This window comes from Callospermophilus lateralis, unplaced genomic scaffold, assembly GCF_048772815.1.
Source record: "Callospermophilus lateralis isolate mCalLat2 unplaced genomic scaffold, mCalLat2.hap1 Scaffold_66, whole genome shotgun sequence".
Taxonomy (NCBI): Eukaryota; Metazoa; Chordata; class Mammalia; order Rodentia; family Sciuridae; genus Callospermophilus; species Callospermophilus lateralis.
The window spans coordinates 2,553,256-2,625,344 of NW_027514882.1; the positions used below are offsets into that span (position 1 = coordinate 2,553,256).

General features: G+C 39.7%; 1 pseudogene; it reads right to left on the reverse strand.

Annotated features, from left to right (window-relative positions):
* Nucleotides 1–4,420: 4,420 nt before the first annotated feature.
* LOC143640836 (CD44 antigen-like) lies at nucleotides 4,421–29,219 on the reverse strand (annotated as a pseudogene).
* Nucleotides 29,220–72,089: the final 42,870 nt, after the last annotated feature.

Genomic DNA, 72,089 nt, shown 5'->3' on the forward strand with positions numbered 1-72,089 from the left:
GGACTGAGGGTATAGCTCTGTGATCGAATTCTTGCCTAACATACTCAAGGTCCTGGGTTTGATCCCTGGAATTGGGTTCAGGGGTGGAAATCTGAACAGTTAAGAATTTCATAAGTAAAGTCTGTGGTTTCCTTGATATTACATCTCTTAAAAATCTCTGCTAGTGATAGTCTAATGCCAGCAGCCTCATATTCCAACAGCCATCGCCTCAGCACTTCAGAAGCAAGCCCCTGTCTCATTACTGTGGGAACTTTGAGCCCAGGCTTATGGCAGAGAACCACATCCTTGCATTTGTTTTTCCTAAGCTATTTTTTAAATGAAAGAATAAACTGGATGCCACATGAATCCATGCAGGGGATTCAGCAATAGAGAGGATGATCAGGCCCTGGAATTGCTTTTGCCCATGAAGCTAAAGTGGTTTTATTGCAAGAAGCATCTATCTTATCTCGGGCTGTTTGAGATTGAGAAGCAGTAGCGTCTTCCAATTCTGTGTTTTTGCACTTGTAGAATCTCCTTTTCCCTCTAGAAGGTAATAGAAACATTGGAGATGAAAACTGTGCCATTAGTCAGTGTCTCTGAGCAACTAAGAAGACAGAGCCGGCCTGGGACCTGTGATGAGCATTCAGCACCAATGAGCAATAAACCTTGTGTTCCAGGCCACCGGGAGGCTGCAGTTGTGTGAAGTGCAAACAATTGCCTGGCAAATTTATCTTCTGTGGGGACTTTTCAGCTTAGATGTTTCCTCCCTGGTGCAGCCTCATTTGAAAACAAAATAAAATGCTTCTTTTGTGCCAGTAGCAAATGATGCCTATGAAAATGATATGTGTTTAATTGTCCCTACTGCAAATTGGTGCAACCACTATGGAAAGCAGTATGGAGATTCCTCAGAAAACATGGAATGGAACTACTGTTTGACCCAGCTCTCCCACTCCTCGGTTTTTTCCCAAAGGACTTAAAATCAGCATACTACAGTGACACAGCCACACCAAAGTTTATAGAGCTCAACTCACAATAGCTAAACTATGGGACCAACCTAAGTGCCCTTCAACAGACGAGAAGATAAAATATATACACAATGGAATATCACTCGGCCTTAAATAAGAATGAAATTATGGCATTTGAAGGTAAATGGATGGAGCTGGAGAATATCACGCTAAGTAAAATAAGCCAATCCTCAAAAACCAAAGGCTGAATATTTTTCTCTGATCTAGTTTCAATTTTTTGTTGCTATCGTCTCTTCTTCCTTCCAATCTCTGATTTGTTTTATCCTTTAGTCAGTATCTCTTTATTGTCTTTATTTAGAGGCCTGCTTAAGGGCATGGAGGTGAAAGCAATAGTCAATGGCAAAGAGGATATGTTCACCTTCTTCTCTTCAGTGCGGAGTCCAAGAATAGCTATTTGATTTTAAAGAATGAATACGTCACAGAATCTCACTTAGTTTGAAAAATGTAGGCTAAACACCTCCTATGAAAAAAATCAAACTTTCTTCAATAAAAGACTCTTGAGTGTTGGAAACCATGTAGTTTTTCCTTTTAGAAAAAAACACAAGATGAGTGTGAGGCTTCAACCACCTCAGAAACCTTTGACTTTGTGCTTCCATTTTACCCAGAGAGACAACCACAGCTCGTCCCTCCCAGCCTCCCATTTCCCTTGAATTAGAGACTTCTGAGTCCATTTCCTTTTGCCTTTTAATTTTAGCCTTTTAATATTTTCCAATAAGTGCTTTCAACCGGGCAGAATACATGTCATGCTTTCCTCATTATTATTGGTCCATCAATAAATATACAAAAACCAGAGGAAGGATATGCTCTGAAAAATCCAAGTAGCAACAGCAATGATCATTGTACAAACATGAACAATGGGCCAGTCTTTGCTAAATCCACACCGAGGACTTACAACAAGACACACCTAGGACAAAAGCAAATGAACCTGTTATTCTTGTTCTTAAGGATATTTCATTCTTCCAGAGAAGTTGGATATTTCCTCTCTTCTACTGCTCTGCTGTGACATCATTGAGTGAATGTCAACACAAAACTGATTCTTGATGTTATGGGTTTCAATGCAAAACCTTTTGAGAGGTTCTGCTGGAAGAATACAAGCTGACAGGCTAGAACCTGCAAAATGTGGACTTGGAGGTGTTTTTTGCCTCATTTGATTTTTCACCCAGAGCTAATTTAAGGAAAGCCCTTAGGAGACATAAAAGATTGACAATTGCAGGGAAAATTATGCCTTAAGTTCTTGGGTTGCTTTGTGATATAGTTAAATGGTAGCCCCTTACTTTTGTAACAAGGGCCCAGTTTAATGACTTAGTCCAGGCCACCTGGCATGTCATTGGTAGGAATGACATGTGGTCAAATTATGCTTTCAGAGTCATAGCCATTATGTCAAATCATTTCTTACCCCACCTATTTGTTGGAAAATGTCTAGAATGGGCAGGAAATCATCTGTAGCTGTGAGACTTGACTCTCCAATGTGCCCCCAAAAGAATCTGGGGGGCAGGTGGAGCCTGGCAGGGCCCTCTTAAAGCTGATCCCAGAGTGGCTTGTTAAAGAGCCTGAGGGAGCCTGTCTTGGTGTGTGGCAGAGCCAAGAAATCCTTTAGAAAAAAGGGGAATTTTTAATACTAGTGGAAATAACAACCCAGAGAAACCTTATGTCGATTTGCTTTCAACTTGAAAAGGAAAATAAAAAAAGAAAACCAGGCATCTGAACATGCAAGTAGCCAAAAACATTCACAGAAGGAGGGAAAGGAGTTTTCATTTTTAAGATTGTAGCCAGAGCGGAGGGAGAAGGTCAGAGCGGGTAGGAAGAGCAACGGTCGGGAAGGAGTGGAAAGTTTGCATCTCTCCTTTAAATACATCCTTCCTGTCAACTCTTTGTACAAACCAGTCCTCATTTTTACGTAGGGAATTTTTTTCCCTCTTCTTCTCCTATTTTTGACTTGAAAAACATTGCCTGTGAAGCACAGCAGTTCAGGCAATGAGCGACTTTTCTGGAAGCCTAAAAAAGGAGAACCCTTACTTGAGAGCATCAACCTTATCATTTATGAGTAGCCCTTGGAAGTTCCAGGACCAATGGCACATACTGAATGATGAAGAAGTGCCCCAAAGGACTTGCCAAGTTTGAAAAACACAGGACAGAGGATAAAGCCATTATTCTCTTGTTTAGCCATAAACCTGCTTTTCTGGTGATAAGATTCCAGTCGTGGGAAACCCTATAACCTTTTGAGGGATTCCCCAGGAACTTAACTCATCCTAGTCAGAAAATGCATGGAGGGGCAGACAAACAAACATGCCATAAAATAGTGGAATAAGATCTATAGCACATATCCCCCCTCACCAACCTATGCCAATCAGTTGGCCACTGACCATACTTTTTCGTTTATAATCATGAGAGGTCAAAAGGCATTATGATATGTTTTTTTGGAAATCACCATTATGAAATGGGACCCCACAAATGGCAGATGATAAAATGGAATATGATTTCTTAAAGCCCTTCAAGGGTACAGAAAAGTGGCCATTAAAACCCAAAAGTGGTTGAAGCTCTTCTGCTCACAATTCTGACTACAGAATCCGAGACAAAGCTTCTGAACAGCCTCAGAAATCAAACAGTGCTGCCTTCCTTGATCTGTGAGGTTTGGCTGAGGGATCCTGAGTGGGAGTCCAGGGACTCTGTGATGAGTTTAAGGAGGACAATTCTCAGACTATCCCAATGAGCTCTAGAGACCCAGGTGTTGCTGGTTTTAGAGACAGAAGGATCACAGCACAAAGGGTTAAAATGGAAGAAGTACAGATATTTATTATGTATCAGCTGAAACCCTTTTATGCCTCTGACAAAGTAACCTAAAAAAAAATCATACTGATCAAAGAACAGCCAGGGTTTAATATTTCAAAAACACAGATAAATAGCTTACTACAGATAAATAGCTTCACCCTTTGGGTGTCTCCCAGAAGCATCTGAAAAATTTCCAGGGGGGTCTGTTTGTTAAAAGGGATGTATAACCAGTATACCCCAAACCCCTAACCTCACTTGAGAACAATGCCCAGGGACGGGCTGCCAGAGGGACAATATGGGCCCATTCAGATTTTCTCCCAGGGACCAATCCCTCTTAACCCCTGGGAATGTCCTTAGCTGGTGACTGTTAGCTGGGAGATAGGGTATGGAGAAGGTTGGGAATCAGACACATGTATTTGTGGTCTTTGTTAGAAGCCATCTTTAGCACACCCCTGCAGGGTTGAAGGCCTCTAGCGGGGAACTGGAACTGTCAGATTCTTGTGGATTATTAACTGAGTCCTAATGTCAGAAAGCAATGCTGTTTTTATAAATTTTGGCCCTGACTTTTAAAAACAAAACAAAACAAAACAAAAAAACACAAAAAACCACAAAAAAGTAGAAAATTTTATGCTAAAAAAAGTCCCCAATAAAACAATCAGTAGCACATTGCATCTGTGAAGTGTCCCAGCTCCCTGTAATGGTTATATTTCAAACTGTGGTTTCTTTTCAAGTTAATGGTGTAGATGTTACACCCCGATCTTCATGTCCACATTCTGCAGGTTCTGTGTCTCATCGGCTGTCATAAATTGGTCTGGGGTCTCCGATGACTCCTTGTTCACCAAATGCACCATTTTCTGAGACTTGCTGGCTTCCCCGTTGAGTCCACTTGGCTTTCTGTCATCCATGGTCCCATTGCCATTGTTGATCACCAGTTTTTTCTTCTGCCCAAACCTAATCATTTGTAAAAAACATCGAGAGAAAGGGTAAAATGAGCATGGGTTCCTGGCCTTTTGACTAAGATAAAGTGGAGACAGGGTCAAATGACTCAATCACCATCTTCATGACCATCATCACTGTTCAGTCATGACCATGACCATCATCACAGTTTATAATGACCTAAAAGCACTGAGCTTGATACCTTCTCTACTTTATCTTATCAATTCTTAACAACCAGCATTTCTCAAAGTGAGGTCCCTGGACCAACAGCAAAAGCATCATTTTGGAACTTGTTAGAAATGGAAATTCTCAGTGAATCAGAGAACTCTAGGATTGGGGCCCAGGACCTGAGGTATAACAGTCTGTGGGGGCTTCTGATGCACGGATGAGTTGGAGAATCCATGATCACCACTCTGGGAACCCAGTGCTATTATTATCATCCTGTCACAGAAAGAATTGGAGATCTGAATATTTAGTATTTTTCCCAAAATATTCAACAAGCGGTAAAAGAGTCAGGATTCAATCCCTGGTCGGTCTGACTCCCAAGCTCTAATTCTTCTCCCACCACACCATGCAATGGGACACTGCAGCAGTTCCTGAAGACTCAGGTGAACCGTCAACATGACGATTGTAAATCACTCTGATTTGTGTATTCAAGAAAGTCGCACCACTTCCTCTCCCCATCAACATTTCTTTGGCTTTGTCAGTGTTATTACTGCTTGCACAGAGAAGAATAAAACAACATTGTTCTAGAAATAGAGGCCATATTTTTGATTTTCCCTAACATTGGTTCACTCATGTATAACCCTGAGTAGAAGATAAATTATTCGCTGTTACTTTAAGGTTTCTTTATAACCTTACTTAAGACTCAAATGCAGAAGAAGGTTTTCTACAAATGAGCATGAGACTGTCCTGCTATTGTCATAGCGTTGCCTCACCCTCCCGGCCTGGTGCAGGGCTTCCTCTTTCCTGTAACATGATCACAGCTACACACAGAGCAGTTAGAAAACGGTGTTTAACGGAAGCAAAGTTGCACAGTTTCACAACTACTAGGAGGGCGGGGAAGAGGAGAGAAGGTCTAGCATTAGTTAAATACTTTCTGAACTCCAGACTCTTCGCAAATAATTATCCATGATCCTTATAATAGTCCCACAAAGCAGCAATCGTCCCCATTACACAGCAGTGGAAACTGGGGCCCAGAGAAGTTTAATAATTTTCTTGAGTTCACCTAAGGGATAAGACTGACAAAGTCAATATTCAGATCTAGACTTTTATGACCAAAAGCCCAGCCCTGCTTGGCTCTTATCAGTGCTGCCAACCATCTGGATATCTGGAAACAGTATGAAGTCGGAATTGTTCACTTTGCCGCTGGATATTTGAGTTATAGAGACAAAGCCTCTATTATTCATGATCACAGGCCATTCCCTGTAGGACTGCCAAGGCTATAAACTTTAATCTCTTGTTTGGGGAAATAGAAATTATACCTCCTCCACAGGAGGTGGATCTTATATCCTCTGGCATGAGGCTTGGTGAAGGGTGGAGGGAAAGATGCTTTAACTACGGAGCACATTTATGAGGACAGGGAATGTGAATAAAGCCCACAGAGTAGGGTGCATGGTCAAGAGCAGGGTTTGGGAGGCTGGGCTGTGAGACCTTGCACCTGTGTGACCTGGGGCTATTCAACCTCTCTGAGCTTCAGTTTTGGGTACTTGGGAAATGAGGCAATTGAGAGTTATCAGCCTCACATGAGAATGGAGAGACCTCGACATAGATCCTGGTACTCAATAAAAGAGTCTATTATGGATATTATTTATTGCTGTTATGAACAATGTGGGTTGAGGACACTAAGCACTTAGACGGGTATCCGGAATACAGGAAGCGATCAAGAAGTGGCTGGCTGTAATTGCTGGCATAATGAGAGCCATGTGAAATGGACTAGACTGATTTCCTCTGGCTGCCTCCTCCTACCATGTTTTGTGTACTATTAAAAGGGTTTAAAGGGCTACAACTAGACTTCCACTTGCATGATTCTAAATTCTCAGGTGTTCTTTGGAGGAAAGTTGCCTAATTAAAGTAATTTCTATTTGCCTGCTGGTGGATGGGTGAGCAGGGGAATGAAGTGGCAAAGTGCTTTGTAAGCATAAAAACCAAAAATCTGTCTCTGCACGCAGGGGAGGGGACGAACGTTATTAATCTAAATGAAGCTGATATTGGAAGTAAATAGCACTTGACCTTAGAACACAGGAATACTACACTTGACCTCTTGCTGGCTCCTCTCCTCTTTGGATTTATATAACTCCATTATCTGTCTGAGCTCTTGGAGGAGGGTAAGATGATTCTTGTTAATAACTCAGTCCAATATTGAGTGATCTAGGTGCCTAATAAATAGTTTCAAAAGATAAGGGCTAAATTTTCCATTTTCCTTAGTTATAGGAATGAAGGAAGAACAGCAGCTGAAGAGACCTTAGGGATCATCCAGCTCAACTCCTTTTTATGTAAACTGGACACTGAGTCTAGAGGTCACGGGTATTGTCTAGAGTCACATTGCCAGAGTCACAGCTTAGACCTTATGACTCCCAAGGCTGGGGATCCTTGCTGACTTGTGTTTTGCCTTTGTCTTCTCTCATGGAAATGTCCCGCTGTGACCGAGCACAGTGACCACCAGATGAAGGGCTCACCAGGAGGGGGCAGGGCAAGCTGGATGGGCTTTAAAATCCAGGTAACAAACTTTTAGGACATGGTGGAATTTATCTCAAAAGACTTCTTTGGCAACTAACTTAACTGATTCACGTCTCTTCTACCTGAAAATCTTTAAAAGATATTTAGGAATTTATTTCGCGTTGTTTAAGAACTGTACCATCTAACACAGTAGCCACCAGTCACAGGTGGCTATGTAAGTGTCAACTGAATTTAAATGAAAATGAGTAAAGTTTAAAATTATTATTTTATTTTTGGGAGGTACTGAGGATTGAACTCAGGGGCACTCGACAGGGTCTCACTGAGTTGCTTAGCACCTGGCTTTTGCTGAGGCTGGCTTTGAACTCACGATCCTCCTGCCTCAGTCGCCTGAGCCACTGGGATTAAAATTCACTACTTTGGTGGAACTAGCCATGTTTTAAGTGCTCATGAGCCACAGGTGGCTAGTGGCTATGGACAAACAGTACAGATGCAGCACGTGTCCATCACTCAGAAAGTGTTATTGAACAGCACTGTTGTAGACAGCAGGATCCCAGCAAGCTAGACAGTGGAAACAGACCGGGAAGACATTTCTAAATCACGGAGATTTATGGAGGGGACCTACCAAGAAGAGGGTGGGTAACTGCCTTCTGGGTTCACAGAAAATATGATTATTCCCATAAGAGCAGAGACCTGCGGAGGTCTTTTCTGCACAATCAGCCTAGAAATGTCCTTAAATCCCTCCTGTCTTGGAAAGTCTTCTCTGACAATGTCCTCGGTCTTTTTCCCCTCTTCAGACACATTGGAAAAATTCTTTAAGGGAAAGATGCCTGCAGGCTGCTTCTCTTGGACTTCATCCAGTATCTCCCACCCCAATTGACTCCTGAAATGGTGTGCTCTTAGTGGGGGTGAATCAAGTCCATTTCCCCTTGGGGAGCTGTCATTCATCGAGGCTGGTCTCCTAAAGAACATCAATGAAAGCAATTTTGGAAGATGGCGGGGGGTGGGGGAAATTGAAGAAGTCATGGAACACCCTACGTCAGTGTCTCACAGAGTATTTTGTCATGGTCAATCCTGCACGTCAACATCAGCCACTAGCATCTTTCCTCTTTCAACCATAATCCCTATACAATGGCTGGCACTGATGGTGTTCTCCACAAATAAGAAGTGACTCAAATCTGACAGGCTTATACAGCCACTAAAACTCAAGATTCTTCTATGGAAGGAACAGCACTCTTCATTTTTTCTCTTCCTTCTCACCAGTGCTGATGGTCACGGGAGCCACCCAAAAGATATTTGCTGAGCTGGTCACGGTGGCACACACCTGTAATCTCAGCAGCTCAGGATGCTGAGGCAGGAGGATCGAGAGTTCAAAGCCAGCCTCAGCAACTTAGCAAGGCCCTAAGCAACTCAGCGAAACTTTGTCTCTAAATAAAATATAAAAAAGGGCTGGGGATGTGTAGCTCAGTGAGAAAGTGCCCCTGGGTTCAATGCCCGGTACCAAAATAAAATTAAAAAAGATGTTTGCTGAATGAATAAGTCTGTTTTGAGGTCCTATTTTCAACCAAACTTTCTTTGATGAAAATAGCATTCTGCATCACTCTTCAGTGTTAACACCCAAAGCAGAAAGGCCCCAGCCTTCTAACAGGATTAGAAATGGGCTGTTGGCTTTAGGAATGCAGTAAACATTCGTGGCCTGTGCAGCCGTTAACCATCCTTTAGCTGAGTGACAAATCTGTTTTCAATTATCAAATCGGGACACAGTAATTTATGGCATCCACGCAGCTACTTTCCCAGTGAGATACTTGCTCTGCTGGGTTCTGTGTGTCCCTGTTTGCCTGTTGCTATGGTGACTGCTGGTCTTGGGGGGAGGGGACCCAGGACCATGAGGCCTTGTCCTCTCTGTTGCTGCTGACAAGACATGGAGCTAACCCTCCAAGATGTACAGACCCCAGCTGCTCTTGGGGACAGCTGAGCTGTTTCTCGGAGGGCTCCCCACGTCGACAGCATGCAGGCCAAGGTCTCCTTGGTGACATGTGCAAAACTTATGGACTGTATATGTGAGCATTAGGGGTACATTCTAGGGCCTGGGACAAAAGGACTATTTTCAAACAATGGGAAATTCATATTTAATTGAGCAACAGTGATCCAAGGGAAGACAAGGAAGCTGGGGGGGAAGTATAAAGATTTTTTTTTAATGGTTTCCCCAAGTCACATTATTTAGATTCATCTTTTTAAAAAATCCCTTTTTATTAATAGGAGCACATAGGTTTTTTAGACCCCTGGTTCTTGTTCTTTGTGTGACTATTTTTTTTTTTTATGCTCTCAAAGGTATAGCGAGCAACACAGCTATTGACTTTAATATAGTACTTTTTTTTTTCTTTTTGGTGCTGTGGATTGAACCCAGGGGCACCAAAATATACTACTTTTATTCTTGTAACTGCAGCTTCCAGAAAATAGAAAAAATTATTACAAACAACCAAAAAAAAAAAAAAAAACACAAGACACACAAAACCCTTCAGGCAATGGTTCTGGAAGGTTCCATGGGCCTCAGGCTAAAGATCCCTAAATCTTTCCATATTTTATGGATCCTCAAAGCACTTAATAAATGTTTATTTAACAAATCAATGAGTGAATCTATACTTCGTTGTGCATTCCCTATGAGCTATTTCATAACTTTTATGAGAGAGAGTCTTCATTGGGTTTAACTCTGCAAAAATTAAGAACCATGAGATTCAACCACCATTTAAAAGTGGGGGTCCAACTAATCACAAATGCCTCCTTTCTCTAAAGAATGGGACAGGAGGGTTTCTTAAACTGTGCCATGCCCACCAAGCCCTGGGATCTTGTTAAAGCCGAAACTGTAAAACAGGTGGGATTGAGATTCTGCATTTCTAACAAGCTCCCAGGAAGCCAAGGCTGCTGGTCACAGGAACTACACTCCAAGCAGCAAGGACATAAAGCCTCAGTTTAAATGATGCCTCCCCCAAGTCGCAGGCCCCAAGGAGCAGCCTCTTACCTTCTCTGACTGTTGACAGCAATGCACACTGCAAGAATCAAAGCCAGGGCCAAGAGGGAGGCAAAGATGATGAGCCACTCTGGTGTGAAGGAACCAAAGGACACGCGTGAGCTTTGGAAATGTACTTTGTAAAACCAAAAATGCAGTTTAAAAATCAACCTGTTTCAAGTAAGAACCACAGTCAGCACCGAGAGCCCTCCAACCAAAAGGTCCAGCCACCAGGCACGTCATTGTAAAATAAGAATTTTTTTGTACTGCTGTCCAACAGGCCTCCTGAATGAATCTTTAATCATCAGTCAGCATTTTCAAGTCCTACCATGAGAAATCTCTTTCCAAAAAACACCTAGGGTGACTTGTTGAGACTTGTAGATGCCTTTGGTGCAGTATTATTAAATAGGTTAAAGGAAATTCATGCTTCTTTTGAAAGAAACATTCTAAACAAAAAGAAGATCACATTCTAGTGAGTGTGGCAAAGGACCCTGCTAAGGAGGTAGAAAGTGGGTGAATCTGTGTACACGTAATGAAGGTCATTTGGCTCCATTTGCAAGAGTTTTCAAAATATTCATGCTTTCAATCCCATAGTTATACTTCCTGGAACTTATAGAATCTCAAAATTAGCTGTAAAGATGCACTTTACTGTGCTGTTTCTAATATTAAAAGTTGGGAACAACCCAATATCCAATGGTAGGGGATTGGTTAAATAAATTAGGATATATCCATTGTATATATCCAAAAAGAAAATAGTAAACTATGTGAAAAAGCTGTGGTCAACCACCAGGAATGGTTGACCAGACTGCACATACCATACAGTTCTATTTTTGTACATAAATTACATTGAAAGACAACAGGAAGAATACAGATGAAAATAGTAACGATGGAGCTTCTGAATGGTGAGATATTTTCATCCATTTGATTAGTTATATTTTTGAAAACCTCTTTGATACTATGTATGACTGTGCCCTATTGAAATACTATACACTTGTTTTAAGATCAGGCTTTGATAGGATTAAGATAGGACTTGGAAAGTGGAAGTTTTATATTTTTGCAATGAACCAGGGTTTGAGAAAGAAGAAAGATGTAAAGTCATTCATTGTCCACTTTCTTGAGAAGTCTTGGTTTCCTCCTATTTCCTGCTGGGTACCACCTTTGGCTCATCTTAAGTAGTGGGGAGGCTGACGGGAGTTTACTATTTCTCCAGCCTACCCTGCACCTTGGCCCTGGTCTCCAGTCCTGAGATGTTCCACATTCACTCTCACTTGAGCTGGGAAGATGCCTACTGCCAAATCACAGTTCCTGCATTTCTCTTCTCCTTCCCTTTCCTCCCTGGCAGCCCATCCCCTCTCTCCAGAGGCTCTGCCTTCAAGTGTGCTCAGACAAGCTGAGGCAGAGGAGCCAGGCATACACCACATTCTTCTCTTTCCCCATGGGTGGCTCAGTTTGGAGCCCTCCAAGTAGGGGAGAATTAAAAGGGTAATTTACTATGCTGGGAGAGCCCTTCCCTTCTGTAATCGCCCTTTACCAATGGTCAGTTCTGATCCTGAACCAAATAAAGAACTGGCTTCAGATGTCTCAAATCTTGACATTCTTAAAAGTCAGTGTTCACCCATTCACCCCCCTCACTACTTGCACATGGAGTATTTTCTGAAAAGTTTTTTTTTTTTTTTTTTGTACTGGATCAGTGGATTGACCCTCATGAAAAAAGTAATGAAGGGAAAAGATATTTTTTCTCCACCCAACACAGATGGTCCTTATGTCTCCTCCTTATTTGCAATGCAAAAAAAAATCCAGCCCAAGAAATAAAGGGGACAGTGGGTGGTAATAGGAAGGTCCTAGGAGAGCTCAGGTAATCACTCATTTGTGAAGAAAACTTTAGTAAATAACATAGCACTTCTCTGAGACAGGCCAGGGGATCTGAATGTGAGCTCAGCCCACCTAGGTGACCCAGGGGACCAAGGAAACAAGAGTGTTCCATCCTTTTCTTCCAAGAAGCATGGTACTCTCATTCATTCTTAAACTTTCAAAGAGAAGACATCAGGTTCAGGGGACCTTAATTTAGGAGAATGGGCATTTGATTGGGTTTCTTCTTCTTCCTGGAACATTCTGAGAAACTTTCTTTGATTTTTTTTTTTTGCTTCACAGTTTTAAACTCACCTGGAATGTGGGGTTTCATTATAGGCCCAGAAGTCGTGGTTGCCCCACCTTCTTGACTCCCACTTGAATGTCCTACGGGGAAAAGCAACAAGATCTCTTAGCTCAAGTTTGGAATGCACAACCAGGAGTTCTTTCCAGAGCAACACGTGGGGCCAAGTTCCAAGGTCTGCATCACTAAGAAACTATTTATAGATTGAAGCCACAGACATTTATGGTGTTATATAAAAAACATTGCAAGACAATCCACCCCCCTCAAGAGTTCCATGCAATTAAGGGGAAGGCTCAGAAACATTATTTTGTGTCAAGGAACATGAAAATTCTTAGAAGCTGTGTGGTGCAGTGGTTAAGGCTTTGGGCTCTAGCTGGGCAGCCTTGGATTCCAGTCCTACATCTGCCTCTTGCTAACAATGTGGGCTGGGTCAAATTACCCTCCTTAAGTCTTGGTTTTCTCACTTATGAAATGGGCATGATAATAATAGAATCTACTTAATCATCATTTCACAGAGACTTAAAGAACTATGCAGTCATGGTAGTTGTGTGTAATTATTAATCTCTATGTTTAATTTAGGACCTTGCTCCTCCAAGTTTGGCCCCTAGGCTGGCAGCATAGCCATCACTTGGGAGCTCACCAGGAATGCAGAATGTCAGGCCTTCCTACAAACCTACCGAAGCAGAGTCTTCATTTTAACAAGATCTCTAGGGGATGCAATGGTCACTTCTGGTCCTGAGCCAAATAAAGAATTGGCTTCAGATGTCTCAAATCTTGACACTCTTAAAAGTCAGGTGTCCACCCCTCTCACTGCTTACACATGTAATGTCCAAACTGAATCTAAAGATCACCTGTAATATCATCACAGAAGCCAAAACAAACACCAAATAATAAGGATTTGGGAGCAATGACCTTTTCTGTCAATGAAAAATCACCCTAGTAGATTCCTTACCCATGTATTGGTGGAACATACCTTTGTTGGAAAAAATGAACATTTTCTACTACTAAATATTGTAATAATAAGGAAATGATCCCAAAGTCCCAAATGGGAGAGAAGCATTTGCAAGACATACAATCCACAAGTCAAAACAATAGGTGGCTTATCAAAATGAGAACGGTATCATATTAAAATTAAAACAACAACAACAACCAAACCCCTGTAAGACACCTTGCTAAGAGACTTACCTAAATTAAAGCTTCATGAATTTTGTGTGTTTGTTTTTGCCTTTTGATGCTTCCTATACTACCTGAGAGCAAAACTTGAAATGTCCTACTACAATGAGCTTTTTCCTCCAGCAAATGGGAACCTGCCATAATCTACCGAAGGCCACTGGGGAGAGAAAACTCAGATGTTTAGCCAGTCAGCAGATTTAGACAGCAGGGGACTGCTGTCTTAGCTTTTCTTAGAGAGTCAGACTTTGGAATCTGCAGAACAGACCCTGAAATCTTGATTACAATGATTATTTGGGGTAGGAAGACTCCTGTTTATATAATTCGATGTTTTTGTTAAAACTCATAATAGAGCAAATTCTTACCAGATGTCTTACTGTTTCAACATACTCCAGCCCATTTTTGACAATGGCCTTTTACTCCACAAACCTCAAAAGTGTCCAAAGCACTTACCCTAAGTGCCTGCCAGGGTCCTTGGTCATTGGCAGGTCTTCACCTGCACAAGTCGTGGGATAGTGGCCATCTAAGTTGGAGATCTTTGGCCTTGGAAACCACCTAAGGTACAGTCACTCTCTCTGGTCATTTTTTTTTTCTGCCTCACAGCAGCCTTTGATATTTTAAAGGGAGACCATTAATAGATGATAATCTCTTTATTTTGATTTTCCAAAAAGTGCTCCCAGCAAGGAAAGATCTGGGTGTGTACACAACAACATGAAACCTCCTGTTTGAACAATAGACACCTGCACAGGATCCAAACAAAAAGACCAGCTCCCGCCCACCATATTCTCACTTTAGGCAAAAGCTGAAGAGGATGGACAAGAGACAGCAGGCTCTCCTGAGCTAGAGAGGTCCACAAATCCATCAAGGTTGGGACTGGCAGGGAGAGCAAGTTCTGCAAAGAGGGGCACCGGGCACCCTTGTTGGGAGGTGAGACCCAACCTGAGACATGGGCAGAGAGCCTTCATTTGGCTTCAGCTGTGAGAAAGGCAGTGGAGGAGAGAGATTCTCAAACTTTGACTTCTACACAAACCACCTGGAGGGTGTTAAAATGCAAATGCTAATCCAATCGATTCAGAGTAGCTGGAGTCTTGTGGTTTCAAAGAGCAGGACTTTTAATAATAACTCCCTACTGTTTCCAAAATACTTGCACATTCCTGACACCTTGTGCTCCTCATAAAACTCTAGGGGGTAACCGAGGCTGGTTGGTCTGCTCTGCTCTTTACTAATAAGGATCTGAGGCTGGGAAAGGTCAAGGGCCCTACCCAAGAAACCTTCAACTTCTGTCTCTACTTCAGAAGTATTTCAAATGAGCCCTACATTCCCATGCTCTTCCATAAAGGGTTATCATCAAAGCCACCATGTAACTATCCATTTTCAGATTGGCTTTAAATCTGTAGGCAATCCTTGCCCCAACTTGGGCATGAAGGGGAGGATGATAATTTACATGGATTAACTGGTTTGTGTGAGGTCACCTGGATTTGCAGTGCTAACGGGGAACCACAGTAGGCAGCAATGGCAGAGCCTCTCACTAGCCCCAGCATGAGAGATCAGCTGCCCCATGTCAAAATTTTGCTGCCGGAAGTACTGTTTTCAGGGATGAGATCTGAGAGCAAACAGGAATCTATTTAATAATGTGTGCCTGGCAGTAACTATGGTTGTAATGGATTGCTTTCTCTAGATTGTGCTTATGAGAGGCAGTGCATCTCTGGGTTTTACACCTGACTCTGTCACTCAATGGACATGCCAATTTGGCCAGGTTACTTACTTACCTTCGTTTCCTCATCTGGAACATGGGAATAAAAAATGGTCCTTATATACGACAGGGTTTGCAGTCTAATTAAATGAATCAATATTAGATGAACTTTGAATTTGATAATTACTGATAATTATTGCCCTATAGAAATAGAAGAAATAGCAGTCGCATATGGTATAACCTCTGAAGTGTTTTGAACAACGCTGCTAACACTCAGTAAACTCTTAAATGCTAGCCATTGTATCATGTGACTTTAAATCAATGCCCTGTGACAAATTATCGAAAATTTATTAGTTAGGAAACTGAATCTCCAAACCTTTGTGTATCTTTCTTGGTTAATGTGTAGAGGAACTGGGATCAGGATATTCCTCTTTCAGACTCACACTCTTAGTCATTCTGGCAGATGGCAAATGTTAACAAGCAGCCCTGCTTGAATTCTTGCTGATCCTTTCAGATGGAAGACTTGCCTCCAGAGCAGTAGTTCTCAAAGTGTGGTCCCTGTCCCAGAAGCATCAGCATTACCAGGGAATTTATTAGAAGTACAAATACTTGGGCTGCACCCCAGACCTACTGAATCAGAAACTTTCAGGGTGGGGCCCGAGCAATGTGACTTCATTCACCCTCCCCGCGATTGTAATGCATGCTAAAAATGTGTGAACAACTTCTCTGGAGACACTGACTCACACTTCATTGGTAATCTTCAGGTTCAACGATTATAACAGTAAACGACTACAGCAGTTTCAAACTCACCAGCCGATCCAGATCCATGTGTGGTATGGGACCTCCCACCTGCGTCTTGGTCTCCTGTCATGGGCAATGATGGAAGGTCAGTATGGAGTACTTGCATTTTCATACAACCCGTCACTTTTTGGCTTTTTTTTTTTCATTTTATTTATTTATTTATTTATTTTTTTGTTCAAAACATTACATAGTTCTTTATATATCATATTTCACACTTTGATTCAAGTGGGATATGAGCTCCCATCTAAATCTGTAGGCGATCCTTGCCCCAACATTGCAAATCCCAGAATTAAGGGAGCTGATGTAGCATAGGTCCTCATGGATGACCCTAGGAGATGTGCTTTTGGTAGAAATCCAAGAACGGTGGCAAAGAACTCTTCCACAAAAATACGATGCCCTCACAGATCTGAGGTTGGAACTGGACATTGTGTATTTTAAATAAAGACAGTAAAAATTGGATTATGAGACTTCTGATCACTGTGTACTCTGGCTCAGGGCATGGAACACTTAAAGAGATTTCTTGAAGGCAGGAAATGAGTTAAAATTAAAAAATCTTGTGATGGAATGATTTAAAGATTCAAAAAGAAAATTCAACCACCTATTTAGGGGAAAGGGGGTAAAAAAAAGTGAAAAAAGAAATTGTGAGATGATAACATGTGAACAATGTGTATCCAGGTATTAGAATTATTTCTTAATGATTTTCCAAAAATCAAGTCTATATTTTCAATACCAATAGTTGATATAATCCCATCTTCTCAAACATCCATTACTATGAAGCTTAATCTTAGACCAACTCAAGAATTGCTAAAATCTGTATCTACAGGTCGAATCCCGGATTTAGCCTATGGGAATTCACTGTCTTCTCCACCCCACAACAACACCACATTTCAAAAAAAAAAAAAAAAAACTAATCATACTAGAATCTTGTTTTTTAAAAAATCACAACAATGGTTTCATAAAGTGGCTGTAGTCATCCATTGAGAAGGTACCTGGAAAGAAAACAGTAACCTGATAATCTTCATTTCCCTGATGAGGAAAGGTGATCACCCTCATAATTATATTAGAGAGATTGCTTTGCTCCTTGTTTGATGGTTAGAAAAACAGACGGCAGCACTTGCTGAAATGCCCCATTGTAATCCCAGATACCAAAAGCACCACCACTATCACCAAAACCATCACCAGCACTGCCACCACGGTTCTGAATGTGTTAGTTCCTAGCCATAAACATAGAGACTGAGAAAAATGTATGGGCAGAAATACACTTGGATGAGTGTTTGAATGAAAACCAAGGATGGAAATCAGACTATTCACTAATCATTTACTCCACGGGGAACCATGAAAAATCTGTTGTATGGTTACACTTGTACACTCCACAGAAGGGATTAGTACCTGGGAATACAGATTGTATAGAAGGCCTTTTATCACCATGGTTTTGTAAACCTTATAGGATACTGTAACTATTAAAATTGCTGTTTAAAATTTAAATCCATTAGGTTGCACAACAGGCCTTATTTTGCCAAGAGAAACTAAGCAGTACTCTTTTTTTTTTGTACTAGGGATTATACTCAGGGGCACTCAACCACTGAGCCACATCCCCAGCCCTATTTTGTATTTTATTTAGAGACAGGGTCTCACTGAGTTGCTTAGCACCTCGCTTTTGCCAAGGCTGACTTTGAATTCATGATCCTCCTGTCTTGGCCTCCAGAGCTGCTGAGATTACAGGGGTACTCCCAGCTGGCAGTACTCATAACATTCACGTCTCCAGAAGAAATCCAACAATGGTTCTTGGAGTTTTTAGCAAGGAAGAATAGAACCGTGCTAAATGGAAAAAAAAAAAAAAACAAGAAATGTGAGGGGGCTCTGTCCTGCCAGTATTGCTGAGGTCAGTATTTTTTAAACTATTTTCTTTGAAATCCTGGCGTGGGCAGCCGAAAAGACAGGCCAAACAAGTGACCTTCTAGAATTTCTTTTCCTACATCAGGCATAGCATCACACAGCCACCTGTTTTATGTATTAGGTTTCATATTTTTTTTCTTCTTTTGGGAGGAAGGGTTGTGGAGGGAGGGTCTCTGTTATTAAAAAAAAAGTATATTTAAATTCACTAATTTTTAATATGTTAATGAGCCATAAGAAGTACTCAAATGGCTGATACTAGGAAGAGGGAATTTGTTTTTACTTTCCTAGCTAGAGTGAATGTTTTCTAGTTCCCCCCTTTTTACTGTGAATTTCTTAATGCACAGTGAGAAACAGACAAAAGAATAATTAGAAAACTGCTTATTTGAGAAGAAGAGTCTCATTCCAAGTGCATATCAGACTTAATTGAATAAGTCATTTCTATGCCATTACAATAAAAGAAGTAGTTTCTATTCATTAATAGTAGATTGGATCATGAAGCTTTTAGTGCATCATAACTACAGGACATTAGCCACCAGCCCATCAACAAAGGTAAAATTGATCAATCCATCACCAATAAAAGATAATAAAGGAAATTACTCACACATTTGGGCAAACTATACTAAACAGGCAGCATATATTAGTTGAATCAAATGAAATTGCCAATATTCAATTATTTCCACAAAACCATTAATTTCATATGGTTCAACTTGATAGATCACCAGATGAAGAAGAAGACAAAGAAAGAAATCTCACCATAACAACCAAGTCACACACACACACACACACACACACACACACACACACACACACAATGGAAAGTGCACTGGCAAATGGAAGCATTATTTTTATCCTAAATAAACCTGAGTTTACTGACGGTAGAGTTGATGTCCAGGATGAAAGTTACAAAGTTGCCTAATCACAGCCTACGCAGAAAATAGCCCTTTAATAGGAAAAAAGTGCATGTGATTTCTCTCTGTAAAGAAAGCAAACCAGATAACAAGTGGCCAAATTACCTGGTAAAGAGCCATCAACATTAGAGGTGAAATCTCCAACAGGAACTTCAGTAACTCCAAAGACCCCAGGCTGAGCAGGGGTCACTGGGATGCGGGTCCTGTTTTCCCTTGTGTCTGGGTAGTGGGAGGTTTTACCTTCCAATTAGGTAGTTGAGTCTTCAGGAGGATGTCCACCTCTTCTTCCACCTCTGCCATCATTCCTATCTGTATGGAGGTGGAATCGATGAAAACCCCACATGGGTAAGATCACCACCCTCCACGTGCTTCTTTTCAGAGCATGCGATTGCTACAAAAGCCTTCCTCTTGTTATCCAAGAACAAAAGCAAAAGACAGGGAAGTTGGTCACACTCTTGAACAAAACTGATATTTCTCAATAGATGCCACCTGGACGGCACTCAACAGAAGTGATTCTAATACCCAGAAGAAGCATTTGTTGAAACATCTGCCTGAGGTGTTAAGGTAAGGCTTAGGCCGAGACAGCTGTGGCCTTGAAGTCAGCTCAGGTACTAGACAATTTTGCGCTCTTTCTCAGTGGAATCCACCTTCAAAGATCTAGAAGGAACACCGCATTTAAAAGCAAAGTGTGAAAGATAAAATTATGCTGCCTGCAAGTGAAATAGAAAACGCAAGGTTTCAAAGACCTAAGGCTGCTAACTTAACTCTTCCTTCCCTTTCCAGGAGGGCACTGCTTCTTGGTCACCAGCACCACAGAGTTGCGTTCCAGAGGTCAAATGGCAAAATAATGTTGTTAATGTAAAGAACATAAAGTGATAGAATCAGACTTTTACAGCAATCACAAATAGTAAGGAAGCAATACATTGTTTTTAAACCAAGTCACCAACTCTAGAGCTTGAGAAGTATGGCCTTAGAGATTAAGCAACACAGTTTACATTTAATGTACAATGGCTTCTAAGAGGTCTACAGAGCAGAAAATGCAGAGACCACCACCAGATGCACCTTTTGATCAAAAGAAGCAGTGTAGCAACAGCCAGCTGAGGTCCCTCCACCAAAGACATTGAAAAAAGCACCCTTAAAATAGTGATTTTTATCAATAGCTGAAGCCAGCTGAGCTTTATAATCCTTACTGCTAGATGTGATAGTAGAAACGGTTGTTTGCTCTATATCTTCTTCCAGTTCTCCATGTGACGTAGAGAAGCTCTGGGAATGACTGTGCTCTGTTTCAATGAGGGATGAAGCCAGTGTTATTTTGAACCGTAATACAAGCCCTCTGAGATCTGCTAACAGGAATGATCTATGCACAGGTGCATGGGGAGGACGAGATGTGCCACACCGCATGGAGAAATATGCAGAAGAATTCCATTTTGTCTCTACCTTCTTCCCCTTTGTCTCTGGGTACAGTCCATCAAGGTCAAGTGCCAAGGTGAAGCCTAAACCAGAACTCCCCACCCACCATGGATCAGCCCAGTTCCCACTACAGCATGGCACCCAGACCCTCAAGAAAACCAGAGAACACGGAGACATGGAAAAGGAATATTTAAATTTTAGTGTTCCTATCAGTAGTCAAAAGCATCTAATTGAGGGTCAACAAACATGACTGTAGGAAAAAAAATAACACTGTGTAGGATACCTGTAACCACAGAAGAGAAAAGATCCCATTTAGGATGACCTGCTTGAGTAACTCAAATCAAATTTATACAAGGAAATACATAACTCCCTTCTAAAAACCATTAAGTGAAATATACCATTTCATTCTATTATTGGTTTTTTGATCTCGTCTGTGGACAGGGATTCTCATCACTGCACCAAGGAAATGGTTCCCTGGGCAAACACAGGACCCTCAGTGTTCTGAGGTTGAACCATTGCCCATAACTGAAATCACTTTGAGTGTTTTGAATTCATTCATTTGCATTCTTCTAGGAAAGGTACTGACCTTTGAGTTGCAGGTGCAAGCACTCCATAAAACACACCCATCAGTCGAGACCACCACCAAATAAACATTACCAAGAGACAGACATCCACCAAATCCCAAACCCAACATCAGGACAAAAGCCAGAAGAAACATAAAATGGAAATACAACCTCTTCATTGGCAGAAGCCAGTTCATAGGCTTATTTACCAGCTCCTTTGATGCTTCACACTGTGCTATTTATATGGCCAACAATCAAACACATGCTTGCTGATCTTTTGCTGGGCCTCAAGGGCTCATATAAAAGACTCTCCCCATTATGAGTAGCAAGCAGTAAAATGAGACCCTCTCAATTCTGGATTTCCTTCATATTCTGCCAAGAAATTATGAATGACTTCAGCCTGATCTCTAAGATTTGCCTGTACATATGGTGAAAAATAAGGCTACTTGAAGTTTAATGCTGCTTCCTACCGAATGCTTAGTGATAAAAAAAAGGGGGGACATTGGCAAATGTTCCTTTCTTTTGTCCAGGTCCTCGGGGGACCCTGCCACCTTTGTCAATTGTCCACAATGTGCCTTGCCCTCCTCTGTGGATTAAAGTGATTTCCCACCTCTCTCTGACGATCTGGCTCCCCAAAATGTCTTTTCACAACCATGAAAGCAATCTGTCTGCCTCTACTGAAGCAAGGCTGGGAGTTCAAGGAGGTGGTCAGTTAAAACAAAGAGAAACCTCTGTCCTTTCTGAGGTCTTGGGTGTCCCTAATATGAGTACTTAGAATGCATTTGGACATCCATTTTTATCTTCTTCCTTCCTTTCTGATCTTTCCTTTCTCCTTTGTTCTTTCTTCCTCCCTTTCTCTCCTTACTTCTTATTTTCCCTCTTTCTTCCTCTTTTCCTTCCTTCCTTTATTTCCCCCCCCTTCAGAAAGTCATTGAATCTGGAAGGCACCAAGAATGAAGGTAACGCCAGGTTTCAACAACCCACAAGAAATATAGACAATGAAGATAGCATAACACCCCGGGGTGAGCAGAGCCACGTAGCAAAAAAAAAAAAAAAAAAAAAACAAAAAATGCACAATTCCACCACCAAACACTGCATCTTGACCAGCATGGGAAAGAGCCGAAGCAGGAAGAGAGGTCAACAAACAAGGCTGAGTGTCATCATCCTTACGAGTTGTCACTGAAATAGGTCCTGTCCCGTTGACGTCTTCCACCAAATCTGTGTTTGGATCGGCAGGAGGCTGAAGCATTGTACTATGACTGGAGTCCACATCTGAAGGAATTAAATCAGTGTTATTGCTTTATTTCCTAAACCACCGCTTAAGGGTCATTTATGTTCTGTAGCCAAGTTCGTTTTATATTTGAAACCGGTCGGAGGAAAGAAAGCACATAACTGATTTCAGAGCTCCAGAGTGGAGACAATTGTTGTTTCTCAGAATGTCACAAGAAGTAACCAGCTTTCACTGGAGGGTGGAGTGGTCTCAAAAATCGTGATTTTGATTTGTTTTTGCTGAGTCTAGAAAGATGCTACATGAGCACAGGATGGGACTCCCGAGCCTTGCAGAGGCAGAAACATAACCCATATTAGTCCCATTCCGTGCCCATGGCCTTTCTTAGACATGCAGAATCACCTCCCACCTAGTAGGCAAAATGACTTTTTAACACCCTTCTTCCCTCATTGAGTCCTTTTTTGTTTCACATAGTGAACATGTAAATAAAACTGAAACAAAACAAAACAAAACAAAACAATCATTATATAATACTACCTAGGCAGAGGCCACAGGAAGTAGCAGGGACAAGAAACAAGAAGCAGTGTATGTCACTGAGTCCCTCCCCAAGAAGCACAAATATGAGGTATCTTTGAAGTTTACTCTCTATAGTGATGAGTGGTGCAGAGACTTAGCACTAAAGTGTTTGAGATCCTATTTTTAATAGATTTCACAGGTCTATTCTGCTGAAAAAACAAATCCTGAGTGAAACAGAGGCCAAAGGTTGAGTCAATCCACCCACACTATTGCCTCTGGGGAAATGTAATCTGTTCCAAATAGCTCCAGAGGAGAGTGCTGAAATACTGGGCTCCCATATCTGCAGGGAAGTCTTCACAATCTAAAAGAAAAGATCATCAAGATCTTTGCAGGATAGAAATGTATGGCAGACTCTACTCTCTCAGATTTCAAAGAAGAGGAAAGGCCAACTAACTCAAATTAAAATTCCTAGTAGATATTCTGCCAGAAAAAAGCCACTCTTGTTCATTTTCATTTTATTCATAGACTCCTTCAAGAGGTAGTATCCTACTCCTCAGTTGAAGCCAGCTGTATTGTCCTTACCTGCTCACCATGTAATGGGATCCCTTTCTCTGCCTCAGTTTGAAGACCCTTTAGTTTGATTCTGAGGATCTCTTACTTCCTTTGTTTTCTATTGGATGTCATCAGAGCCCCCAGGAGCCATGTTGCACTAAAATGTGTGCAGAGGCTGCATGAGGCACTAAAGGAATTCAACGCAATGGCCCCAACCCGCCATTCAACTCTTCTTCCCTATGACAAGGGATCCACCAATCTGACATAGTTATTTCTTGGTTTTTCTTCCTTTGTGGTCTTCCTTATGTGAATCTCCTTTTGTTAAAAGAAAATATTTTACTTCCTTTCTCTAACTACCCAAGTTTTTTTTTTCCCATTTCCCCCAAAACAGATCCTATCCATCTTTCTCTAATGCTCTCTGGAGGGTGTGGGATGCTCTGAATTTATTGAGCAATTACTGTTGGCAATAGTGATTTCACATCTCTTTCTGCTTCACATTGTTAGGTCTATTTTGATGCTAAATGCTTTCTTTTGCCAGCTAATTTTGTTTCTTAAAGAGCATGGGCTATGGATTATTCAACTTATTTACTATTGATAAAAGAGGAGCACTACATACTATCAATTCTTGAAGTTTCTCCCAAGCAAACTGTCACCTGTTATAATGAAGAGAAATTCCTTTATACAAGTTGATAGGATCAATTCACAATATTCTAATCTTGCAGAACGGTAACTACTGTCTTTTTCTCTCTCTTTTTGAATTGCTCATAGGTAAATAAGAAAGAAGGGTATCTAAGAAGTCAGGAATTCCATCTCATTTAAAAGTTGTTCACCCATTAAATTCATGAACTTTCACCAAAAGCCAAGAAGAGTCTAAATTTCAAATCACAAAATACCATATTATCTCTAAATGTGACAAGAATAATCAAGTTTTCTGAGCCTTTTAGTTACTTTTTTGGTATAACTACTCATCAACTCTTTAACCTCTCTGATTTTTCTGCCAAAGACAAGTTATTTCTTAGACTGCAATGGAAATAGTCACTGACTCCATAACCTTGTTCTTTTGAAAACCTTGGGTTAGAAGTAAATAGAAGAGGGCTGGGATTGTGGCTCAGCGGTAGAGCGCTTGCCTAACCCGTGCGGGGCCCTGGGTTCGATCCTCAGCACCACTATTTTAAATAAATAAATAAAAGTATTGTATCCAACTACTACTAAAACTTAAAAAAAGTAAATGGAAGAGCAATCTTGGGACTAACCCCTCCACATGGGAAAAGACTTCCATTTTCACAATATATAAGTAATAATCCTTTAATGCTCTTGCAAAATTATTTATTCTAATATCAGGACTTCATATTCGAATGAATGTGTCTATTTCTCCTACCAAGAAAACTGAGTTCTGAAGAAATTTCAAGTTCCCAGGGAAAGTAGATTGGCCTAAAACCCAGGACACATTGCTAAGAGAAATAACTGCATGATTTTAAAAACATAATATATTCATTAATGATGGTGGAATGTGACGATCATTATTATCCAAAGTACAGGTTTGAAGACATGAATTGGTGTGAATATACTATGTATACAACCAGTGATATGAAAAATTGTGCTCTATTTATGTAACAAGAATTGTAATGCACTCTGCTGTTATATATATATATATATATATATATATATATATATATATATATATATATATATATATTCAAATGTTCAGAGATCTATTACCCGTGGTTCTTTCTGTCTGATGACCTCGTCCCATTGGATGTGAGATTGGGTCAAAGTAATCAGTCCAGAAATCGTCCTCTTGACGCTGTGTTGTCATTCTTTGATCTGGATGGCCATTGTGGGCTGAAGCTTCTATGACCATGCAGTTCAAGCAATTATCAAAGTGTTAATTGACATTTGTCCAGGGACACACTGATATTTTTCAAAAGATTCTCTAGACCAAACATTACAACTCTCTTTCTAGTACACAGGGCAAAGAGATTTCATATACAGAATGTTTTAGCAGGTTTAGGTTCATTCATGCTCATTTTCTTGGCAACTGGCATGTGAACTAGAAGACACAAAGTATTAACAATTTCTGCAGTGGAAGTGGATACAGAATGAGTTATAGGCATCAAGGGAAGATGAAGAAACAGCTCTTGATCTGTGCTGTGTCAATCCCCTTAAGGGGAGAGTACAAGCACCCAAGTGCATGATGTCACGCAGAGAAAACCACATTCCAGTGAAATACACAAAAGATTGTTAGTGATATAGAGAAGGAATCAGATAGATAACAGATTGCCATGGGCTAAGCATGAAAGTCAATACCATTCATCACCAAAGCATGAATGGAATCTATTAGAAACAACCTTTTAATAATGGGACTCATGGCACAAATGACATATAAAAAATGTGCCGTATGCCTCTGCCTCATTCTTCACCTATGGAGAAGGACAGATTTAAAAAAAGCTCACAACAGCATCTCCCCAGCAACAACCTAACCACATAGCCAGTCACTGAATCCCTTGCTCTACTAGGAATTCATTCAAAAGTTGCCATGCACTGGAAAGATATTTTGCATTATATTCTATATTGCAAATGGAAACATGGGACTATTTCCCACTGGTAGCAAGTAAGAATGTGAAATTCACATTCTTTACAAAGCAGGGTGTATTTCAATACTTCAGTCACACAGACCAAAGAGTCATGCACAAGAGCTTGCAGAACTAAGTGATTTGGCATCACTTCGAGAGAATGATATGACTTGAGTCCAATTTCTACAGTCCCACGATTCAAGAATTAGAGGAGGTGACTTGGTTATAAATATGAGGAAAGCAATTGTACACTCAAGGAGAAATCACCAAACAGATATGCACAAAAGCCCAGATGATGTCAGCTAGGTGTCATTTTTCTCATAATATCGGGTTCTGCTTCTTTCTACTCTAGAGTTCTAACAACATTCTTTCTCAGAAGCCTAGTATTTCGCACGGCCATATTATAAAGATGGGCCCACATTAGAGAGTAGATTTTTTTTACAAAAGGAAGCATTTTATAAGCTTAGTGTCTCTCTTATAATCTCACTAGGGGATGCCCAAAGCTAGATCTGAAAGTGACATTCTCGAGGAAATATTCCCTGTGTTTCCTTTGTGTGCTTGTAGCTATTCCTGTTCAGGTGATTTTTAGGAGCCTTTAGGGTTTGCCTTTGTGTTCACCACAACATGACTTTTTCAGAAACCTAACAGGATCTTTTCTTCATTATTCTTTTGTCCCATGTCCTCAGTGCTCAGTATTTAATTCAAAAGGAAGTTCCCACTCAAGGTTGCTTATTAAACCATCCATTACCAGTTGTCCCTGCTGTTGAATGAGATTCTTCTCTTGATGTTTGGTGATATCCCCCGTGCCATCCATTCCCAAACCACTGTTCTCTCTGGGTGGCTGTTTCTTCTGTTGTACTACTAGAAGTTTCCCAGGCTGTGAGAAGAATGTCAATTGTGAGCCGTTGTGGTCCCATTTCCTCATCAATAGCTCTTATACTTTAAGGGCACAGACTCATGAGGAGAGACAGTAGAAAAGGAAGACAACGAGGAGATACACCACTAATATTCAGAAAGGAATATTAGAAATGAAATGGCCCCATCCTTTAATTCTTCAGCTGAAAAAACTAGGAACCAAAGAAATTTTAATTGGTTCAAAATCATGTGGCTGGATTGGTGCAAAGTTAAGACCAGGCCATAGCCTGTGAATTTCCAGTACTATTCTTATCTTACTGTGGTGAGTGGCCTCACATATCCTGCCTAAGAGAACTGTTCAAAGAATAAACTCTTTGCTGACTTTGGAGGAAGAGTATAACAACTTGTGACATAAGAATAGTCGGACAAATCACATGGGTCACGTTCCCTATAGCACACTCAACAAAAATGTACCAGCAATGGCTTTACCCATTGTGAAAGCTGTTACAATGTCTAGGGTGTTACAACACTGACCTATAACATGGTTACAACCCTATGGCAATGACCCCAAACCACTACCTTCTGACATTAGGCTCATTAAATCCAGGTCTCTTAGGATGTGCTCTGCTTCAGTACAAAATGTTTAGAATAATTTCTAAGATACACTATTAGAGCCCAAAGGGGACTATAGACTTCCTCTCTCTTCCTTTTCCTATTAGAACTCTTCTTTGTTAACCCAGCTCACAATCATTACGTTTATATCAAATATATTAGGCTAAGAAATCACATGTGGGCCTGCCTGTTGGACATGTTCAGTACAATGTGCAGGACTTATTGAACAGTGTCCTAAATTTTTCTTTGGTTGTCTGGGATCCCTCAGATGAGTGATTCCCAAAAGCTCCTTTAGCTTCTAAGTCACTGTTTAGTACCTGTCCCCTACAGGGGTATTCAAGGTTGTGAGAGTGATAGTTGAACCACAGTTTCAAAAATGCTACAAACTGTTATCTAAAAAAAAAAGCTTACTTTATTCCAAATAAGGTAGGCATCTCTCAGAGCTACAAATCTGAAAGAAGAGAACATACTTTTTTACTTTTTCTCTTTTTGTTTTCATCCTATTTTGATAGTCAAGCGGTGAGCCTGGAGATTATTTTAGAAAACCTGAGGTGTTTGTGCATAAGGAGAATGACAGTGAGAGTATCAAAGCATCCCTCAAGTTCCCCTGGGTTTGGAAACAGAAAAAGAGCAGTTGTAGAATTCAAATGCAGACCATGTATATTATTGACTTTTCTCCAAGAGTTCAAGGGATGCCATTTTATAACAGAGAAAGAGAACATGAAACAGAAAGTGGGTTTATCATACATCCTCACAGAAAGAAGAATTCCAAAGATCCTTCTGTTTGTCAAACTTTCCTTCCAGATCCTCCACTAAGCACTCAAAGAACGCCCTCTTCACCATACATTTCCATAAACCCACACAAATCACCCATATGGGACCTCTGGGAATCTTTAACACAGAATTCTATCTCAGATATAGAATTTATCTCAGATAAACGTTTTGGCCTTTCGTGCAACCTGACAAGTTAGCATTTTTCTTCCAGTTTCTAAAAATTGTGTGCAGATTTGGCCCCTTTTCAGCCTCTGCAGAGATTAGGACTGTTCAGAGACACAGAGTGTGGCCAGTGTCTAAAAATTGTCTTCCCTAGCCCCCGGAATGTCTTTACTCACTCCCGTAACCAAGAGCTGCCGACCGCCATCCTTACTTGTGCTTGTTGAATGTGGGGCCTCCTCTTCATCCTGATGCTCATGGTGAATGAGAGGAGGCTGTGGTTCCTGGGTCCAGTTTTCTCCATGAACACTGGGGCCATTTCTGTCTACATCTGTTATGGTGAGGTTATACATGCTGTGATTTTTTTTTTAATCAATCAACTTTTATTGGTTTTCTTCTTCCATTTATGTACATGCTATCTAAAGGTGTTATGTCTGAACACTACTTCGGAGCAACCACTCTCAAAAATTTGAATGATTTCACTAATATGTCCCAAGAAAAAAATGAATGGGCATGAAATTTCTTCATGATTACTTGATATTCCACTATAAACCATTCAAATGTATTCATTTTATAATAAGGCCCCCCCAAAATACTTTGTGCCCAGATGATATGACTGATATCTGACTCCTAAATGGAATTGAGCATCCTTATGAAAGTTCACTGAGAATTTATGATGCAACATTAACTAAATTTTCCACTGTGTCCTAAGGGTTGACAATTGCAGCATCATAGACTTTGAAGGAAAAATATCTTTCGTTAATTACATATAACCCATTACCAGTTATTCTTGTGGTTGTCTCAAGTGGTGCTTCTGGGTTTGAATGGCTTGGCCTCCATTGGTTCCAGTCCTGGTTCTGTTCTGTGTGGTCAGAAACCCGTGGAGTGGTTGAAACTGTGATAATGATGATTGAAGCAATTAGGAAAATGTTATTTCTTGAGCCTTCACAAATTGTACTGCACATTTACTCCTTCTGTAGTCTATACAATGAGGAATCTATACCAGGTTGTATAGATGGTTGCATGGAAACAGAGAGAAAGTGGAGAGAGCCTTCAGCTTGATCCACCATATTGTGAAGCATCTCAATGTCCTTTGCATTCTGTCATAGAATTCGTTGGGGTTCAGAACATGAGATTTTCTTGGAGAAAGCAGCCAAAGAAACTGTGGTAGCATGAAGAACAGCTTGAAATACATCAGCCCTCCACCGAGGATCACCAGAGATGACAGAGCTTTGCCCATCCATGCAGATTTGCAGGTGGCCCTCTGCACTTGAAAGGCCAAAGAATTGGTATCGCTGGCATGTTTGCTACCTCAGACGGAAGAGGCAGGTGTCTGAAAATTATACCACAATGATCATTATTTTGTTAGTTAATTTTACTGGAGAAACAAATACCCTGAGCATCCAGAACTTTCCTGTAGATGGTTCTGAGAAAGAACACCTACCTAGAATAACAATATGGTTTAGCCACATAACTCTGAATGTTTCTCAGACACGCATGGTAATTCTCATCAAATACAAATATCATGAGAAAGCCATTCACAGCCAATGAAAGAAAAACAAGATGCATTACAGTCAATAGAAAAAGTCCAGAAGTAACCCATCACCATCAGAAAAGTGCGTTGAAAAAAAAAAAGAGGTATATATCCATATAACAGTTCCCTGATATTGTCATACAAAAATATTTGGGTTAGAATAGCATAAACATCCAACAGAAGGATCATGACAAAATTAGAATGTCTTTTATGAAAAGGATATTTGCAAATCCATCTTCTTTCAAAGCTTATTTTTGATACCCAAATAACCCAAAACTATTTCACAAGTTAAGAGAATAATGTCTAGAATCATGAAACACATTCTCAATAGGCATGAAAAATGGTAGCTATCCTTCTCCTCCAAAAGGAAAAGGGTATCCTGTTGAATCACAGGCATAGACACTCAACAAAAAAGTGAATGGAAATTGAAAAATATGCTCTAGAGATGAAGAAATAGTGAAGGAAGTTTTCCCCTGGAGCCTGATCATAGAGTTTATTTGCAGGTTGATCTTTTGGGGTCACCATCCAAGGGATTTGGGTTTCTCAAGTATCAAAACCATATTTTTTACAGATGGACCTACCCAAGACTGGGCCACATCCTGAACCCAGGAGACAGTGTACTCATAAAGCTCCAGTGATTTTGGTTACTTGGTTTTCTTTCTGAAGGTATTAAAAAGAGCATAGAGGAGCTGGGGTTGTAGCTCAGTGGTAGAGCGCTTGCTTAGCATGTGTGAGGCCCTGGGTTCGATCCTCAGCACCACATAAAGATAAATAAATTATATAAAGGTATTGTATCCATCTACAACTACAAAAAACAGTTTTAAAAAATTAAAAAAGAAAGAGTATAGACTAAGCTCTGCAGAGATGTCTAGGCTAAAGAATATATATTTTAAAGCTGTAAAATAAAGAATGGAGTTCATTTTGAGTATTTGTTGTATGGCTGCCATATGCTCAGGTGCTTTCAAAATCTGGGCTATTCTTTTAGATCCCCTCCTCCCTGGGTGCTATTCATTTGGGGATGAAACTCTCAAGTTTCAACAGGACAGACAGAAATTCAGTGACCTGGGAGAGCTCATGTAACACCCCAAGAGCCTTATCTCTAAGGAAAAGCAAAGCTGTTATGGAGTTAATTTCAAGATTCTCATTCTGTCCAGCAAAACCATAGGTCATTACAGGTTTGTGTGAGAAACTCAGTCATCTGGCAGAATATTTAGCTCTTGACATACCATATTTCAAACATTAGATTCAAGTGGTTTATGAACTCCCATTTTTACCCCAAATACAGATTGCAGAATCACATCGGTTACACATCCACATTTTTACATAATGCCATATTAGTAACTGTTGTATTCTGCTACCTTTCCTATCCTCTACTATCCCACCTCCCCTCCCCTCCCATCTTCCCAAGCCACTTTGAATCAATAGATATATAGATAGTGAGAGCTCATGAAAGTATTATAACAAGAGATTCTTAGAGCTGGCCATCTACTATGAATGCTTGGTATGGCATGGTGGCCACTGAAGCAGATTCTACCTGGAAGCTGCCCTGGTGAGATATTGGAGCCCATTATGGGAGGCGGTGATGCAAACCATTCAGCCCTCAATCATGATTCTGATGGATGGAAACAAAAATGCTTAGTTTGATTGCCACCAAATCCTTTACTCTCTGCCTTGGTCTCTGTCTTATTAAATCTGTACTGACCATGGGCAGAATGAAGTGGAGGACTGAGCATGTTTTAACTTGCACTGGGTGCACCTCAGAAATTTAGCAACCCAACTCGGATATTTCTACATCTCTCGGCACACTAACTTCAAATGGTACTAGACAGAAGTCTTTGTCATCAATAACTTAAGGTTTAATATTCTAAAACAGAAAATGAAGGAAAATAGATAAAGAAAAAGCTGGTATTAGAAGTAATTCTAAAATCAAATTCTCCCCTGCAGCTGCCTCTGACACTTGGTTCTATGCCTCTCTTTCCTTTTGGGTGTCATCCCCAGGGTCAGATAAGGACTTTTCTAAGCCCTCTTTTCAAAGAGAACCAAATAAGTTCTGGCTTCCTGCATAACCATAGTCAGACTGTCCAACCTATCCAGAATTATACTTAAGGTCAAGTTGTGATCCACAGGGCACTGAAGTTTGTTGTGTGAATTCTGGAATGACCTTGATCAGATGTGACTTATCTGTGAGTTATTTGATAGGCAGGGGATACTTTAAGATGTGATTTTGATTCTGAAGGCTGATCATTACATTTCTGGGAAGTTGTGGGCATTCTTCTCTGCCTTTCTGAACTGAAAATATAAGCAATCATTGGGATGGAACAGGAGGGAGACAGTGATTTAGATTAATAGAAATTTGAGTGTATTCAAAATGAGAGGCCACCTTTAGCTCTTTATCCTGGAAAATGATTCATTCATTTATGTGAAGAGGCATGCACAAGAATGTGCACTGCAGCATCATTTGTAATAATGAAAAGTTATTTGCTGTTCGAGTGTCCATCAATAGGGGAAGAGTCAAACAAATAATGCTCCATCCACACTCATGAGCCTGCATGGTCATTAAAAGGATGAAGAAAAGCTATTTGTATCTTGACATGGAAAGACTTCTCTGATTTATTAAGTGGAGGAAAAAAATGGTGGTCAAATATATACACAGAAATGGGTGCCACTTCTGTTTCAAAAACATACATAAATATAAATACGTATCTATATCTAAAAAGATAAATTGATAATGGTGGATTGTTTTTTCTGATTCAGAGAATATTATTGGGAGTACATGAAGAGGAAAGTTTGACAGTTTTTCACATAATTTTAACTATTTATTTTAAGAAAATATGCATACATACTTTTAAACAAGATTTACATTTTTGTGTGTGTATACGTGTACATTTTACTCATATGTATTTTAATAAGTGGGTATATTCTCAAGCAATATTTCATGGAGAAAAGGGTTTATACTTTCCAAATAAGTCATCTGATGTAACCAAAGGTAATATAAAAGATAAACAGAACCTCTGTTTTTCTCTGGGTGCGCTGAAGTTTTCAGGCATGATGATATTTAATTTAAGATACAAATAAAAGCAATAAATTTAAAAACGGGCAACTGTTTCTAAGGTGTGAAGCAGCAGAAGTTATTTTCAGATAATTCATTGCTCAAAATTTAACCGTTTCAGACATGGTGGGCTCATTTCAGATATCAAATAATGGAATCACGGTGACCAGGTAAATGAGCTGTGGTCCTATCCTGAAGGATAACCAATCTAGTGGAAGGACAGACAAATAAACACCGCTCATTTATTTATAAGCATAAGGCTGAATGAAGTACTCAAAAATGGAACAATTTGTGAGCATGCAGAGTAATGTTTCCTTAAATAATATTGGCAGTGATTTTTATCAAGGCTCCATGAGGATATAAAGAGTTTGAAGGATCATAATGTGTGATCATCATATATTGCATAAATTTTCAAAAACTTTTATTGTGGCCACCTTTGAATTGATTTGTAGGTTATTTTCTCTGTTTATATTACTCTCATTTTTTTGTTCGCATTTTTAGAGTTTCCAGTTTTAGTGAAATCCTCTTTTCACTTTCCATTTTAAAGATAATGTGATTTTAAACTTACTCTATTGTCTTTTTTCATTAGAAATTGCAGCAAAGTAATAATGACTGCAAGAAAAAAATTTATGAACTTTCAATTTGAGGTTTTTTTTCATGTTTTTTGGTTTCTATCTTTCTGCTTAGATTAAAATTGATAATATTGTTATTTACTTATTCTTTTTTTTAATACCTGTATTACTTAAAAATTTGTAACATGCATATTTATGCATTCTATGTTTATATGCACATACAAATAAAATACAAAATATGTACAGCAGATTAAAATTTACTCAATATCTTTATGTGCTTAAAAAATAAAACTAAGACCTTATTATACTTAATTTACCCTTTGAATCCCATTCTGATCTTTTTTTCTTTTTTTGAGTTGCGATTTTCAGTGGCCAATGGGTAGATTCACTCACATCATTTCTCCATGTCTTTGCTCACCAAAGTCTCCAGGATCGTACTTCTTCCCTCTCATTACTTGCTAGCATATATCCTTCAGTAGTTTTTTAGTCAGTATCTGGGGAAAACAAAGCTTTTGTTTTTAGTAAGACTAAAGAAATCTTGGATTATATTTTAGCTCAATTTAGAATTCTAAGTCACAGTTAATTGCTCTCAACACTTTGAAGAAATTACTGCCTTATGTTCTAGCATTTACTTCTGCTGACTGAAATGTGCTGGCATGTAATTTTTTTATTTATATATGACAGCAGAATGCATTACAATTCTTATTACATATATAGAGCACAATTTTTCATATCTCTGGTTGTATAAATAGTATCTTTACACCAATTGTGTCTCCATATATTTACTATATTTTTATATTTACTATATTTTATCTTTTTAATTTTACTCACCTATATATAAATTTCTCTCCCTTTTAGATTTTAAGCTTCTTGAAATAAAAAAATATATTGGAAATATTGGTTGATTATATTAGGCATATTAGTGGGATTTGTTGTTCCATATTCATATATATATACACACAACATAATTTAGTCAGTTTAATTCCCCAAGACCATCCCCTAGGCTTCCTTAAAATTTTAGAAAAAAAATCCTTCCTCTTTTCATTTCCTTCTATCCCTCCATTTTCTCCCTCTTTTATTCCCTCCCTTTCTTTTTTTCCCTTTCTTCCTTTCTAGCACAGGGCATAGGACAAAATAAATGTTGAATAAATGTTACTGAATTTTGAATGAAAGATGAGTATAGGTATCAGTTTTTTTGAAGTATCTTTTTTCAGTGACTATAGCTATCTGGGTTTTCTTTAAACTATTTACTCTAGTATTTTTAAATAGGCATAATTTTTTTTTCTGGGTGTGGTGGCACATGCCTATAATCCCAGACTCAGGAGTCTGAGGCAGGAGGATCACAAGTTCAAAGCCAGCTCAGAAACTCAGCAAGACCCTGTCTCAAAATAGAAAACAAAAAGGGCTGAGGATGTAACTCAGTTACATCCTGAGTTCAATCCCTTGTATTAATCAATCAATCAATCAATAGGCATAATTTTAGTGATGGTTTTCTTCCAGGCTTTGGCATTCGAAGTTTAGCAACTCTAAATAATGACCTCTCTCTCTTTTTCTTAATACCTTTATTTATTTATTTATTTCTATGTGGTGCTAAGGATCAAACCCAGGGCCTCACACGTGCTAGGCAAGAGCTCTACCACTGAGCCACAACCCCAGCCCATGAAGACCTCTCTTTTAAGTTATTTGTGTATTCTTTTGAAATCTAGATTTGATATTTCTATCTTTAGTCAACCTTTGTTTCTGAATGAAAGGGAGAAACAATTTAATTATGACTATTAGTGAGCCTGAGAGATGTGCAGAGCGACAAGGTGTTTATCCAAAGTGTCTGTAGACACTTCTTTTGGGTGAAGATTTGCAAATTACACATTGTTGGGCACAGCAACTAAAGGAAGGGAGTTGCTACTGCTGATCACTGTATGTTCTTCAGCCCTGGAGAAATGATAGATATCTAGAAAGGGGATATCCCTTTACCCTCTCAGACTGATGCTCAGTTGTATACAGCTGGGAGATATTAGGGAATCTTAAAAGATAATAGATGCCTAACTTCCATTCCTAGCAATCTTGATTTGTTTTGTCTAGGAACGGGCTTATTGATCCCCCAGGCAACTCTAATATGCAACCACTACTCTTAAATAGCAGTTTCCAATGCTGGCTGCTCTTGTCATACTCCAGTGCTTTGTCCCTAGAGATTCAAAGATTTGGTAGAAAGCCCAAGGCACTGGTATCTTACAGATGCTCCCCAGGTGATCCTGAGGTGTAGCTGGAATAGAGACCCACTGAGTCACTTTTTCCAGGACAGGAAGCTTACTTCCCTTTGGTATTCCCTTGGCATGTGCTATGGTTTGGATATGGTGTGTCCCTTACCCCTACAGACTAAACCTTTAGAGTCCAGTGGGGGTGGGGAGAGGCGAGAATAGGGAGAGACTGGTTAATGGGTTCGAAGACACAGTCACATAACAGAGAAAGATTCTGATGTTCTATTCCACAGAAGGTGATTATGGTGATTATTAGAGTATCATTTAATTCAAAAATAGGTAAAAGGGGCATGTTGAATGTTCTCTTCACAAAGAAATAATTACTATTTGAAGTGATGGCTTATGTAAGTATCCTTACTTGACCAATACACAGTGTATCAGGGTACTGAAACTTCCCACCATGCCATATAAAAATGTATAATTATTAACTCTTGTCAATACATAAATGTTACAGATCCATCAATAAACAAATATATCTAATTGCTAGCATAATGATATTGAGAGGTGGTGACGCCTTCAGGCAGTGTTTGGGTAGAGGAGCTCTGCTCTCCTGAAGGGATGCATATAGTTCCTGTGAGAGAGGGTTGTTAGAAGACATTTGCCCCCCTTTTTTCTTCCTCTCTTGGCACATGCCTCTTGTCTTCTTTTCATCATGAGTGAGAGCAACACTAGATCCCTACTAGAAGCCAGGTAAATGCAGCTTCCTGAGTTTGGACTTTTAGTCTCCAGAACCATAAGCTAATTAACTCTTTTATTTATGTTGCCTAATCTAGGTTCTTCTGTTGTAGCAATAGAAAACAGACTAAGACAGTGTGTTCTATTCTACAGTTACTCTTTGAGTGCCTACCATGTGGGCTGTGGTGTGCTGGGTACTATAGGGAATATACCAATTAATTTGACACAATCTCTTTTTTTCTGAACATTTATGAGTGTATTAGAAAGTTTATTGTGCATTTTTTTTGGTTAACAAAGCTGAGTGAAAGACATCTTGAATCTAGACCTGGAAGGGCTATCAATGAATTGTCTTGCTGGAACCCTAAAGTAACTTGGTGCACAAGGCATAAGTAAAGTCAAGTCACCGAAGTTAGGGATTTGCTCAAATTTATAGGGAAAGGAGAGCTGGAAACCCAATGTTCTAATGGTTGAGTCACAGTCCTTTGGCTCTACCATTTTGCTCTGTTTCTTCTAGCACCACTATTAATATATTAAAGCAGAGGCTGGGAGCGAGGGAATTAGAGAGGTAAAACTGGGGTGGAGAAAACAATGCTCAGAAAGTATGTCAGTGTGTATCTCAGTGAATGAGTGTCTGTGTCTGTTGGGTGTATCTGAGTGTGTATATGCATATCGCAGTGTGTACATGCATGCATACATGAGTGCATGTGTAGGTACATGAGTTTTTGAATGTGAGTGTATCTGAGTGAATAAGTGTATGTATGTGAGGATGTATTTGAGTATGTATCTAAGTGTATGCGACTAGATGTGAGGAAATATGCCTTTGAAACTTAGTTAAATGTGCTGTTTGGTTAGTGTCTCCTAAAAATTATACAGTCTATTTACAAAGACTATTAGAAAATAAAAATTAGTGACAATTTTAGAAATATTAAAAATCTGTCTAGACTCAAAGGCTATCACTCTCTGTGAGGAATTTTATTTTTTTCCAAAACTATTAATAAAGGCCAGTTTAAATTTCTTCAGATTTCTATAGAAATCTAAGAACTACTTTCATCAACCAGAGATGTCTGTGGGGCATGGAAGGGAAGATCAGTATCAGTAACCATTAGTCAATAAGAGGAGGCTTAATTTCCTGCTTTTCTTCAACTGCCTGACCATTTTTCCTTTTAATGGAGGGAGGGAAGAGCTTCCATCCCATCACCCTGAATCAGAAGAACTTTTTTTTTTTTTTTTTTTTACAACCAGAGATGTGAGAAGACAGACATAGAAAAGATATGAACACCACTGTGTTATGGCACTTTGTAGATTTAGGCAAGTCCTAAAGAGTAATTTTTAGGTTTCTGATATTTTAAAATCATTATAGGATCTTCTTGAAACTGAGGGTGTCTGTGTGTGTTTGGCTAAAGAAACAAGTAACTCCGCTATTGCAAATATGTGCAGTGTTTCTTCCCTTTGGTGACTTTATATTACTACCCTGTTCTTCATCTCTCACACGTACAGCTGCAAACATTTGCCCATTCATTATGCATGCAAACAGTAAATGCTCATTGAATGTGTGCCACGTTGTTTTGCATTTGGCATTATACCATCTAAAGGAATGCAGAAACTTGATCTTGGACTTTCAGCTTCCAGAACAGTGACAAAATTAATTTCCTTCCCAACAGTGCAAGAGATAAGAGTGTGAGAATCAGCTTTGTGATTTTTCCTTTGTTGACCACTTGTCTTTTCATATTACTATATCCTGAATGTCATTTATTTCTTTAAGGTAGCCTTGCTTTGATTCATGTGGATAACTACTTTGGTCCTTCCCAAGATTGTCCTATGGGATAACTAACAAGATAGTGTATACACCTGGGCTGGCAACTGGCCAGGACTCACTACTGTGGCCATACTGTTTATTACTGTGCTCAGTCCTGATCAGAATACACCTTTATGATTTGTCATGCCCATGCAATGTGGTTGCTAAATAATGTGAATACTGTTTCTCTCTATATTACACCATGAAGTATGAAGAGAAATTGATCACATCAAGCAGTTAAGTCAGCTTTCTCTATAGGCAGACTTGGCTATTTGACAACTGTCAAAAGAATCCCCATTTCCCAAGTGACAGCCCCATCAGCCTCTGACAGAACTAAAATCCAGAAGCTAGAGTCTCTCCTAATGAATTTGATTATATTGACCAGAAAAGATAATCAACATAGTTAATATTTAAACCTTACCTATATATCACTCACTAGCAAAACTCTTTAAATGGAATGTCCATTTATCATAACAACAACCCTACGATGAAGAAGGTGAATCAACTGAGGATTAAATATGTTAAATAATCTGTTTAATGTTATCATCTATTTAAGAATAAAGAGATTCAAACCCTAAGATTAACCTTTATGCCGAGAACAGGAACCTGTGGCTGTGGTCTACAGTTTAGCATTGTTCTCACCCATTCTCCTCCTAGCTTTCTTCACACCTAAGAAAGTGGCACCCTGTTTTCCAGGGCATGCAAAGCTCTTTTCCAGCTCCTTTTCCTGATCCCTCTACCTGGGGTAAAACTTACCCATTCTTCCATGGCTGGCTCCTATCCTAACTCTCTACCCTAAAAGTTTCCAAGCCCATGTTCTTGACACTTACTATACCACCTGATGGGAGTCACGTCTTACATATGGGTACATCACAGTACTGTAAAAAGGATTCCCACTTCCCAAAACAACACCCTCACCAGCCTGTGATGAAGCATAAAATTCAGCAGCTGGAGTTTCTTACAAATAAGCAGTGTTCTCACACATTCTCTTCCCACCTTTTTCATGCCTAAGAAACTGATCTTCTCTTGTTTGTTTGCTTATTTATTTTCTGAATGCTAATAGTAGGATGTAAGTTCCATGACGACAGGACCCTAGTCTTTCTTACAAATGGCTGTGTCACCAATATCCAGGGACAGTGCATTCCATATAGTAGGTACTCTCTATATATGTGCCAAATGCCAAAGGGTTTGTGATCTATCAAATCCCTTTGCTTTTCAGAATTAAGACTTGAGAGGGCATGTTCTTGACAGAATGGGAAATATGGCAGCCCATTCATCTGATTGGACTCATCATTACATCCTCAAGAGAAATAATTTTTGGAGATATCAGAGAATATAAGCACCAAGACAAAAAGGGAGGCTGCCGTATAAAGTATGGGAGTCTCTAAAACAAATTTTTGTTGACTAATAGTTTTGACTATATAATAGTACTATATAGTTTTTTTCCTGAAAAATAATGCTTGGGCTTTGTTTGCTTATTTTCAACTACTAGTTCCTGCCAACAACAATACATTAAGAACTTAATGTATTTAAAGAACTATCCTAGGTGACTAAGATGATTAATAAGGCAAAAAATCCCTAAGGACTCCTATGAAAATTGGGAGAGAAAGGGAATCATTGCCAAATGGATTTGTCCTGGGGGGTAGATGGGACCTGAGACAGGCCCCGGAGTATGGAGAGGATTAGGGGAGACTTAGGTGAGAATTTTGATCAAAAGCATGCTCTCAGGAATGTTATGAGTGTGTCTGGGGACTGTAAAGGACTAGTTGGCAGGAAGTAGACCTTGAAAATGATGTTGAAATTTTTGAATTTTCTCCAAGTTCTGAAAGAACTCCTAGGAGTTTCTGAATGGGCTGGTAAAGTCCTGAAATTAGTATTCCTGAAAGGGAGAGCTGCAAGATGAGGATGGAAGAGGGAGCAAGCTAGAAAGGGGGACCATCAGTTTCCTGCAAGGGACTGTACTTTGTGCATACACTGTATGGGCACACTCATCGTATCTCTCTTTCTCTGGGTGTGGCTGTTTGACCTTGTCAGACTTGGAGCCATTGAGAGTGGTAGAACATATTTCTTTTTGGTTTTATACAAACTGATTAATTCAGTATTTTGCTAAATGCTTCTGTGTCAGTAGTACCATGACTTTATGAGAATTATGAACAATTTCTGTATCCCCAAGTGTTTTATGAATCATCAGGACTCTTTTTTATTTTTTGTTTTATATCAGTTAATGCTCACTGTTTATGAATGTCATCTGTGGGTAATTGTACATGAAAACTATAAAATATTACCTTTTAGTCATTTCACAGGTATTATTTGATTCCCGTAATTGTGTTTTAGCAGTTCAGAAAAACACGTTTCAGAGAGGTTAATGACTTATCCATGGTCACTTAGCTAAAGACTAAAGAAATTCTCATTTTAAACCCATTTCTTTTATTTCAAATTTTTTACATCATGGTGAAAATTGGAAGCTAGCACTTAATATACAGGGCAGATGTTTATTAAGCAGAATACTTCATCATTCTAGAGCAAGCAATCTCAGTGGAGTGCAGAGATGAACTACATCTTACCGTGCAGTGGTTGTTTCATAAATACTCATAGACAATAATGACATCATCCACCATTCATTCTGAATCAATCTGTCCCAAAAGAAATGTATCTTATAATGTTCCTCAAATATTTTTAAATGACATATTTTTAAATTAAATATTGACAATAATGTTCACATTTCAATCCTCCTTGGGCCTTGGGCTCAATAATTCTTGGTTATGGAGTGTGGTTTTGTCAGTTTGATCTCATGGAATATGTGCATAGTAATGGAACAATTCTGGCTGATAGAGAGAGAACGGGTGTGGAGCAAGTGTGGCATGAAACGGACTGTTTGCTTTTTTCCACAGTCTGCTGATTTGACCTGCAAACCTATTCTCCAACTCTATTATCAAAACCTGTAAAAACACAGGGGCCTCCAAAAAGACAACTCTAACATTTGTAACCCAGAGAGATGTTTTGAGTTGAGAGATCTCAGTTCTATATTTATTTCTTGGGCCTGGGTATTTTTTTGGCTTCAACACTTGTTTCTGGTTGGAAAACTGAAAAACAAGGATCTAAACACTGAGCGCTTGGATAGTAAAACACATGTTCACTTTTCGCAGTGACCCTGGAAACAGATGGGGGATTCTCATAAATCACAAAGGAAAATAAATAACCTGACCCATGGAGGGAAAGAGACAACTTGAAAAAAGAGACTTTGGAAAAAGGCTGTCCCTGGATAGCAGTCTTGTTGTAAGTACTAAATATTCATTTACCACTCTATATGTTTTGGCTTAAAGTACATTATTCTTTGACTGTTATTTCCTGAACCCTGTACTTTTGAAACATCTATTCCAGTTACCCCATTAGCAATATCCCCTGGGATTTTGTTTCATTTTTTTTTTTTATGAACTCAAAAGCCAGCAAATTATTGGAATGTTTGTGTAGTGTCTTAATAGGCAAATGTCATAGTCTGTCAACGTTATATATAATTACATTAATTCCAGCTGAAATCGATTTTAGCTTATACAAAAACACTACTGTACCACTATGCCAAATGCCAAGCCTATATATAGCTGCTCCATCACCCATTTATCTTAACTTTGAGGCTAAGTTAAACAAGAATTCAATGCAAACTTAAATACTGAAGAATTGAGAAAGTGTCAGAGATCTTCTTGGATATAAATTAGTTCACTTATCTATAAGCTTTCTAAGAATTTTAGTGCTGACAAAAATCTCTCTTAACAACCTGATTACATTTGTTTACAGGTTTGAGAATCACTATAGTAAGTGTAAGAAACAGACTAAGTCACTGATTTTGGAAGCTTGGTCACTTTTTCCCAGGTTCTGGGCTAAAGTGTGGGTTACCTGTTGTGTTCTATGAGGCATGTGAATATAGCAAGAAATGAAATCAAGGAAGCCACTTCTTTCACTTTCATGTAACTACTAAAGCAGAATGTTAGCTTGGTTCCTTCTTTTGCATATTTGATGAGGATGCTCTTTGTGCATTTGTATACTCATAGCACCTAGCCCCAAGCCTGCTGCATGAAAGTGTCCAATAAGATATTGTTGAATTGATTTATCAGTTGTACCTTTAAACTCTGCAGCTATACATATTACTCTGTTGTGTAGAGATTAGTTCTTTACCCTATAAGAGTGAACATTTCCCTTCATAAACTGTTCATGGATGTAGATTCCTGGGAATTGAGAAAAGGACTGCATTAAGGTTTATGTGTATGTGATGTGTCAAGTTCTCTTGTTATTCAGAATCAATTTCTATGACTATATGTGCTATGCATTGACCAGTATACCTGTAGAGACCAAGGACTTTGGTAGTGTTTTAAGTTCTTCTCCATGTGAATGTGACTTCATCTCTTAGATCTTGCTGTCTCCAGGTAGGAAGTGGTCCAAATATGGTGTGTATGTTTGTGTCTATTTATTTTCAACTTCTGGGAAAACCTCTGATAAAGGGATCATTTTCCAGCCTCTCCTTTGTAGAGCAACACACCAATAAGGTCTGTCTTGGGCTTAGGCAGGGACAAAGACAGCCATATGGTATGGTATGAGCAACTCAGAAATGATTCCCTCAACCCAGAAATATCTTTGTCAGTTGATCTCCAAAACCACAGATTCTTGCTTTGGGTCTCAAATTGTATGCAAATGCCCTATAAAAGCAAACATACTAAGCTATTGTGTTCAAATAATTCATAGTGGCTCTCATTAATAAAATGCTTTGGATCATTTCCAAATGTCATCCAGATGAGCAGAACTTTGTTGAGAGAATTATCAAATACAAGGATATAGAACATCGGATGCAAGAAGGGCTGGGCTGGGTGGAACAAGGTAGAGCAGGGCGAGGAAGGTGACCAGAAAGAGGAAATAGTATCCATGAAACTTTTGCCCACGTTGCAAATTTTGCCCATGGAAAGCTTGCATATGGGTGTAAGTAAAATCCTGCTACATTATTAGTGTGAGTTGAAAACTCCAAACCAAGCTTGCTTTCCTATTGGCATATGGCTCTACCTGGAGACTAGTGGTGAGCTGTGAATTGACTGTTATAGAACTCTGTGAAAATGAGAACCTATTGTTTGTACCACCTGGGAATCTTAATTTTGTTAAATGTCCTTTTATCACGCTTATGAGAGTTTTTGCCTGAGTGAATTATCTTCCTTGTCTTCTTGAAGCAGATTGCTACATCTGCACATCCAGATTGGGACCACCCCGTGACTATGCATGTGAGGGTGCTTAAATGTTGTTGAACAGGATACCACTTTGGCCAAGTGACTACAAATGTGTTCTGTTCTCTTCTTTTTTTAATGATACTGCTGCTGGGATAATGAGAGAAAGAACGTGGTGTTTGTGTTGATTCTTTGGGAGGGGGATCCGTCAAAACTGCCTTGAAAGAGCTCTGTTGTGATTGTCAGGAAGAGACCTAGACTAGGAATCGAACATGCTCTGTGCTGAAACCATGCAGACATTAGGCAATAAGAAGGCAGGGATGATTCCAGATTAGACTTCTGAAAATAAAATAAAATAAAATAAAGAACCTTACATTATTCCAAGTCATATTTTTTATTTTTATTTTATTATTTTGTTCCTTTCTATTCTCTGTTTTGAATCATAGAATGCTAAAGTGGGAGTGAGTTCTATCTAGTCCTTCACCTTGTAGAAGAAATAGATTAGGGCCCAGAGAGGCTAACTGCTTCTCCTAAAGTCATATAACTAGGATTACACCAAGAGTAGAATGTGCATCTCCACCTGTCACTTCAGTTCTTTATCATTTATTACATATTATCCCAGGAAGAGGAGATGTTCTTTTGGGAAACTCACTAGAAGAAAGAGAAGCATATTAAATTTTTAAGTCTTGAAATTCTACTTCAATAATCATTATGACCTATATTTTTGAGAGTTAGGAGGCCCAGAGGTAATTTTGACTTGCATATTTTGCAGAGGAAAATTCCTCATGATGTCCTCCAAGAATAAGGTACTATTAAGTTCATTACACTTTTTACTTTACATAAGCAAATCATGAAGCATTGAGTTAGAAATTATAGCTCCCTTGCAACAACTTTTAAATTTTTAGGCTGGAGGAACTACAGAATTAAAAAAAAAAAAAGCCTTAAAGTCCAGATATTGCAAAATGCTCCTAATGAGGGAAATGAATTTGTGGTCCTTAGTCACAAATTCAGAACCTGATGAGAGTGTGAGAGTGTGTTTGTGTGTGTGTGTGTGTGTGTGTGTGTGTGTGTGTGTGCGCGCGCGTGCACGCGCACATATGTGGGTATGTGTGTGAGAGAGAGCCCATTCACTCACATATGTGTGTGCCCTGGTACCACTGAAATACATTCTTTGATGCTGATGATTTTTTTTAACTTTAAAAATTATCCTTTAAGGAGAAAATGACAGGTAAATGGAACTGAAATAGAAAATATGTTCCATTTGCGGGGTGGCGGGGTAGGGGGGTGAAACTCAGAAAGGCGAGTGACGACAGGTTTCCTCCACCAGCAGGCAGGAGTCAAGTAGTCTTATATTTGTGGTCAGTAGGATTTTCTTTCTGATAACAATAGAAATCACCCCAGAAATCGAAGCTTCTTCTTGACTCAAAACTGTTCAACCCTCCTCAGGATGCTTTTTGATCAAAAAAGTCAGCAGTTCACACTGTGCTTTTTTATTTGCAAAACACATTCCCTGGCTTCATGTAGAGCTGTTTGACACTTGTAGCTGGGATAGCATTTAACTGATGAGAAGGCTGGGGACTGAATGATTTTTTTTCCAGCTCACATTTCAATAGCAAACATTCTCCTTTAATTTGGGGAAAAGTACTTTCTTTTTGCTTTTAGGTACAGATGAGAGTAACAGTTCCTCGATGGATTCCTTCTTGGTATATTCTTTCTTTCCTATTCCACCAAAGGGAGATAAAATGTGGACTGTACTAGATCCTCAGTTCTGACAGCAGTACAGTTTAGATAGATGCATGGGTCAGAAATAGATTTATTTAAATCCTCCATTTCATCCTTTGGCCTCTTAACGATTTGCATCCAAATCATTATAGTAATCAGGCTCTTCCACTGCATCATAACTAAGTGGGTCCAGCAGCATCATTGAAAACCTGCTATGGGAATGTGCTGGAGAACTTCTGTTTCTCCCTCTCAATGTACTCTTCATCCTTTGCTACTCCGCTGTTGACCTCACGAACCTTGGTAGGAGGCTCCCTTGCTTCTGGCATCTTGTTAGAGTGTGTCCAGAGGGAGGATCTAGCAGGTGGAGTTGTTTGCTCTCCTGCTCTCTCCCTGCCTCCTCATGCATTGCAGTGGCTGGACTCCTCTGCCTCAGGTTTTAGCTTTGGTTGGGCAACCCTTTCTCACACTCCAGTTATAGTTATAACCACAGCTCTCTGTGTTCTGTCACCTTCTCGGTCCCTATACCCTATTCAGACTTCTTCATGGGAATGGCCTTTGGATATTGCCAGTTCATCTCTTGTTGACTTTTCACAGCCCTGACAATCTTTAGTAAATCTTCCCCTTCTTTGAATGTTTGGAGCATACTACCTTTGGCTGATAGAGCAAGTGCTCATAGTTTTCTGTGGCAGCTAACCTAATAAGCAAGAAAAGTAAAATAACACAACTTGGAGATAAACACGTGGTGCTATAGGAACAGGAGCTGAGATCACTTTGGGAGGATGTGAGAAAGTACCATGGAGGAGCTGGTGTTAGAGTCATTAATTGAAGTAATGAAAAGAATTTAGTCATTGAAGACTGGAAGAGTAAGGAAGGAAGGGTAAACCCAAGGACACTGTCCTATACTTCTGGTGACAACCTCTGTCATTATTTGTTTTGTTTTTCTCTCAGTGAAAACTTCTTCCATACATCAAATTTAAATCTGTGCTTCTTTATCTGCAGTTATTTCCTCCCCTGTGTAAGGACTAAAAATAATTCTAAAGGAGGGATTAGAAAACTCTTGCTATAAGGTTCAGAAAGTAAATACTTTGGATTTTACAGGCCAGATGAATAGCTGCAACTACCCACTGGTGCTTTGCAGCAGAGAAGCCACCACCAACCATAACTGAGTAAATGGGTGTAGCAGTGTTCCAATAAAACTTTATTTATAAGGACAGAAAACTGGCTGGATTCTAAAGGATGTCTGCATGCAAAAGAAAAATTAAATATTTGAAAATCTGAGTTCATGTGTTCTTTCCTGTTTTCACCATGAGAGTATGCAATCTCTGGAGGCAGGCAGAAGAGAAGAGTCAGGCTAGTATGCAAAGGAACAAATGCCCAAGTGGCAAGAATCAGGCTGCCAGGAAAATATTTTAGAAAATATATTCAAAATATTTAGAGAATATTGACAAAGTATGTTCAAACTCACTGAGACTTTTTCTAAATGCAAAATCGGGATGTTACTGGTGTTACTCACTGCAGCTAGGGAGCTCTAATTATAGTATTTGTCACTTAATGATGTAGGTGGGTTCTGGGGATATGCTGGGTGGTTTCATCATTGTGCATACCTATACAGAGTACCTACACCAATCTAGACGGTGCAGGTCCATCTTTGGACATGACCACTTGGTATAATTAAGAAATACAGTAAATATGGTATGTGTGAGGCTGCTGCTGATATAATACAGAATACTGGTTTATGTTTTCTTAGAAGGAGTGCATTCTAAAAATAATGTTTAAAAATATGGAATAGTAAATACAAAACCATAATATTCTTCAATTATTACTTTCAAGTATTATGTGTTATAAATAATTTTATGTACTGTACTTTTTTATATGATTGGCAGAGTATTGGGTCTGTTCATGCCAGCATCACTGTAAACATATGAGTATTGTATTACATTGGGACAGTAGAATGGCTCTGATGTCACTAGGTGATAGGAATTTTTCAGTGCCATTAAAATCTTTGAGGATCATGGTGGCATATGCAATCTATCACCGATCAAAATATCTGTATGTGCTACAAGATTAAACTAAGAACAAAAGTCTCTAGTTTGCAGCACTTTCAGGTATGACTGAAGTTTTCTTGACTCTCCAGTGGTCCCATAGGACTTCCCCTCACTGTGGGGATGCCTTACAGAGCTCAAAATACCTGGCTTCTATTGAAGATTGCTACCTACTCCAATTGGAGTTCCTTTGAACACTTCTACTGATGAAAGAATATAAAAACTGTTTACGCAGTGCCTCTGCCATTTGGAAAATGCCAGCTTGTCCTTAAAGAAGCATGACCTTTCTTCTCTGACATCCAGATTGCTTTGAGATTTCCCAAATGAGCAATGAGTAGGGGAGTGTCAGAGAAGAAATGAGCAGGAGATTTTTATTCACCCAATTGTTTCATGCCCCTAGTAGAACTATTTTCTCAACTGTCTCCTAGCTATACTAAGAAGACAGTAACCATGGCCTAGAGCTAATTGTCAAAAGGTATGTTGATGTCTGAAGATCTGGCTGAGGACATTCTCAGGAATAAGCAACAAGTGGAGAATAGTCCAGCTTTGGAATGGGCTAGTAACCTTCTGGTGGGTCCCCAAAATGCTGAAGAAGTACCCTACCCACCTGTCTCTCAGTGGTGTAGGATCTCTTGGTGATGTGGGTAAATACAGGCACATATGGGTTAGAAGAAGTTGGGAGAGGCTGGGCCAGGAGGGTACAATCCACAAGAGCTAGTTCTTGGAGTCTTTAGGAAGCTCTTGAAGATTAGGAGTGGTTCAGGAACCCAAGAAAGAGAGTGCTGAGAGGGAAGTTGGAGATTTGCAGCAACACTGGTGCTAGAGGCAGAGTCTAAGTGGAGGAGGACCAGATGAAGGATAGCAGAACAAGAGGTCCAACTAGAGGACATAGGACATATCTGCCGTGAGGGCTGAGAGAGTCTAACATCAAAGCCACTTTACCAGACAGGTGTGCATGCCCAGCTAGTGAATCATGCATGGACTCTAGGTCAGAATGGTCTCCCTCTTTCAGTAATGGTAGCTGAAATTTATTTATTGAGGATTAATACATGCCAGGCACTTTCCTTTGTGCTTTATATGGAAACTAAAAAAAAAAATATTGCAACAACCCTTTAAGGTAAGAACTCTAATTATCCCTATTTTACAAATGAGAAATCGATAGTTTAGCATTTTACTCAACTTCTTAAGATTAAGAAGGCCATTAAACTGGTGAGTGATAGACCACTCACCTTGAATCTGGATCCCTCTAGACTATACTCTTGCAGAATACACATTTTGGATATGAGCTCCTCCATGGTGCTTCCCAATTTTATAGAATCCCAGCTGACGCAAAGTGGGTTAGAGGTTTCCATGGTTATTAGCACATCTGCTAAACCTATGGCCACTGATACGGTGGATAGGCTTGATTTCAACAAAACAATTGTGAAAGGGGAGTAATTACAGGGGTGAGAGTTAGAAGGAAAAAGAAATGTTGAGTGATCAAACATGGGGGTAGACATGCTTTCTGACCTAGGGATTTTTCTGAATAACCAAGTTTTGGAACCAACTCCAACTATAGAAAAATATGTTTTTACTTGGTAAGGACTATAAGGTCACTCTCTGAATCTTATAGAAAGAGATTTTTAATCCCTCCTTTAGAATTATTTTAAATCCTTAACTAAACTATAACCTCCCCAAAGCTATGGGCCATGTCATCTTGATGTCTATATACCTAAAGTCTGACACATAGAAAATGTTCAGTGAAATGAACAAGTGAATGAACTTAGCAGTGAGTAGTTGTTCATGAGCTAAGTACCTCTTAGTAGGGGATCCTGGGTGTGGGATAAGGGGGACCTATATGGAGAGGTACTGAGTGAGATTTGTGAAGGTTGGAGAGGGGAGATGTTGCATTGCTTTTGAGTGTGATATGTACATGTACGAGGTGGGATTATGGACAAGAATGGGAGCAGAGTAAGGTGAAGATGGAAAGTGGTGGGCCACATTCAACATGTAGCTGCCTCCAGAATGCAACAGGGGTTCTATCTTGAGTGATGATCCTGTCAAATGGGTGCAGCTGCATATTCTTTAGTCTGGGCTGCTGACAGATGGAGGTAGGTGGAGAACTAACAGAATTTCCCATAAACTACTGTGTGCCCACCATTGGTAATTTGTGCCTCCTCTTGTGCTGTCCAATGGAGGATTTTCCTTCACTGTGGTTTATGCTCACTCTAACTCTTCCTTCCTTCTTTCTTTGTTCTTATCATTGATAATATGGTAGACTGACATAGTAATCACAACTTCTAAAGTTCCCATGAAAACATCCTTTTCTGAGCTGGTGTTTGTAACTGCATTTATCCCATGGTCACATTCAGAGTTTCTTAAATCTGGATAGTATTGACATTTCAGACCTAAAATTCTTTTGTCTTGAAGTTGCTCTTGCATTGTAGAATGTTTTGCAGGAAACCTGGTTTCTACCTATTTGATGCCAGTCACATCCCTCTTTCAGTTATGACAACTCAAACTGTCTCCAGATATAGCCACATGTCCCTTGGGAGACAAATCCATAACGAAACTATAACCTCCCCAAAGCTATGGGCCATGTCATCTTGATGTCTATCTACCTAAAATCTGACACATAGAAAATGCTCAGTGAAATGAACAAGTGAATGAACTTATCAGTGAGTAGTTGTTCATGAGCTACCTCTTTGTAGGGGATCCTGGATGTGGGATAAGGGGGACCTATATGGAGAGGTACTAAGTGTTGTTTGTGAAGGTTGGAGAGGGGAGATGTTGCATTGTTTTTCAATCTTGCCCAAGGATGGTTCTAATGTGTGTGTAATGCTTTTGGTTTTTACATAAGAGACTCCTAACTTAATATCCTTCACCATCTTGAGTACCAGGATGTTTGACAGGGGGAAATTTGTTAAAAGACTCCAAAGTTTTGAGTTCTTCAGAATATTTTCTATTAAATTTCATGTTAGGTACATTTGTCCATTTTTCTGGGGAACCACACTATAGCTATCAGATTCTTAAGGATATCTGTGAACCAAGAATGACTTTGTGGCTTCACATTCTTTCAGTGTTTCCTTTTGCACCTGCCCACAGATTTACATTCTTTGCTAAGGTCAGAAGTAGGAGCTCAGGTAGCCCCAGCCTCTATTACCTCCACTCATTTGAAGCAGTGAGTGTTGTCTGCCAGCATCAGATGTAGTTATGTGCATCCTTGGGGTGTCTGAGATCAGTAAACCAAACTAAGAACTGGTCATATTTTTCTGAGGCTGGCTTTGAACTCCCAATTCTCCAGTCTCAACCTCCAGAGCCCCTGGGATTACAGGCATGCACCATCATGCCTGGCTGAACTGGTCACATTTTGTAAACCATTTGCAAATGCTACATTATTGACAGATGAGAAAAACGATGTTGCTTCTACGTTACAAATAAGTACAAACGAGCAGAGATATTTACTTGGCATGTTCCATGCTTTCTTAGGATTCTGAGATCTGCTTGTCATTCTGTTGGTGTCTCATCATCTTTCAATAATGGGAATCATCAGATCATGAGTTTCCATGGCAACTGAGTTTTCTGCATCATCCTTTGGCAGTCTAGGATTGTTTCCATGGCGAACTCTCTAGTGCTTTGTCCATAACAACAGGTAGAGCTCTCATGGATCTTTTTAGAAGCTGGTCTTCAAACTAATAGGCTTCTGGGTTTGCTTTCTGTGAGCCTGTTTTTCCTTCTTCGAGTTTCTCTTATCAATCAGCCCAGGAATTGAGCACCTACAGGGTTAGAAACTCTGTGAAATTAGTGCTAAGAAATGCAAAGCATGATTTCTGCTTTACAAAGCTTTTTTAAAAATCTGGTTGCATATACATAAATCATACTAATATCTGGGGTATACAGTGGTACAAGTAAAAAAACCTGTGGTGCAAACAACAACAACAAAAAAACCTGAGAGGATTTAGAATGAGTAAGTTTCCCTTTTGGCAGTATTGATAGGGAGGGCTTACCCCAAGGAGGAAGACTGTCATACTCCCTTTAGAATGTTAGTCCCAATATAATCTATGATGTACCCAAGTTCCCTGTAGGAAAAAAAAATAATGAGAAAACCAGGTGCCTGGCTTATACTTGAGAAATTGCCAAGACCCTAAGCAAGCTCCACTGTAATCCTATGATATCATCCCAGTTTTGCTTTTGTCCCCTCCAGCCACCTGTTGCCACTCTCCTGATAGCATTCTCTTACCCATATGTCCTGCTACAAGGCACAAGGCATCACACAGCTACATCATTTTGTTTCTGGACTATTGGTTGGTTATTATCAATTAATATTTATTAAGCATCCCTAGGGGTCATGGCCACGAGTGAGGCAGCACTTTTCATGACTTCGTGTTGCTCTGCCTTGACTCAGCCAAGCGAATATTTATGATCTTTCTGCTGTCATTTTCATTGCCCTCATCTCCATCCCAATTTCAATTAATATTTCAAGAGCAAGTCCGGGAGCCGTTGTATTACAACAGCTTCACTTAGCACCAGATGCACAGCCTGGGCTCTGTCCCTTTTGTCTACACATTTTGCAGTTCTCCTCCAATGTGCAATCCCATTGGTCTGGGATGCTCTCTACAAGCCCAAACAGCGTTTTTTTTTTTTTTTTTTTTTTTTTTTTTTTTTCCGGATTCTTTACATTCCAGGCAGTTCCAGATGTTTCATCCTCATAAATTTCAGTTCCCTAACTAGGCTTAATGGATCATAATTGTCCATTTCTGAAGATGCCTCTGAGGTTTGCTTGCCTTCTGTCTTTCGGCACCTTTTTGGGTCTTAGTTTTAAGCGGTTGTCTTCAGCTTTGTAGGTTTCCTGATGCAGTTGATTCATTCATTTGATGCACATGGATGTTTTTGTTAGGTAAATTCTGGGATCCATTTGTCAGATCCAGCAGATAAGTGAGCTCAAGGACTTTTTGCAAGGAGGACCTGTTATCAGGGGCCCACCATCTTTGGAGATGGAGTAGCCTTGGGGACTGGCAGTACTCCAGCATGGGTGGGCACAGTGATGAGAGTAAAGTTCTTAAGGGCACCAACTAGGTGGACTGGAATGAGGCTAGTTCTGTCATCCTCTCCTTGGTGGGTGACATTCCAGCTAGCCTTCTGGGTATAGGGGGAGAGCAATTTGAAATCCCTTATGGGTAATCAGGAGCTATTTGGGAAACTTCTGGGTCAACTTTGATAGGCCCTTGGGACAGAATATATGTCTTATTTCTTGATTGGTGAGGTGCAGCATCAAGTGTCAGAGAGAGGGTTGGGAAAATAGTTCTAAAGTGGATATATCACTCATTCTCTTAGGAGGACCTGAGTGACTTTCCACAGTTCTGTCTACAAGACCATGTGTCAACCACATAGATATTCCTTACTTGCTATATCAATTGAGGTCCTGAAAGGGAATAGATGGAACATGTAAGCCAGGTAATGGGAATAAAGGGTCTCTTTACAAAGAGGTGGCAGGTTGTAGGGGACTCAAGAAAATAGTGCAGTCCCTGGGGCTAAAAAGTGTGAAGCCATTACGCCGAAATCTAGGAAGTGCCTATGGAACAATGTGGTTGTAAGGTGACAGTCACCTGGCAGGAAATGCCCTCTTAGGTGGAGGATTATGGCCAACAGTGTTCACAGCAGCAGAGAATCAAGACAAATTCATTCCATCATCTCTTCCTGTGGTGTTCTAGTCCCCTGTGGGTGCCTCATTGGCTGAGACTAGTCAGGAACTAGAGACAAAGGGACCCATGCAGTGCACTGGAGCAGGATGAAAAAGGGTAGAGGGCAGATTTGGAAGGATCAATAGAATGTATCCCGTACGTTCATCCTATATAATAATATATACAACCACCTCCCTTTTCATAATTCTGTTCTGAGTAAACACTGACCTTCATCAGATTAGTCCATGTTTAATGTATTATTTGAAGTAAGTTTCTATGCATTGTTTTCTAGTCCATTCCCTTGGGCTTGTCCCAGACACTATGATGTGACACCTTCAGAATATAAGTTCCACACACCTAATTAGTCGCATGATCTTTTCTTCAAGAATAAAAATGCTTGGTATGGGCCTGTGTACCTGTTGTGTGATGCTGGTCTATGAGGAGGGTGATCTAGAGGGTTTGTTCGAATTCTAAATCTAACTTTGTTAGAATTCTAAATCCTTAGCTGTAACCTGAACTGAACTCTTGAGCAGATTAGCTTCTTAAACTCCCCAGACTTCTTTGTCCGCTGCTGAGGACAACAACTCTTATATAAGGAGGTCATATAATATCCAAGTGAAATGATATCAAGGAATTGTTTTGAGATCTGTAGGAACCTATGCAAATGAAAAATGTTGAAATATTATGGTAGTGGTGAATTTTAGCTCATCATAATTAAGCAGCAGCAGCCTTAGAAGAAAGTTGTACTAACTGTTTACTGTGTGCAAAGCATTCATTTTAAAGGGTATAATGGGATACCCTGAAAGGTAGCAAGAAGAATATAGGTTGGCCAGGGAATTAGCCTGTATTGGTTGTGAATTCCGACCTGCTACGTACTCCTATGTGAGCTTGGTCATGTTACCTACCTTTTCTGCGCCTCCATTCTCATCCATAATCAGGGATGATAGTATCTTCCTCAAAGAGCTGTTGGGAGAATTAAAGGAAAGAAGTCTTTAACACAAATACAGCACACAGCCCAGTGATCGGCGTGCAGTCTTCTCTATACTGAAAATATGCAGAGCCAGCTGACGTGGCCTCTCCAGATGGCGGTTTTCTCTGTCTGCATGTGGAAGGAGGCATTCAGAAAACTTCTTGGAAAATGGTTTGACTTTCATACGAACATATATGGTGTTAAAACAACAGCATATCAGTGATGTTATCAGCCAGCCATGTTCACCAGGGTATTTACTATAGGTTGTATCAGACCGAGCCTGGGATTCCTTTCTTCTTAGTCCAGTTGCTCTGTAGTGCCCCATTAATGAGCTGTATGCCTTCTTATGTGGAGCATTATATTTTTCTGGAACTTTTGGCCTTCTGCCCCACCCCTGAAACCCAGCCAATGTCTATTTATAACAGGTAATTTTATTCCAAAGGCTTCCAGAAATGCCCATAGTCTTCTAAGCAAATGTACAATGACTTCCTATGACAAGGTCCTGCTGGGTCTTTTTGCCCCAGGCCCTGTGGAATGGGTTTGAGGGACAGGGCTGTGGAGCCCTCCTTTGTTCGTTATTCCTCCAAATGCTTTGAGATTTGCCAATTCAGAGCAGTGGGAAATGGGTTTGGGGGAAGGCACCGGGGAATATTCTCCATCTTACTCCCTCCCTTTGCTTCGTCGGGGAAAGACTCGGAGGGGTCGAAGTGGAAAAATTTTTCCACTACATAAAGAGAAGGAAAGAGGAAACAGGGTCCCAGTGGCCTATTTCCAGGCCCCAGGAATGCACCAACCCTGGGTATTGGCCCGTCGCCAGCCTCCTTAGAGGCTGCTAACTTGGGAAAACTGGCTCTCTGGCTGCTTCCAAGAATGCAGACAATGGGCTTTTGGACAGTTCAGCTTTTGAAAGTTTGGCTTTTTTTTATTATTACCAAAGGTAACATTTATTGGGCACCTATGTGTGCATGCCAAAAGATAAAATGCATGATTGGAAATCCACGTAACTTAAACCAGGCAGAAGTACCAGGGCCCTTGTATAATATTTATAGCCCACATCTAATTAGGGCCTAATTCTTTGCTCGGGCACATTGCTACCTTAGACACAGTACTGAACAGCACTTGATTCTAGAACTGAAGTCAGTTTTTAAGTGCTACATTGAGCCATACTATGTCACCTGGAAGGACTGATGTTAGGTGAAATCAGTTTATTCAATTGTCATTTGATTGGGAAAAGAATTTGAATGAATGACACACACAGGTGTGTATTGACGGGGTGAAAGAGACCAAGGCCCAGCAGTTGACTCAAGAAAGTGTATTCCTGGTTTAAGTAGAATACTATATTTTGGAGTGGAAAGAAAGGCGCCAATTACACACTGCCCTTGATGTGTCATGAAAGTGTTACAGAACACATAAAAGACCTTACAGTATTCTGTGTGTGTGTTTTTATTTTTTGTCTAAATAAGCAGTATTGATAATAACAATACAACTAATTTTAGAGTAGGATGCTGGACTTGGATATTTAATTGTGTTAGCTCTCTTAATTTTCACAATAATTCTTATATAAGAAGATGATATAATATTCCATTGTACTGATGAAGAAACTGAAGCTCAAATATTAAATAACTTGACCAAGCTCAGGTGGCTAGTAAATACCAATATCTGTCTTCCCACAAAGCTTCTGTTTCTGGTACTATGCACACATCCCTTGAGCACTTTTCAAAGCTGACAAGGGTTTCCTGGCTTCCCGTTCCTTTGGTACTCCCAGGATCCCGTCTTCCATAAGGTTCAGTGTTATAGTTTCAATAGTCATTTTACAATGACTCTTCTCAAACTACGTCCCCTCTGCTTGGAGCAGCCTGCTGTCATTTCCTCTGTACCATGAGGAGATCCCACAAGAAGGCAGAGTCTGCTGAGGTCATCCCAGGAAGAGGTTCAGGCCTTCCCCCTTTTCAATTCAGGCCCCCACACCTCATTTTGAGAAAGATCTATTTGTGTGAATCCAGATGTGTACAAAAGATACAGCAAGGATTTCTTTGCTTTTCTCTTTCCAGAAAGATTGCTCACATAACAAAAAATGAAAGATTTCTTTAAATAGCTTTAATGCATTTTAAATTGTATTTAATTTTCAAAAATTCAATTTGCACTAGTAGTTTCCCATAGAGCTAAACCTCTAACATCAAGTCCTTTTCCTCTGCAATGGAAAACAGATCACAGATGGTATTTTGGGTATAAGCATGTTAGAGTCTGTAAACAAGTCTGGATGGCGCCTGGCAAAATGCCAGAGGGAGTGGTTTGTGAAGTAACAAAAGCGAGCCATTAAGTGTGGAGATTCCTTATTGGTTGACTGCTGTATCTATTTTATGCTAATTAGATAAGCTGTGTAAAATGTTTAAATACCACTCCTATCCTACAATAAACGGCTCCTATTCCTGCTGCATCAACGTACACAAGTTATTCGTCACCTCCCGGTTATTTTGCACAGCCAGCCGGGCTGCGGCATAAGCACTTTTCCTGAGAGCCCTGAAGAGCCCGGAGAGCCTGTCATTGTGCAGAGAAGTTTTCATTCCAGGGAAGAGGAGGATAGTCACAGCCAGGGCTCCCAGGCTGCAGATCCTCTCTGACAGTGTGTCATTCCTTCACAGTTATGATGGGGCTGATTGCAGATAAAGGTGTACTATACAGTTAATCCAGAGTAACTCATACATCTTTATAACCCTCCTCATGTCTATAAAGGACTTTTCTGTTATATAGGTCTATAAAAATTTTTTCCCTCTTTGCAAATTATATCCATCAATCATTTACTTTTACACATACTCTGGAACCCAACCTTCTGAATAAAGGAAAGAGAAAGCAGAAAGGGAAGAAATTAACTTAGTCTATATTATGAGTCATTGGAGATATGCCAGGCACCTTGATCCATTATAATGGATCCTTCTCTCAACAAATATGTATTTTGCTCTGATATCTTCAGAATTGTGTGTTGAACAAGAGAGATGATGTCTTTCTTTCATGGAGCTAACATTCAAATAATTTTCCCACCAAGCTGTGAAACATATATCATGATTCCCATTTTAAAGATGTAGAAACTGAGGCTCAGAAATATATTCCTTACTTTTTCCAAATCACAAATTGATAAGAGTTGGTACCAACTTGACACTAAGGCTTACATCTGACTGTGAGCCTATTTCTTGTTTTTTCTGTACCCTGTATTATTTGTAATATTCAATTAAGGATTCTCTCTCTCTCTCTCTCTCTCTCTCTCTCTCTCTCTCTCTCTCTCTCTCTCTCTCCAGTACTTGTTTTATGTGAGGAATTGAATAGGCTGAGTCCTAATATAGTATAAGGTGGAAGATAGTTTGCTTTCCTGTGTGGTTACCAGTTCTCAGTGGAAAATTAGCAAATTAATTAGTGAATGTACACTGGGTGTTCAAAGTCCTCTGGACAAAGATAACTCAGCTAAAAGTTGCCACCCCTATTGATAAGCATGAAACTGCAATAACCTTTAGAAAGGAAAATGAAACCAACTTGTAGAAACCAGGTATAGTGTTTACCATCATAAAATAGGACCCAGCTCTACCACTGACCAGCTGCATGTGCCCTTCATATTATTAAACATTTAATGGCCTTCTGTTTTCTCCTGGACTTGTACAAGGATCAAGTAACACAAGAGCATATATAAAATAATTTGAGAGAGTTATGCTCTAGAACAGTGAAAACTGATAAATCAAGAAGCAAAGTTGGGAAGAGGGGAGTAATTTGTTTACAGCAATATCTCCAGAGCTTGGGAGAAATGAGCATGCAAAAATAGTCCTTGAAGGACTGAGTAAAATAATACAAAAGGCACTATAATCAAGCAAAAACTAAGCATTGTTGATGATAGGACAGGTTTTGTTCCTTTTACATATCTTTTGCCACCAAGAAAAGCTTTTATCTAGTGATCCATGCACATTCTTGAGGTGGCCCACCCCAAGAGCTGACAGTTCTTCTCTCCACTTCCAGGTAACCAGGCAGCAGGCTTACCTGTCTGAGTTGGTCTAAAATCACACAGATATCTTTCATCATGAAAGTGTGGAAAAGGGGCCATCTTTCATCTAGGACCCCACCTTGCCTCATGTAAAACCTCTTCATTATTTCCAAGCATTCTTGGAAGCTTACCATTCATTCATTCATCATTTGTCAAATTGTCATTGAGCATCTTATGTCCAAGTCACTGTGATTCTATTAAAATATTTTCCAAATATTTCTTTTCTCTAAAAATATAGCATTTTTTTCCTTAAAATTTCTACAATGATTCCTTCAGAGCTCTGGTAAGTGCACCTAGAGTGGACGCTACAGGTTCTAAGCACAGGCTGTGAGAGCCAAATTCAGAAATTCTGAACTGAGTTTGTGTGTATATTAAGGGTATAATGTGGATGTGGACATGAACAGAAAAGGGAACGGAAGACTGACTGGGTCTTGAGACTAGAATCACTTTCTAGGGTCAGGCAGTGACTCTTTGACTCAAAAGAAGAAGAGAGAGAAATAATGAAACACCACCATTAAACACACACACGCACACACACACACATGCATGCACACACACACACACACACAATGTGGAGGGCTGCCTTTTATCACATGGATCTACTGTCCTCTCTGCATTCAAAGCCCTCAGAAATCAGCCAGCATGTATTTGGTGGCCCATCATGAGAAAGAACCCATCATCCATGGTGACTGAATGCATACAAAAGTAAGCAAAGGTACTGATAGCAGCACATCATCCCCCAAACAATACATTTCTGGTCCATCTCTTAAACTGGATAAACCCAGTCCACATGAAAAGGATGTGTATAAACCAGAGGAAGATATTTGCAAACCGACCAGACAGAGTCCTCATGGAGTTCTGAAATATTGAAGAAACCCAGAGCTGGACATCACAGCAGTTGTCTGTCACTGAAAGTCAGCACAAGTCAGGGAGATAAATGGGCATCAAAAATCCAGTTGCCTTAATACTCCCAAGAAGCAAAGAGTACGTTGAGAATCTCATGTTAATGCCACCTCCCTATTGAATCTTGTGGTTAGTGTTTCTTTTTGGATATTCCCGGGAGGACTAGAAAATAGCAATGTGTCGTGTGGTGCTATTTCTTGAGACTAATTATCTGAGAGAATTCCTGGAAAATTGAATAGAGTTGGGTTTCTCATTTGAATGAGATTCACCATCATCCGTGATAATGTACAAATTGATCCCTTAGAAAAGTTAATAGCCTAGCAGTTATTAATATTAACCAGTTAGATCTGAGCAGTTCGGAATAATCAAATCAATATTCCTGTGTCTATATTCTTTGTACACATACCTAACACAACTAAATAAATGAATAAGCACAACTTTAGTTCTGAGTCTATGACTATGTAATCTCTATTAAGATTCTATAAATGGACAAAATTAGTAAAGTCAAATTTGCTGCAGTCTTGAGAACTTGTCTGTGTGATGTATGTTCTAATAGTTCTTTTTAGGTGAGATTTGTAAGGAATTTATTTTTATCTCTCAGTTACTAAACTTCCTTAGACTGCTTCAAGAAGAGTTCTTTAATAACTCACTGTTACAGTTACACTTGGTGGACTCATTGTAATCATTGGGTTTTGAGTCTGTCAACTTACTAAGATTATGGGCTGCTATAGGACAAGATATTTGTAATCATCCTACGTATGTTCCCAATGTACGATACAATGCCCAGCATACTATGGGACTCAGTAAATAGTTAAAGATGTCTATGTCTGTGGGCTCAACACTTCTGCTCTCAGCTTTGTCAGTAATGGGCTGAATCACTCAAGACAAGTCTCACTTCTCATCTTCAGCCTTACTTTTAAAGCTTCAGCTTTACCTTTTTTTGTCAGTTTTATCAGAAAAAGGGACCCAGTGATCTGTCAAGCTCCTTGTACCTGAGTGATTCTGTGATATTGAACGTGCATAGCACAAGAGGAGGTACTACAGGGAAAAATCAAAGAAGGAAAATGCAAGGTCCCAGCCATCACAGTGTTTCCAGCAAAGCTCTAGAGAAGGGTTTTTGAAATGACTGATAAAGCTTGGTGTGCCTCCTCCTCTGTGTTGCACTTAAGTAAGGAAAAAAGGTAGACATGGCTGAGGTTGGAAATGTAGGCATCAGGGACCAGGGAAAAGACAGGTATTATACGGAAGAAATCTATGTCACAAATACATCACCATCACAAGAAATTTATGTATAAAACAACACTGAGAAAAAAATTCACTATTAGATCATTTATACTGTTACCTGAGGAAAAAAATATTTACTTAGATTTGTCTAGCATGTGTCAAGATGAAATTTTTTTCCAAGCCATTTTGCAATCCTACTTTAATGTTTAGACTCCCCACTTTGCCCAAAGCCACCCTGTTAGCTTTGCAATCAATTTAAGGATTCTGTTTTGCTGTAGGGCACTGCTCCCTAAAAGGATATGGCCATTCCAGTTGACATTTGATGTTCGAGATAAATTCTTACTCTGTCTGGTTTATAGACCTCCCAGGTGCTTTGTCCCTCAGAAATCTTGAGCTTTCCAAAACTCTGCTGTAGAAAGACACTTGTCAACTGTGCAGTGTCTGCTATGATGAGCATGCTTGAGTTGTAAACGAGGTGAAATTTTGTCACTTACCATTCTGTGAACTTCGGAAGGGTTGAACATAAGGCAAAGCTATGGAATGGGAAATTCTGAAGTAAATTGTAGATTGTGTAAGTGAGTGAATATTTTCTGAAAGTACTGGAACATAAGGCTTTTAAAATTCATACTGTAATTGAATTAACAGTTAATAGAACTCTCTCAGTCTGCTTGGCAGAAGAAATAAATCATTTGTAATTTGCATTTCTTTGCAGAGCTAAAATCAGACATCCAAGCTCTTTAAAGCAGCACTTCCCTTTCATAAGAGTTTGGATTTTCCCTGGATGATGATTCAAGCTTCAGATTGAATGATAGAATACACTCCAGGTACATTTCTAGGTAATCAAGCCCAAACTTGTAAATGTTTAGTATTTGCTTTTCTAAATCCTTGTGAATTATCAGAGAAACTATTTGGAAATATAGCCTTAGGTCCCAAACAAGTTGGGAACCCTTCACCTCTGAAAATTAATGAATCTGGAAAATAAAAATACATGGGCTTTTGTGGGAATTTAATGCCCTGCATTGAATCATGGGCTGGATTTTGTCCTCTGTTCGGTGGCAAGAAGATGTGTCCATTTGACATTGGTCCCATTTCACAAACTTTTGAAAATGTGTTGAAGAGATTCCATCTAGCTTGTGCATTTTTAGAGCCCAAAGATGACGGAGACAGAAAAACTTGGGAATTTCCCTTTGCCATAAAAGCAGTTTAACTTGCCAATAAGCTTTGCAAGTTAAATATTTATCTCACCTTCAGGTAATAGAAAACTTCCTCCTGAATGAAATGTGGTTCATTTTGCCAATTTGGCACTGGGTCTCAAATCCAAAGATATCTCATGATTCTTTGGTATGAGCCCTTAAATAACTTTAACCACGTCTGCAAAAGTGGTTGACTAAAAGATAAAGCTGTTGATAGCTGGCATGCCTATGCCCCATGCAAAGTAAACTATCTTGGCTTGGGAACCTGTATTACAACTCAATGTTGTCAGCCAACAGTTCCTTGATTCAAGAGGTCACAGACGTGACCGGGGCCTGACTGCTACATTTCCAAAAGCTCTGAGATATTCTTGGAGCCATAAAACAATGGAATCTGTAGAAGCCAAGATACTCAAGGCTGGTGAGGTAATCATATCAAGCTACCAGGTGTGAGGGCATGGCCTTTTGGAGAAAGAGGACAAACTCCTTCCCCTTCCTACAGCTTGGCATGATTGAATGAAAGACATGTGGTGAAAATCACTTCCTCTTTCTTTTACAGAATGTCTTTGCTGCAATTTTGCTTTCTCCTTTTTCTCACTCCATCTTTTTTTTGGCAGAGGGGAGGGGTGCCAGGGATTGAACTCAGGGGCACTCGAACACTGAGCCACATCCCCAGCCCTATTTTGTATTTTATTTAGAGACAGGGTCTCACTGAGTTCCTTAGCACCTTGCTTTTGCTGAGACTGGCTTTGAACTCACGATCCTCCTGACTCAGCCTCCTGAGCCCCTGGGATTACAGGTGTGTGCCACTGCAGCCTTCATCACTCTGTCTTTTTTTCCCTCTCTACTTCCTTCCTTTTTAAATTCCTCCCCTTCCTCTTACCTCTGCCCCCTCTATTCCTTCCCTTACATGTATTCTGCCTAATTGTGTGTAAATGTCAATGTCCTGAAAGGGAGTCCATGGATTTTTCAAGTCATCCACTCCCCGAGTCTCATTCAACACTTGACTCACCACAAAAAAAAAAAAAAATGCAGTTCTTACCTTAACCTTCCAGGCTCTGGAAACTACTGCTCACAGCTCTCAAGTGCTAAATGTCAATTAAAACCACCTCAAATGCTGGAACATATGTTGCTGGTGGATGGCTGGGTTTTCCCCCAACAAAAACCTAAATCACTAAAATTGAGCATGCACATTCAAAGGCTTATTCCCTATGAGAAACTTCAACATCAGAGGAGTGGAGGATTTTAACACTAGATGGGGTCTTAGATATATGAGTAGATATTCACCCTAAGCACAGCTCTAGGGACTGCATTTGCTCATCTTTAACATGCCTGTTTGTGGTACCTGAGGTTCTTTCTATCTCTCCGAGAATGTAGAGAGGAAATGCCTTGTGGTTACATCTCTTTTATTTACCAATGACAAAGGCCATATCTGAGTGTAGTTGGCTCTGCTTTGAACTTCTCATTTGCCTTCTTTCCTTATGGTCACAGTCATATTTAAAATTTGGAAACACTAAAATTGCCCAAAGAACCAACAAATCTTTTGGAGTTTTAAACAAACTTCCCCGTGGTTCTCTGTGCTCTGAAACAGCAGACAGCAGATCTGCTGTGCTGGGAAGTAGCTCTTCCTTAAACAGGAAGTGCATCCTGCTTGACTAGGTGGTTAGTGAGAAGCCATGGATGGAGTGTCAGGGGAAGTATGGGAAGTGGGGCCTCTGTTAGCCCTGTTACTTCCCAGTGTCCTTCCTAATGGGATGCTCTGTGGCAGGGGCTTTTGGTGTGCAACACCACATGAGAGCATCTTATTCAGCCCATTCATAGCTTGGCACACTGGACTTTCAGGCAGGAAGCCATATCAACCCTTTTAATACCAACATTCAAAACAGTCTCTTTGTAATTAGGGGAGTATTAAGAAAACAGAGCTTCTGCTTCATTCTGGGCAGAGCTCAAAGATAATATGCTATGTTGCAGTGAGTATTTTTCTTTTCTCTTAAATCAAATTTTGACAGTTCTTTATTCTTGAATGTAGATAAGACACTTTTGATATTTGGAAAATAAATGTGTTGCATCAAATTGTCAATGTTAATCTTTTAAAATTGCCAATTGCTTTAGCTCAGTTATATGCTCTATAACCCTGTCAATCTGTATAGCACTTGGTTTCCATGGGAATAAGATTTGCACATCCATTCAGCACAGAGAATGAATTAATTCAAGAGTTTGTGATTGTATTGACAATCAGTATTGAGTGATTCTCTTGATAATTAGAAATATCATCTATATTGCTCTATAGAAATACAATTCTCTGTTTTTTTTCTTTTATTGTTGTTTGTTTTTATTTTTACAATTATTTTTTTAAGATGCTCACTCTTACTCTGTCTACTTTTGGCAAGAAATTGTTTTTTATGAATGTAGTTGAATTTTTTTTAAAATATAAAAATACTTGGAATAGGAGCCTCTATGTTTTCTCTATAAGGCAATCAAATTTTTCCAAAAACATACAAATTTTTCTAGTATAGAAGTTATTTAATTAAAAAATCATAAATAATAAATCACCTAGAAGACTCATTAAATCACCAATTACTGGCTTCATCCTCAGAGTTTCTGATTCAGCAGGTCTGGGTGGTACTCGTAGTCTGCATATGCTGCACAACAGGAAATAGGCACAAAGATCAGAAAGCACTCTTAAAGTAGGTGACATGTTCTTAGCACTGTTATAATTTTTTCAGGTGTCTTTTCTACTTTCCAGAATATATGTGACTTAATGTAGACTCAAGAGGTGCAGGTAATTGTTCTATAAGTAGTCAAAGAATGAAAGAGCAACATGAGCTAAAGAAATGAGAGTATACTTGGGGAAAGATTTTGGATTGGCCCTGACCATGAAGGATGGTAAAAATGTAATTTTACAGATCAGGTTCTGAAATTAACAAGTATCCCAGGCTTTCATTCAAGAGATGCTCATGTGTTGCCGGGTAACAGGTGATAACACTTACTGTTTCACCTACTGAACAAGTTTCTCCTTATTTTGTAAGACACTTTTCCTGCTGTTGTCAGTCAGATACTTTAGAGGGATTGGACAGGGCTGGTCTGTTAAGCAAGTAACATCTGCTTGTCTGTAAATAATGTCAAGAACCTGGCCTTGTTTGCTGGTATTATCATCTCCAAAAGAATTTTGTCTGATACATTTGACAAAAATAGCCAGTGGCGGGGGGCGGGGAATTGTAGCCTTGAATACTGTCAGATTTTGTGCTAGTTCCTGGCTTGAATGAACTTCTGAATAAACACATGATCTGTCAAAGCAAGTGTACTATTTAATTTAATTTAGATCTTGAGACATTTTGACATTATATGAGGCAGTCATAAAATTTTTCCTGAAAGTAACCAGCAAGGAAATGTTTAATTTAAAATGTGTATTTTAAATGTCATTTTTGGCTGGTGTTTTCATCCAAATATACTGTTTATACTACCCACATGAGTTAGCAAGTTTATTCCTAGGTGTGACTAATTAAGCCTCCACCATCCCCTTCCACTGCCATGTCTTTGGAACAAATCCTTCTATAGCTTGTAGCTGGTTCAATGCCCAAGTAGCTACAGCCCTTCAGAAATGGCTGCTATGAAATAACATTTGCTGAAGGTGCTGCTATCTTGTTGGACTTTACAAAACTCAGATGAATCCAGCCCAACTGTTTTTGCAGGTAAAGGCCACTTATCAGATCATTCGGAATGTGTAATCTCTGCACCATCTCTGTGTCAGATGCAATGAAAGTTGGTGTGTTCTTGTGCTAAGGAACAGCCTTTTCCTGTACAATGAAATTCAATCAGGATCCTTTAGAATCACTTGTAGGGTAGAAGTATGGAAAATGGATTGAAGGGCTATGTGACTTGAGGCATGGAGACTGGTTGTGAAGTATTTCTGCTGATTTAGAGAAGACCTCCTAAAAGGCTGAGTGAAGGTCAATGCATGGGAATGCACAGGAGAAGGGTATTATGGGAGAAAGAACTGATAGATTTTGATAAACAAGAGGTAAAGGAAATGGAGAAGTCCTATGTCTGAGGTTTTGGTTATGGAAAAAACGAGGCCTTGGTAGAAAACTTGTTGGTAAACGCATATGATTTTTGGCTAGATGAGGATCAACAGGTAAGGTACAGTATGGGATCCATCTCAAACCGCAAAGGCAAATGGTAAAAATAAATGGGAAAATGTCCCCTGTGGGCCTCTTGCTTCATGGTCCACAGCTTGCAATGACTACATAATTTTTGAACAGAAAGAACAGTAGAAGAATGAGTTTCACATAGGCCAAGTTAAAGGATTACTAGCTTATTCTCATAAACCCAAACTTTCCAAATGTTAGAATACTTCTTGGGCATGTAAGGAAATTTTGACCTCTGTACTTACATTCTACTGCCTCCCAGAGTGTGAACAGATGGGCTTCAGGTGAATTAGAAGAAGACTGCTGTTGGCTGGTCTTGGACCTGCCTGAGACTCCAATTTGTCACTGCCTGACCTTGGTCACATTATTTATTCCGTCTGCTCACTTTACTTTCTTTAGATGGCACTACCTGTTATAATTATTTTTATCCATGCTTAAACAAATAGAAAAAGTAACCCATATAAAATGATTAGTGAAGCATTCTTAATAATGTACAGGCTTATAACTAACCACAAAGTGCTTTGCAATATCAAATAAAGTAGGAAGCCAGCAGGAAACCCCAAAACAGAATTCTTATTAATTTGTTGATATTTTCATACTTATTGAGCACCTACTATATGCCAGACACCATTTGTAATACTTGAGACCCTTCAGTAAACAAAACAGACAAAATTTATTCCTCTCATGGTGCCCATAGGTTGTGTTTACAGAATATGTTAATAGGACCAATACTGTTCCCAGATTTCACATGCTTGCTAAAGTCATGGTGAGGATTATGTGACAGTCTTGAATAATATGGAGATGCTTGTCTCATGGTCACTGGTCCTTGTTACTTATCAGCTACCCACCCTTCTCCCTATACCCAGTCTCATTTCTTTCTCCCCTACAAGCCAATTTTCTTGGCATGCTCCCCTACCTTATTCTTCAACTGTTGTGCATCCAGCTGTCTCCAAAACATCCAAACTTTATCAGCAAAATTTAAGTTCCATCAAGGACAGAGTTTTATTTAGAATTAAAAAAAATGTAGCTGAGCACATCTATTAGGGCACAGTGACCTTCCTTAGATGCACCCAACTTTGTACTGCCACGTAGTGAGATATTTATAACATCAGGTAGAAGATCTTAAGCTGAAACTAATACAAAGCAATTTGTCAGATTTACCAGTGCAGAGATTACTAGTGACTTTGGAATGAAACACACTGGTTTCTGATAGCCATGAGCTGAGTCATATATTCCTTAAGCATTGGGCCTCTCTCTTTGTCATCTATTCTGGGTAACAGCAAGATGGCCCAGGCCACTCCCCGGTCTTCTAGCCTAGGAAAAGGTCATCAGAGGAAGGTGCTGAGTACTTGGTCTATTGATTTCTTTTTAAAGGTAATTTGGATTCATATAACTGAGCTTTGTATTAAATCACTGTTTTAGTCACTGCTGTGATTAAAGTTACTGACCAGAATGGTTATAGAGGAGGAAAAGCTTATTTGGGGGCTCATGGTTTCAGAGGTTTCAGTACAAAGACAGCAGACTCCATTCCTCAGGGCTCAAGGTGGGGCTGAACATCATGGCAAAAGAATGTGGCAGATCACAGGATGATCAGGAAGCAGAGAGAGAGCTATCTCCTCTTGCCAAATAAAACTATATACCCCAAAGCCATGTCCCCAGTGTCCTACATCCTCTAGCCACACCCCAATTGTCTTCAATTACCACTCAATCCCATCAGGTGATTAATTCACTGCTTGGGTTAAGTCTTTCATTACCCAATTGTTTCTTCTCCAACCCTTCTTGCATTGTCTCACACATAAGCTTTTGGGAGACACCTTAGATCCAAACCATAATATTGTTCCCCTGGCCCCCCAAAGGTCACACTTATCTGACAATGCAAAAGACATTTAGTTCACTCCTAAGAGTCCCCATAATCTCAAAAGTTCAAAGATCGCTCAAAGTTCAAGTCCAAAGTCTTCTCTGAGGCTCAAGGCAATCTCACATTGTGAGCTCCTGTAATTAAAAGTAATTTACAAGTATCCAATATATAAAGGTAGAGAATAAACATTTTCATTCACAAGAATAGGATCATAGAAAGAAGGTACAAGACCAATGCAAGATGGAAATCCAATTGGGCAAACAAATCCTGTAGCTCCATTTCCAGCATCTGGTGCACATATCATCATTAAGTTCTGTCCACAGGGCTTATATAGATTCATCCATGTGGCGTTGTTGGTTGCAGCCCAAGTGACCTTCCTGTTGGCTCCTGCCTGCTCAATTCCTGGAGCTTTCATAGGACAATGCCTCACATTACTGGCATTTCTTAATCTTGGGGATCTCAACTGCAGCTTTAGCTTTCTCCTCAAATCTCCACACATTGCCCTCTCAGGGGTTGCCTGCAGGGACTTTGACCCTGCAGTCTGCCAGGCCTCCCAGACCTTCATTTTAAATCTTAGTGAAAGCCTCCATGACCCCCTAACTCCAGCATCATGCAATATTGCAGAAGCAGCACCACATGGATGATGACGAGATCAGTTGCCATTTTGAGCAGTAGCCAAGCCTCTAGGGTCTGTGGCTGCAGCAGGCTCTGAGTGCCCGGGTGGCTGAGCATGTTGAAAAAACTTCTAAGGTCTCCTTTCGCAAGAAATGTACTCCACTGGGCTCTTCTCAAGATCATTTTTACTTTTAATTCCTTGAGTCTGAGATTGGTTTGGTCATGACAGCTCCTGAGATGCCCTCAAGCCATCTTGTTTCTGTGCAAGTCTTTGGCATTTCTTTAGTGGCAGTAATGTCTTTAGCAATCACAACCTCCTTAGCCCCAGTTTTACTCCTGCCTTTCAAGTCCAACTTTTTCAAATATTTCTGCTCTACTTTTTTGCTCCTGATCATCAAAATAAATTTTTGCTAAAAGCTGCCAGCAGTATCCACACCACTGCCTGAAAGATTTGCTGTCTACAAATTTCTTCAACCAGATTAAGAAGTCCATGGCTTTTAAAATCAGCCTCACAGAAAGTCTCAAGACATGGGCAAAATGCAGATAACTTCTCAACCAAAACATAACATAAATGCCCTCTAGTCCAAATTCCAATAGAGTCCTCCTTTCCTGAACATTATCAAGCCCTGTCTTTATTATCCATGGTCCTATTGGTATTCTGGTCTTCTGAGCTCTCAGCAGAATCAGCCATTAATCTCCGTTTACACCAGTCTAAAGCATTTTCAGCTTGCAGTGTTAAGAATCTCAAAATGTCCCCCACCAATTCCAGAAAGCTCCAAAAAAATTCTGAAACAACATGGTTAGGTTAGCCACAGTAATGACCCCACTTTTAGTACCAATTTCTTTTTTAGTTACCTTTTATACTGCTGTGTCTAAAAGATCTAACCAGAACAATTTTAGGGGAAGAAAAGTTTATTTGGGGGCTCACAGTTTTAGAGGTCTCAATCCACAGACAGCAAGCTCCATTCCTCAGGGCTCAAGGTGAGGCTGAACACCATGGCAGAAGAGTATGGCAGAGGGATGTGGATCACATGATGATCAGGAAGCAGAGAGAGAATCCACTAACCAGATACAAAATATATACCCCAAAGCCATGCTACAATGCCCCACCTCCTCTAATCACACCCTAACTGCCTTCTGTTACCACTTAATTAATTACATCAGGTGATTAATTTACTGATTGGGTTAAGGCTTTAGTGACTCAATCATTTCTTTTCTGAACCTTCTTGCATTGTCTCACATATGAGCTTTAGGGGGACACCTTACATCTAAAACATAACAATCACTAAGCTAAAAATCGTAGAATCAGTCTTCTGGAGTGAGAAATGCTCTCTTCTTTTCATATATTACCTCATGGATTATGTATAACACCCCTGTGAGGTTGGCAGAATTAGCCTTATTTTATAAATAAGGAAGCTGATGAAGAGTTACATTACTTCTGTTCTTGATCATCTAGTTGATAAGTAACAGAACCTAGAAAATAATCAGTCTCTTACAATTCCAAATCCAGTGAACTTTGGAGTGTGTAAAGTTACCATCAAAGACCCACTGATAGGAAACATATTGTGTTATACTACTGTGGGATATAACCTAAAATCCCAGGCACTGTCCCCTTCTCCACAAGAACCTAGAGACTTGTGGGCAACAACTCCCGTTACCAAGCATTCTCTATCCAAATCCTTTTCACACCATACCACAGAGTAGGTGCTGGTGCTGTCATCCCCGTTGTGCAGAGGAGGTTGAAAAACCAGTTTACAAGTAGTAGGTGGTGAAACTGCAATCAGAGTTAAGTTCTTCCTGATTACAAAGCCCACATTTTGTTGGAGGGCCTCTCTGGCCACAAGAGGGACCAACACACAAACAACAACAAGATCCAAGAATCAGAAACTGGCAAGGCAGCTGCCCTGGGAGTGATACAGTCTAGACTGGTACTGGATCAAAGAAGGGAGCCAGAGGTTTGGCCTGAAGTGTCTGGGAAGGCCTTACAGAAGGGCTTCTAGGAGGTGGGGATTCCTATGGAAAGTAACGTGGAAAGGAGATGGAAAAGCAGCCTTGCCTATAATAGGATCAGTAAAAATGTGTGAGTCAAATTTACAAGGAAACACCTTAAGCTTTCACAATCCGTTATCATCAGACCCAAGCAGACAGAGGGCCCTTTTGTGGCAAGCAATATGCTTAACCCCATAGGAAGCAGCCATTGTCTCACTTCCACCTCAGCTCTCCCCATTTGGCAGCCATGTTGATCATCTTGGGCAGCCCTTAAATTATGTCCACGTCTCCTGAGAGGAAAGCCAGCTATTCCTTTTCATATTGTCAGACTCTTTCCCTCATTTTACAGGACTTCTGCTCAATTGCTACCTCCTGGAGAGCTTTCCCTGAGTGCTTTATATGAACAAGTTCAGGCCAGGCACACAGGAACCCCCATTCCTGTGACAGTTTCATTCAGAGCAATTTCCTTCCCTGACATAACATTATATACTTATTTATATGTGTACTGTCTGTCTTGCACACCTGGTGGCAAGCTCCACAAGAGCAGCTTTATTACCATTTCTTTGGTGCCTGAAACTAGGCCTGGCACAAAATAAATGTCTACTAAATATTTATTGAATTAATTATTGAATGAATGGCTATTGCACAATAAGGAACCTGAGGTGAATGTCAGGTGAGTTTAAGAATGTCTCAAATTCTGTCTCTCAATAGCAAATTCTGTTCTTTTTCCATTCCCATTGCTTAGAGTTCTGCTTTTCCCTATTTATTTTGGGAAAGTACACAGTCCTCTCTACTTTAGACTTCTCCTCAAGGAAAAAAAAATCATAGCTCCTAACAGAAACCTTAGAATGCAGAGTATGAACTCAGTGAATACCAAGCAGACAGCTAGGATTTCCATCCACAAAGAAGATTGGCTAAAAGTGGACATTTTCTTGGAATCCATCACCAGAATAACTTGTAATCAATTGTGTTGGTTCTGTGTTCCTTGGGGCTAGCAGCCTGGATCTGACTTATTCTTCTGTGTAGCAGTATTACAAATAATGGTTTATGCTCAATGATGATACATAAGGTTCCCTACAACCCAGTGTCCTCACTTGACTTTCCTTCTGAGCAAACACTCATCTCTCCACTTGGGACCTTTCTACTGACATGCTGACTGTACAGAACATTATCTATAAAGTAGAGTGTGTTTTGAATTTCTGATGGATTCCTTTGCCCTTGCCCTTTGCTGTTCTTCTCTCCACTTGTTCAGAGTTTCTGTTGAATTTAATGGTAACCTCAGTGAATTTTTTGAACTTCTCTGCACATATTGTTATTACCATGGGGCAGGTCTTTATTGCTCACTTGGTAGACATGAGAAATCTAAAATCAGTGTTGGTTGGATTCATGTGTGTTTCTTTTCTGGACCAGCTTTGGAATCACGTGGCAATGGTATTTCCATAGGGATCCAGAGAAACTAAGATCACCACAATTGTTCTTCATCACCCATTCTTGGTGACATGTCTTAAATTCAGATCAGAAAGTGGTAGTGAGGCTCACTCAACATTTAGCTGCACCCAATTCCAGGATTTTTACCGCTGATGTTGGGTAACGGAAGGTTCTTTATGAGTACTTCTAATTTGGACATTTGATAAATGATGTCAAAAGGGGATTACTCAGAGTTGGTCCTTGACCATTTGTAGGACTGGTGCCGTTTTTCTTGAGATCCTTGGTTCCCCTTCTATTAGCATACTAAACCTATTTTGTTTCAACTTCTCCACAATCACCTTTGCTTAGTCCCTGGAAATGTCCCCTTCAAAGACTGGCTGTTTCCCAGTAAAAGTTAAATCCATACATCTAAACCACTGATTATCCGAGTTTTTACCACTTACATGGAATCTGGGATTTTGGGTGTTATATTTTTTTGTACTAATTCCCATTATCCTGCCCATTTCAAAGAAAGCCTCCAGCACCCAAGGCCTTAGGCATTTACATAAATCTATTTAGTATCCAACAAAACTATGACCACCACCACAAACCAAAACACCAAAGTCATATGTTGGAATGTAATTTCACTGCACTGAGTATGTAATTCAGGGATTACTTCAAAATATAGATAAGAAGGCTGGAGGTATGGCTCAGTGGTAAAATGATTGCCTGGAATGTACAAGGCCTTGGGTTCAATCCCCAGCACCACAAGAAAAATAAAGGCAGGGATGAAAATGTGGACAGGTAGTTAGGTGGGCAAATAATATGAAGGAGTTCAACTGAAGGTTGTAAAGGTTTCTTGCTACTTTAAAATTTATGATTCTATTTTCCTGAAAGAACCATGCCAGTGTGAGTTTGAAATGAAAATTAGTTTAAAAAAAAGAAAAAAAAGAATAGAAAAAAGACAGAAAAGAAAAGAAAAAGGTAAAAAAAATGCAGTTA